Source organism: Nicotiana sylvestris, chromosome 11 (assembly GCF_000393655.2).
Source record: "Nicotiana sylvestris chromosome 11, ASM39365v2, whole genome shotgun sequence".
Classification (NCBI taxonomy): Eukaryota; Viridiplantae; Streptophyta; class Magnoliopsida; order Solanales; family Solanaceae; genus Nicotiana; species Nicotiana sylvestris.
The window spans coordinates 51860207-51932295 of NC_091067.1; the positions used below are offsets into that span (position 1 = coordinate 51860207).

The following is a 72089-nucleotide window of genomic DNA, read 5'->3' on the forward strand; positions in this document are numbered from 1 at the left end:
TTCCTCCTCCAAGTTTCCATGTAAAAATGCAGTTTTTACATCCATCTGAATTAGTTCCAAATCCAACTGTGCTACCAAAGCCAACATAATTCTAATGGAGGAATGTTTTACAACTGGAGAAAATACTTCATTGTAATCAATTCCCTCATTTTGAGCATATCCTTTGGCCACCAATCTTGCTTTGTAGCGAACATCTTCTTGGTTAGGAAATCCTTCTTTCTTTGCAAATACCTATTTGCACCCAATTGCTTTCTTTCCCTTCGGGAGATGGTCCAATCTCCATGTATGATTCTGATGGGACTGTATTTCATCATTCATGGAAATCCTCTACTTATCTTCTTCTGAACTTTGGACTACGTCTAAGTGGTAGGACCATCATCAGCTACAATTGAAGTGGCACAAGCAACCGTCTCTATAAGACGAACAGGTTTTGTTATTGTCCTTTTTGGCCTGCTGGTTGCTATTGATTCAAGTTGCTGGTGAGGTTCCTGAGTTGGAATCTCCCTCTCTACTGGCTCTTCTTCCAGAGGATAATCTTCATTTGTTTCCTCCTCTGCTTCTTGTGTAGGAAAAATAAATTCTCCCTCAAACTCCACTTGCTTAGAAGCACCCTCATTTTGTTTGGTATCTTCTGTTACCTTATTTACCATAGCAGATTCATCAAAGGTAACATCCCTGCTGAATATTATTTTCTTTGTCATAGGACACCATAAACGATATCCTTTGACTCCAGAAGTAATCCCCATAAAAATAGTCTTCTTTGCCCTTGGATCCAATTTTGACTCTGTCACATGATAATATGCAGTTGAGCCAAATACGTACAAAGAGTCATAATCTACAGTAGGCTTTCCTTACTATTTTTCAAATAGTGTCTTGCCATCAATAGTAGCAGATGGTAAGCGATTAATGAGGTGACATGCATATGTAATTGCCTCAGCCCAAAATTCTTTGTCCAAGCCAGCATTGGACAACATACACCGTACCTTCTCCAGCAAGGTCTGGTTCATCGTTCTGCCACTCCATTCTGTTGTGGTGTATGCCTGACAGTGAAGTATCGGATGATGCCATCATTTCCACAGACCTTATTGAAATGATCATTTTTGTATTCACCTCCATTGTTTGTGCGAATACATTTGATCCTCCTGCCTGTTTGATTCTCCACCATCGTCTTCCATTTGAGAAAAATTCCCAACACTTCATCTTTGCTCTTCATTGTATACACCCATACTCTTCGGAAAAAACCATCAACAAAGGTTACAAAATAGTGCTTCCCACCCAATGAAGGTGTTTTGGAAGGACCCCAAACATCAGAGTGTACATAATCCAAAATGCCTATAGTATTATAGATCGTTGTACCAAAATTAACCCTTGTCTGTTTCCCTTTGACACAATGCTCGCAAAACGCCAAGTTGCAAACCTTTACTCCCTTTAACAATTCTTGATCTGATAGAGTTTTCAAGGATTTTCCTCCAGCATGTCCCAAGCGCATGTGTCATAGCCTGGTTGCTTCTGCCTCTTTTTCATCACTGAATGCCACTATCGTTGTCCCAATAACTGTACTACCGCGATAACGGTACATGTTATTATTTTTCCGATTGGCCTTCATTACCACTAGTACACCGGAACATACTCTCATCACTCCATTTTCTGCAATGATTTTGAACCCTTTTGATTCTAGGGCTCCCACAGAGATGAGATTCTTCTTCAAATTCGGTACATATCGAACATCTGTTAATGTTCTGATCATTCCATCATGGTTCCTTAATCATATTGAACCAATTGCATATGAGGTAAGAGTGTTGTTGTCTGCTGTGTGGATGACTCCATATTCTCCTTCTGGAAAATCTATGAACCAGTCCCTGTTGGGACACATATGATAGCTACAAGTCAAGACCATCAACCATATGTCTGATGATATTGATGACTCTGTTGTAACTAATGAGAAGTCTGGATCATCACAATCAGCTACATTTGAATCCATAATAGCCTTTTCATTGCTATGTTTGGCCTTATTCTTCAACTTCGGGCAGTCATTCTTCCAGTGCCCCTTTTCTCGACAAAAAGGCACATTCATCTTTGCTGGGTCTAGATCTTGACTTGGATCTTCCCTTCCTTGTACTCGTTTGATTTTGAGGACGACCCCTCACAACCAGTTTTTCTCCTTCTCCACCATTCTGTTTTTCTCCCTTTCTTTGTTCATAGCTGTACAAAGTCGAACAAACTTCTCTGAGAAAAATTTCGTCATTTCCATGGAGTAGAGTTGTTTCAAGGTGCTCGTACTCATCAGGAAGTGACCCCAACAACATCAAGGCCAAGTCTCCATCATCAAAAGTTGCATCCATATTTTGCAAATCTGTGACCAACTTATTGAAACTGGTGATATGTTCATTCATCGTGGTACCAGGAACATAGGTGAACATAGGTGAAGTGAAACAGTCTCTTCTTCATGTACAATTTATTTTGACTGTTTTTCTTCAAACATTTATCCTCCAGTGCTCTCCATAATTTACTTGCAGAAGTTTCCTTTGTGTATGGATATTTCTGCTCTTTAGCAAGGTAGGATCGAATGGTACCGCAAGCAACACGGTTGATAATTCTCCAATCTTCTTCTCCAATAACATCTGGTCTTTTTTCTTCAATGGCAAGATCTAGCCCTTGTTAAAAAAGGACATCTAGAACCTCGTCTTGCCACATCTCAAAATGTCCTGACCCGTCAAAAATTTCTACCGCAAATTTTGCATTTGACACAATTCTTGTCACAAGCGAAGATGCCAATGATGACGTATTGTTGACACTTGATGTAGATTCTTCTTTTTTATTGTCTCCCATCTTTGACACAAATATTATTTAATAGCTGACGACACAAATCAAGATTATTTCCTTTCTGGTGTGGAAGATCATACTAAGCTGCAACCACAGAGCATACTCAAACAGAACCTTGACTCAGTTACCAAGATAAATCTTTTCTGATGTGGAAGATCAGACTATGCTGCAACCACAGAGCATACTTAGACAGTACCTTGGCTCTGATACCAATTGTTACGGAAGCCAAATGTATATAGTGTGAATGAGTCATAACTACTATACCAAAAATTATGACAGCCACCAAATAATAAATAAGACAATAAAACAACAATAAAAGGAACACCAGTATTTACGAGGTTCAGCCAATTTTGCCTATTTTCTCGGACACAGCCAATATTTTATTTCACTCCAAAAATACAAGTGAAATAATACTAAAGAGAGAAGATACAAATGTCTTAAGAAGATAAGAAGGCAAATGAAAAGTGTGTATAAATCCTAAACATTAAGCCTCTTTTTATAGGGTAAAATTTCCACTCAATTTTCTGTCAACCGATGTGGAATGTTTTGACATATTTAACACGTTCCACACTTCATAGTCCTATTCCATTTATTGGTTGGTCATTCATTGCACTACGTGTGTAATAATTGTGATCATGAAGCAGCACGAGCTATGGCACCGTACTTTTAGACTGCTTCAATGATTCAGTTGTTGCTTTAGATGAAAGGAGGAGATGCCCCACGGAACAAAGCTAATACTATAAAGTACTATATAAACAACATTTTGTCATTATGATGTCCAAAATCCACTTTGACCATCAACAGTGCAATTTTCAGTCCAAAAGTTAGAATCTTTTGTCCAAATAAAAGTGAAAAATCCATAAAACAAGTGTTAGAAATTAGAATCGTTTCAGCCCAAAAATTGTCTTTAAGATTTAAATTAAATTAGTAAAATTAAGAAACTGAAAAAGAGGAAAATAGAAAAATTCAGGGAAGAAAACGAAGTCCATCAAGTTTTACTGAATATGACATATGTGACTGCACAAAGTGTGTAAAAATATTAATGTCCTGCACTTTATTAGCGGTAACAAAGATAGAATCAAAGATTAATAGTTAATTCCAGTTTGAAAGAATCACAATAAAGTGTAAAACTTTAACATGAAATTTAGTTCGATAGAATTACATGTAAGTTACAAGAGTTTTGAATTTTTAAAGTGATGAAAGCTAAATGTATAATAATGTTTACTTGTAAAACGGTACAGTTGAATTTGAATCGGGGTTTATAGATAAGCGAATTAACTTGATCCCAAAATAATAACTAAATTAAATAAAATGCAACACTTAGCATTGAAATCAAGATAAGACAGTAAATAGCCTGGTTCCGGGAGCAAAGCTTCCGAAGGCAGCAATATGAATCTTAATAAGCAAGAAATGAAATGGTATTGAGCTCTTGAATACTATATAGCATAAGTTTGTTAGAGAATCTCCTCCTTTACAATGGCGGTTGAAATCACTATTTATAGTTTTACATAGGGAACAAGGTCCCAGGATCAAGCCCCTCTTAAATAACAATTATGTGGGCCATTGAAGAATGTGTAACGACAGGCTATGAATGCCATAATTCTCTATAACAGACTATATATTTAATATTACAGAATATTCTTCATTGAATTCTATCAGGTGGCAGACATTCGTTTGTCTTCATTAACAATATTCCCTTTAGGGGCTCTCCGGTGCTAACCAAAGCTGCTGCCCCGGCCTTGGTTTTCACCTGTCTCTGGTTCATAGTCCCCCTACATTCCTGTAGCATATCTTCGTGTCATTGGAATGTTGGTGAAGGTACTTTTCTTGGAGGGAAATTTTTTGATCCCCTCTGAGAAGTTTCTGACGCTGGATTAGACGCATGTCTCTCCGTATTTAATGTCCCGAACATGTGCCACTCCATGATTCAGCAATATTTTTGCCGGTTCTAGTGGTAATCATGGCCACGATTTTAGCCGTCTATTCCTTTATTTATATGCCTCATTCTCTTTCTTTTACACTTCATAATTTTTTGAACTCTCTCAACTTTTCTTACTCAACTCTCTCTTGCTTTAATCTTTCATTAACCTTCTTCTTCAGATAAATTTTCACTTCCTTCTGCTAACCATGGCCTCCACTTCCAAGAACTCTAGCTCTTCAAAGATCAAAGAAAGCACGGATGATGATGCTCCTCCTATGGTGAGCAACATTATCCCCAGAAGGCTTAATACAGCCAAGGGCTTTGAAGAGAAGTTCCCTTCTGCTAACTCCCACACATGGGCTGTTGGAGTATACATTTCTTCCATCTGTCCTTCTAGCATTCCTGCTGTGAAGGAAGATTGTGGTTGCCATGATTTGAACATCATCGCTCCCGATTTGGCTGAGCGGGTAACCTTCCCTAAGAAGGGTTTACGTACGTTTACACGTACCCCTTCACTTTGGGTCCGTTCTTATTGAGCTGGGGACTTGACCCCGTAATCCTGGAGTTTTGCTTCCGCTATCAAGTCTGCTTGGCATTGGTGAGCCCTTTCTGCGTGGCGGGCGATAGCCTGTCTTTGGCGGTTATGCTAGTATACAGGAGAAGATCTCTCCCTGGCTCGAATGATGAACCTTTATTCCCCCAAGATTTTCCGTAGGGGAATGATAAACTTTAACAGACGTGGTCGCTATGCTTTGCTCACTAGCATGGATGATGACAACGATAGTAGATGGATGGAGAGGTTCATTGTAGTTTTCACTGGGGATATCATCCCTATCACGCCCCAAACCTAGGGAGTCATGGCTGGCACCCGGTGCCGAACTGGCGCGACCGAACCACTCTATAACTCATTTTTTCCTTCTATAACTATCATGGGCCAACTTGGCACAACTCGTAATGTATAACTATAAGTGGGAAAACGTTGTATTAATGAATCATTTTTCTTAAACATGAATACATATGGGCCGTCAAGGCCTCTGACTTACTGTACAAAATGAACCTCTGTCTACAAAGCCTCTAAGATTATTTGACATTAAATGGGACAGGGCACCGGCCTACCTATAAGTCTATAGCAAAACTCTGATATGATGACTCATAGACTCGGCTGCACTCCGAATGAGGTAGAGTCTTACCGATCCTTTACTGAATGTCAATATCGTCTACTATTAGGGCTCGTCAAACTGATTATCTATACCTGCAGGCATGAATGCAGCTTCCCCAACAAAAGAACGTCAGTACGAATAATGTACCGAGTATGTAAGGCAATATACTGAAAGCTGAAACTAAACTGATAATATAGCAACTGCATGTGGTAGGAAGTCAAAGATAATCCGATGATATGCTTACCTGCTGATACTGACTCAACTCACTTAATATAGTAAGTAAAATAGTTGTCCGGCCCTATAAGGCTCGGTATATATATAACTGCTCTACCGTAATAGGCTCGCTCATAGGCGCTCGGCCATATTAGGCTCTGTATCTCGACCAACTAGGCTCGCTCATAAGCGCTCGTCCACAGTAGGCTCGGTATATATATAACTGCTCTACCGTAGTAGGCTCGCTCATAGGTGCTCAGCCATACTAGCCTCTGTATCTCGACCAACTAGGCTCGCTCATAAGCGCTCGGCCACAATAGGCTCGGTATATATATAACTGCTCTGTCGTAGTAGGCTCGCTCATAGGCGCTCGGCCATACTAGGCTCTGTATATAACTTACCATCTGATCAGAGGTTGTCCAATAGGGGCCTGCCCATCGATTATAGGTCGATGGTAATGAAAATACTGTAATACAATATATATAGACTCTCTGCTCTCTTGAATGAAAAAGGAAATACTCAACTGAATATGAAGTCCCGATAAGGAGAATATTACAACTTACAAAACTAGGAAAATATACGCAATTCGCGAGACTAGCAAAATATACATAAATTCCAGGATATGAATTTTTTTGTATGCCTCATTATCAAACTTGTATAATGACGAGATCATGCCAAAATGAAGGAAGAGCTTAGCCTAAACATATCTGGAAGAACTTAGGCTGAGCAGAAATCAACTCACATGTATCATTCCACCAACTATTGGGAAGCTTTATAAGCTAAGATGTTTAATCTTGTTATAGTTGACAGAACATAGTCACGGGAACTATACCCCTGAACCAAAATAATTTAATCAGTGTCCTCTCTTCCTTGGTTGTTGCTAGACTTGAAGGCGCCCTTCCTCCATACTTTGCTAGATACATGATGATTCAAATAGGACTTAGCAGTTTTCATCACATACACTAAAGCTTATGAATCTAATGCAACAGTAGCAAGAAAAATGACAGGAAAAATAACTCTTCATGTGAACAAACATCCATTTCAAGCATTTCCAAGATATCACTTGCAACTTCCACTTCATAGAGTTCCAGTAGACCTACCAAGAGAACTTGACAAATTCTAGAAAAATTTTCCACATAATTGAAATTGTACGCGCCCTTTAGTAAACCCCAACATGACCTTACAAATTAGGATGTTGATCATGTTTAAAGTATCAATTCCATCTAGTAGTGCACAATGATTCTACCAGTTCTATATGACCAATTTAGTTTGTCAAAAGACAATCCTCCTAAATCACTCAAACATGAGCAAATTCCCATTTCCATGTTCCGCTGCCGAGAATTACAATAATGGCTAGGCATCTTTTCGCATGACCATCTCTTTTCCAACAAATCCAATAATCTTATTTATAGTTGCAGCTTCAACTTACCAGAATGAGAGAGAAATAGAAAGTAGAACAAAAAAGAAATGGAAAGAGAAAATTGCTTTTAGATTGCATAGAAGAAGCCTTGGTTGAACAACGTACACTGATCTGGAAAGAGTTGGAGCATTTTTTTTACCAAGGTGCCTTATCAAAATGGCCACCTATTCTAACAAATAAATGAGTCACAATCTTTCTAAAGAAAAAATCTGCCACATTATGGCTTATCTAAAGCCTTAATTAGTCACCACTGATTCTTAATTATCTTGCTAATATCCAATTAAACCAATAATTAACTAATTACTCACATAATTAAGAATTGTCTTAAATTACTTAAAAATTTACGCACTTTTAATACACTTTATACACCTTACTAACGTGGTCATGTGGTACCATATAAAATAAACACATACACTATTATTTTGTTAAAACATCCGTGTAAAAAAACATATATTTATTCTTCTAATTTTTCTAATCTCATATAAAGAGTACAAATTTTCGTACACTTAATTCTTAAAATTGTAAAAATATAACCTTCTTTTCTTGTGAGAAAATAGTTTCTATCTTTACAATAAACAAAATCTCATAAACTTTTCTCATATTATATGTATAATTTAAAACATATTCGAAAATAGTAATATTAATAACTATATAAAATTATATTTTTTAAACTTTTTACAAAAATGTTCCACTCAATATAAATATCATATCAAAATATATCTAACAAAAGGTTGTTAAACTTACGGGACACTACGGTCAGTCTTTTGTTGCCCAGCTTAGAATACGTACTTAAGTAACTCACTAAGATTGATTTATGTCTTTAGTTTTCATGTGGAGGCTATTCAGATTGATCATGTTTTAATAGGAGTAATATCATTACTACACCTGTTGTATAATTATGAATACTCTCCCGTTCAAGTCAAATTTAACTGGTGTGGAGTTTAAGATTAAAATGTTGAATAGATTATCAAATAAAATAACGGAGAATAATAATAATAACTAATGTTAAACTTAATCGCTAGAGAAGTTAAGTTTTCAGCAAAGTCATCTAGATAACTTTTTAGAAATGTATTTGATTGTCTATGAGCTTCCTAAAGACGAAGAGTCTTTGAGCACTTCCCTTTCGATATTTTTTTTCCTAAAGTTAATGTTCTAAAGATAATACTAAACAAAGGTGCAACTTTACCTTCTCAAGACTAGCAAATAGGAAAGAATGTCTGGTTTTACTTTTTAAAAGGTTAGTACTCTTATAATAACATAGTCACATATCTTCTATAACCTCATAAATGGTCTTAATCCCGTCAAACTCATATGAGTTAATATGACACATCCTAATATTAAAGTATAGGATGTAACAATCCCGGCCACAACTCTATCCTTTCCTTAGTCGTGGACTCATACACGTAACTTCAACGTCTATCTTTTCTCTGATTTAAGATTGTTTCATGTTGTTACTGATATTTCTCTTTTTATTATTTTAGCAACTCGGTGGACACCACCAAGGGTTGAAGGCTTGGACTAGTGGGTCCAGAAGATTTTAGATGTTATTACGCCTGAGACCCGCCGGTTGAAAGAACTAGCCCTCAAATACGGGTGGAAGGCCAAACATTATGGTAAGTTGATTCTCAAACAAATCTTGTTTTACCTTGCATATAAGAAAACTAGGTAACTTCTCTTTTTGTTGAATTCAAGTCTTTCGTAGGGCTCTGTTACCGTCCCTGGGTAGGACGTTTTGGCTGATCCCGTAGATGTGGCAAGGTTGTTGTAGGAGGCCTTCACCCAAACGGGTGTCAGCGGACCTGCTTCTGGTGCAGGTGCTTCTTTTCGGAGTCCCCAGCCAGATAACAAGCAACAAAAAAGGCAACATTCCTCCACGGCCGAAGGTAAAAATAAAAGGGTGTTGAACGTCGCGCTCGAGCCAGCCACCGCCACTGTGGTGATTGATGAGGATGGGTGACGAGCGCAAAATACCACTTATAATTATGCTCGCTAATCAAATATAGTATAGTTTAATATCGTATCTACAGGGATTGGATTTAAACAATATTCTTGTAGTTTGTAGCTAGATTGCTATCCAAGATGATCAACACTTGAGATTTATGTGATTAATACTAAAGTTAACTATGAATCTAGAGTTATTTAACTAATGATAATCAAAGCAAGGAGTAAGCAAAGAAAGATATCAATGAGAGAAAATAGGATTTTGATAGGATAGGTGCAAGATAATTGTTTGGGATCTAACTCCAGATAATTCACATCTAATGTTCAATTGAGTCTCTCGAATTCACTCAATTATTAGTTCAAACATTTAGTAGAAACTCCTCTCTCGATTAAGTCTCAGCCTCATGATATGATCCAATTTAAGCTCTGTGAAGATATACAAGAATGCGTAGTGGATTGGTCTTTAGGAGGACCTCTCTCGGTTATCCTCCTAACTAGGTTTAATCAATGATTCAATTAGCCTCTTTCGATTACTAAGACGAATTAATGAACTCAACCAATTATATAATGCAAAGATATCACAAGTTATGCCTCTCTTTATTACATGAAAAAATGAATATATATGCAACGATTAAATCATCCAAAAATGCTTGAATACATAAAACTAGAGTTATAATACACAAACAAATATCAATACACCAAATCCATCAAGCCCTAATGGAACTACTCCATGGACATGGAGAAATTCATCACAAATATAATAAAAGTATAGGAAAACATAAATTCAACCCAAACTCCGGTCTTGAGTGAGGAAGGAATGATGAAATCCTTATGCTCGTGTTCTTCTGACTCCTCCTAAGACTCCTTAGGTCGAATATGTATCAAAAGCCCTGAAAATAACATTTTTCATGTATTTATACCATGTAGGGTCGGGCCTAGACGAAATCACCTTCTCCTAGCCGAAATAGGATATTGGCTCTGTAAAAATTGCACATGCGTGCCGCATGGGGCGATGCGCCATGCGGGGCATTAGTGGGGAAATTCAAAGAGCTAACTTCTGATAGGCAATAGGATTTTGCATAGCCGCGGCGCCCCACACGTTGCGGTTGTGGACTTTTCTCAGAGTACAACTTAAATCTCTATTTTTTACGTCCAGATGTGGTCCTCGACCCCCAAACGCGATCCCAGCTTCATCTTTTGGGCTTTTACTCAGACTTCAAAGCTTCAAATAGCTCGAATTAGATCCATAACATCTACATCACTCGGAATCACTCATACAAGGCATAAAATACACAATAAGTATAAAACACTAGAAATTAAAGCTCAAGCACAATAAAAGTGCAGTGAAATAGAGTGTAATAAGTAACTAAAATACGAGATTATAGCCTAACATCAACACCCCACACTAAACTATTGCTCGTCCTCAAGCAATCAAACTACACTTTATATAACACGACCTTTTTAAATAACTCTCCTAACTCATTACACCAAGAACAATTAAAATAGATTAAGCACAATAACGTAACATCCTCGCCTCAAGATTTGACTCACAAATACCACGCATTTTTCGTAGCCCTCTCACTTACTCTAACACAGAGGTCAATGACATCATCTTTTCTTCATGAATCGAGTGCCCTCACACAACTATAGAGAGTAGTTCCACACACAATAAAATTTTAAGAACAATTAGAAACTCAAGATAGAAAGAATTCACTCACTCTTGGAAACAACATTCATATGCGACAAAAGACCTACCATAGGATTGCCTGTAGTGTACTACTCTACTAATCGAGCTCATTAAGTCAAAGATCAAGTAAGACTTTAATTGGTTATAATGCAGGCTGCGGGATGGGTTGGATACATCTAGATATAAGAGTGACTACACCTCCTTAAGTACTTTAATACATACAATTTACCTTTCAAAACCCCCACACTTATATCAAACCATAGCTCCACCTTCACATTATTATACATCAACTCCCACTTATTTAAGCACTTTAATACATCAAGAGCAACCATTATTAAGGAATATTTTTCAAAACATTACAACTATATTTCTTTTTTCTTATTCAATTCAAGTGGCTCTTACTTTTTCACAATAGTGCACCTTTCTCCTTAATTCAGTAATTCCACTCAAAAGCCAAACCGACCACCCCCACACTTCAACTTTTAGAAAGTTCATAACAATTTCAAGTGCTCGTGAGATGTGAAAAGGTTCAAATAGATGGTCAATTCAAACAAATGGGTAAGGCTTGTAATGTGGTTGCCAAAGAAAGAGGATTACAGGCTCAAAGGGGTTAACTAAGATACATAACAATTAGATGGATAATAACATATAACTGGCTCAACAAAGAAATGCTTATATCACTTCCAAGACTAAATAAAACTACTATTTTGCTTTTCAAATACACGGGAAAAAATCTAGACATCAAATGCAATGCACAGAATAACACAAAACCTCACACACACATGGCACATAAATCACTCAGGATTGGACTCATCAAGACACTCTAGTCAAAGCCGTTAAGCAAAGTTAAGATCATACAATTTAAGGTACTTATACAAGAGTCAAACATTGAGCCTAAACATCACAACTAAAGAACCTACTATTCTCAAGGTATATTAAAGTCAAGAGAAGTTGCTTCCATTTCAAATCATAACACAAGGTTTCCTACTCCTAATAAAAATAAAAACTAACTACACCTGGTTCAAACAAACCCTTGGAAAAGAAAGGCAATCCAAAGAAAAACCAAGGGGAAAGTGTTACACTACCAAACAAAAGAAAATCCTTTTGTGTTTTATCCTTCGACTTTAATCCCTTAAGAAACATGTCAATGATATCCATCGTCGGGAAAAATAGAAAATTTTAAAACTTTTATGTTTTTTTAAAAAATAATAATTTCTATCTCTAACTACTAAAAAGCAAAACTAAAACTAATATACATACAAACATACAAATATATCCCATCACCCTACACTTTAAGTTGTGGCATGTCCCCATGACACACAATTAAAAAGCATAAGGTAAAGGAAACTTCCCTGAACATCTAGTCGGGGTTTGAGTCGAAGTCAGGCTCCATTCCTCGCGCCCCAACTAGTGAACACATCTATGCCAATAGCTTCTTCTCAGCCTTCTTGGGGTACATCCCACACTTATCTCTCTCGCTCACTACAGCCTTTTTTTTAGCCCTTCACCTTCCAATCAACACTTGCAGCTGGTTTTCATTTTGTGCCCCCTTTTCTACATTCATCTTGAAAGTCACAATCTCCTCACCCACTCTAAGCATGAGTTTTATTTTTTGTATATCTAATATAGCTCTTCCCGTTGCTAAGAATGGTCTTCCTAGGATGAGGGGGACCTCCTTGTTCTCCTCCATCTTCAACACTATAAAATCCACAGGAAATACGAACTTATCCACCCGAACTAAGACATCTTCTACTATCCCTTCGGGTATTAGAGTCGTTTGGTCTCAGCTGCAACGATATTGGTGTAGACCTTATCTCTCCGATCTCCTTCTCCAGTTTCCTGTAAATAGATAGAGGCATTAGATTAATTGAGGCACTAGAATCATATAAAGACTTATCAAAATTAATAGAGCCTAAAGAGCAAGGTATACTAAAACTCCCTAGATCTCCACACTTTTGTGGGAGTTTATTTTGCAATATTGCTCAGATGCTCCATGAGCTTGACCACTGAGGTATCTTTTATCTTCCTATTCTTTGTCAGGATCTCTTTCAAGAATTTGGCATAAGCCGACATTTGTGAGAGCACTTTTGTGAATGGTAAATTTACATGAACATGTTTCAGCACATCTAGAAATCTCTCAAACTGCTTGTCCATCTTTTCTCTATAGAGGTTTTAAGGGAAGGGTAATGCAGGCATATGCTTGCTCACATTATGTTCCTCCCTTCTCGAAGTTTCTCCCTTCTTCTTTTTCTCAGCTTTTGTCTGGCCCTTCTTCTTCTTATAAACTTTATTTTTCAGCTGCTCCCCACTTTCTTTTTCAGGTATCACATCGTTTTGGATTGGAGTGGGATCTTTCAATACTTGTCCACTTCTCAAGGTCACAACTTTTACTGTTTCTTTAGGATTTCTCTCGGTATCAGTAGGGGAGTTCTGGAACACTCTTAGAGAATACCATTGCTAGTTGCCCCACATGTCTCTCCAAGTTTTGAAAATATGTGCTAAGTTCTTTGATAGATGCTCCATGGGTGTCCAACCTCTCATCTGTTTTGACAATGAAAGCCTTTATTAGATCTTCTAGACCAGGCTGATTGGGCTGTTGAGGCTGATGTTGCGGCCTTGGTTGATTCATAAAACCCGGAGCTCCTTGTCCCTTAAATCTGGGGTTGTTTTGTTGCCATGCATTTGCGGTACCCCCCGGGTGAACTCCATGAAAAAACAGGTTGCTTCTGACCCATTGCATTAAAGTTGTAATTTCCCACAGCATTTACTTCCTCAATTAAGGCTTGACACTCATGAGTAGGGTGTCCTCTTCCACATATATCACACGCTACATGAGGCTCGCTTTGTATTATAGCCAAGGTCGGCTTCCTTATTTTTTTAGCCATAGCATCAACTTGTACCTGCACAGATGCATTAGCATCAACTTGGTGAACACCAGTTGACTTTCTTCTTTTAGCACTCTTAGAGGGCCACTGATTTTCATCTTCAGACAACTCATCGAGAATTGTAACTATCTCCTCTAAAGTCTTCTTCATCAATGGGTCTCCAGTTACATTGCTCAATGTTCTACGTGAGGCCAGTGTCAATCCATCCCAAAGTCCTGGAGTTACATCTAGAGTTCAATTCCACTATGTTGACACTTTTGAACAATCTCCTTAAACCTCTCCCAAGCTTCAAAAACAGTTTCAGTCTCTTTCTGGCAGAAATTGTGGATTTCTCTTCTAAACTTTCCCATCTTAGTTGATGAGAAATATTTATCAAGAAATTTTCTAGCCATATCATCCCATGTTCTAATTGATCCCATAGGCAAGCTTCGAATACAATACTTTGCATCAGCTTTGAGTGTGAAGGGGAATGCCCTTAAGTATACTGCATCTTGTGACACCCCATTATATTGAAAGGTGTTCATAATCTCCTCGAATTCTATTAGATGTGTATTTGGATCTTCGTTCATCTTCCCTCTAAAGACACAACAGCTTTGAAGGGTTTGAAGCAACCCTTGCTTCAATTCGAAATTGTTAGCTGCAATTGGAGATAGTCTCACACTTGATAATCCTTGGTTGTACACAGGTCTAGCATAATCGCCAAGTGATCTCCCTGGCCTGAGAGGTATATTTTCGAATTGGTCTGCAGCCAAGAGTTGATTTTGAGCAATTCTCCGATACCTTTCTTCTTAATAGATTATTTGTGCATCTCTAAGGGCCAGACCTCATACCAAACCTCGTGCATCGGGCTATGGAGAAGGTTAGGATCATTTTAGAACTGTTGAAAACTACCCATAGTCATCAGAAGTCCTATCAGATGTACGTCGTAGGGATTTGGAGTTCAAAAAAAATGATTGGGTATTTTTGAAGGTTTCTCCCATGAATGGTATGATGCGGTTTGGTAAGAAAGGGAAGTTGAGTCCGAGGTATGTCGGACCATACAGAATCATTTAGAGGATTGGTTGTGTGGCTTACAAACTTGAACTATCTCCAGAGATGTCTTTAGTGCACCCGATGTTTCACGTATCCATGTTGAAGAAGGTGTTTGTAGATCCATTTCTCATTGTTCCGGATAAGACTATTGAGGTTAATGAACAACTGACTTATGAAGAGACTCCAGTTGTCATTCTTGATAGGCAAGTCTGTAAGCTAAGAAATAAGGAAATTACCTCCGTGAAGTGCTATGGCGAAACCAACAGGCCGAAGAGGCCACCTAAGAGGCCGAGGAAGAAATGAAGAAGAAGTACCCTCATTTGTTTGAATAGCTATGTATTTGTGAAGTTGTGTTCTATGAAAATGCTATTTTGTGTTCTATGAAAATACTAAGAGTTTACCTTCTGTAAATTATGTTTCACTTGTACAATTGATCTTAAGGGTGTTGCCTTTTGGTAATATATTACATATAAGGCCACGATTGGTGTTGATTTCATGTTATGTTGCATCATTGGATTATATATATGTTGTTAGGATTGGTTTCTGGGATTCTCTGACAGGTGGATAGGCCTAGTTATAGGGGAAACTCTGGCAAAAATTTTGAAAATTTAGAGAGTTAGTAAAAAAAATAGAACCGTTGATGTGTGAAGAAATAGCTGAATCACATTAGATGCTAATGTTTAACCTTGACCCTTATTCAAGGATGAATGATCTAAAGCGGGTGAGTATGTAAGGCCCCGTAAAATTTTACCTAAAACTCGGGGTTCGTGGCATCGAGGTAGAGTAATGTTATTGAGGGTGTATGGACTTTTTGGGTTGATCAATGCGTTGGGGAATTGAAGAAAATTTATGGCAGAGTAGGGCATTTCTGCGATCCACTATGCGACCGCAGAATCACTCTGCGGACCGTAAAACTGCTGCAGAGTGAAGCAGAGAAATGCCCAATTTTGGGAGGTTGTTTTGCGGTCCATTATGTGGTGCATAATCATTTTGAAGGCTGCAAATTCTATTATAGATCCAGTATGAGAATCTGCGGAAAGAGGTTCTACGGTCCATTATGCGACTGCAGATCCATCGCAGACCTGTCCAGCCCTGCTCAGTTTTGGGACCCTTTTCTGCGGTCCCCTTTGCAGGCCACATACCTGTTTTGTGGTCCGGTATGCGACCGCAGACCCGGCTTAGTAGAGTTTAAGTTTGGAAAATTTTACCCGACCCCATTTTATTAAAAAAGAACTTGGAGTTTATTTTGGCTGGTCCTAACTGGTATTTTAGAGAAAAGGAAGTGGTCTAGAGTGAGAGGGGGATTCCTAAGCTAATTGTTTACTAATATTTTCTTAAGCCTTGAAGAATTCACAAGAAAGAGTCACAAGATTTTCATCCAAGAGGTAAGGTTTCATACTCTAGTCTTCACTTTTGAGTTTGGGGTAGAAGATGGATAATGAGGAGTGTGATTCTTAGGTATGGGGGTGTTATCTATGCATGCATGTACCAACAAAGTTGTGGGAAGGTTGTTGAGCTAAAAAGGGTAGATATTGGTTTGTGGGATGAAGGAATCCACCATAGGATGACCTTGAAACTTTAATGCACACCTAATGTTTGATCAAATGCTTAAGTGAGATGAACCTATGAATATCTTCCTAATTGTGGTTCAATTTTTATCACATCTCTAAATAGATCAAAGTTGCTAGGATTTCTGAAACTATATAGTGATTTAAGGAAAGCTCAAAGCGAGGTATGTTGGCTAAACCCTCTCTTAGAATTGAACCCCACGATATCCTTGTAAGTCCCGCATTGTTCATTATGAATTGACTACTCCGAATAAGCCTTGTGTCAAAAGATATATATTCAATATATATTCCAAATGTTCTTGTTATGTTATGTTACCATTTGAGAATGTGTTCAAAGTACGGGCTACGTATCCAAATGTTATAACATCATGCCATGTTTCAAATGAAAGCTATTATGCCTAAATGTGTAAGAAATCTCAATGTGCTTAAGATTCTTATTTGCTCACATGTGTACTTAAAGTCTTGAGCGAAAATGCTTTGTTGTTGATGATCCGTGACGATGTTTGGAAGTGAAAGAGGTGAGCATGAAATATGAAATACGGCTAACATGCCAAGAATAATATTACATTCGGGGCCATTGGTGCCAATGAAACTAAGAGACGTGTAAAAGATATTTAAATGAGTTGTAAATTCCTTAAATAATAAACACTTTGGGAGTATCGTTAGTCACCTAGGAAGGGTAGGATGAAATAACCTAACTTCAAAACTACACGTGCTGGTGTAGGAGTGAATTGTGATTATTCCTCTTATTTGGGATGAGATTGATGTGATGAGAATATTCCCCTTTATTGGACTGAGATGATTTCTAGAAAAGGGTGATGTAGATCCATACAGCATTGTGGTGAGACAGTCTAGCCGGTCGGGTCATGATCGGACGCCATGCCGCACACATGGTGGTAATTGTGCTTGAAATTGTGATTGAGATAATGATTGAGGTTTTGATAGTGATTGTGAGTGTGGTTGATGTCTTTGGGTGAGACAGCCTAGCTGATCGGTCCATGATTGGACTCAGTGCTAAAATAACAATGGTATATCGGTGCTAAAGATCTCCCAACCTAAAATATGGAAATTTACTTGAAAACTTGTCTTGTTCCAAACTTGATGTTTTGGTATTGTTTGAGGCTCCCATTGATTTTATGATTGTTCTTCCTTGTGTTATTACTCGTTCTATTGAGAGGGTGTTTAGTCATTCATACTAGTATCATTTCATATGTACTAACGTCCCTTTTGTCGGGGGAGCTGCATATTTAATGGATGTAGGTGGTTCCATAGAAGGCAGCTCTAATCATTGATAGCAGTACACCCTCTTCCCAGCTGACTTGGTGAGCCCCACTTCATTTTGGGGTCGTGTATCTTTTGTTTCTTATGTATTATGTTTTAAGGTATAGCCGAGGCCTTTTGTATCTATTAGAGGCTCCGTGTTGGGAAAGTCAAACTAGTAATGTGGTATTGTACCATATGTTCCACTTCAATCTATGAAAGTGTATTTATTTTGAGACGTTAAAATGAAGTAACTAATGGTAATGAAATTAGTGTTGTTCGTGAATCCTCTTGGTGTTAAATTGATGAAATTTATCTTTTCTTTATATATGGGTGAGTTGGGTAGAAGTCAATCTAGCAGGCTTGCTCGGCCGGGTTATCTTGGTTGAGCGCCGGTCACGCTCCCCGAGGTCAGGGCATGACATCCGGACGGGCACTGAACCATGGCTAGATGATGCACCACGATGAACTAGACGAGCCATCTGAGCGGGCCTATAAGGACGACCCCTGTTGTGGTAGGACTGCCTCCAAAAGGAACACCACTGAAACTACCCGAACCATGAGGCCTCTTGGCCTCCCTCTCCTCACGCTCCTGGCTACGAACCATCTCTAGCCACCGAGCAATATCAACCACCTCATCGAATGTAGCACCTGATACACTCTCCCGAGTCATAACAAAATGGCACTGACAGGAGAGGCCATCAATGAACATACTAATCCTCCTAATCCTCTCCCTCTTAGTGGGAACGACCCAAACTACGTGACGAGCCAAATCTGAAAACCTCACCTCGTACTGGGTCATAGACATGCCATCCTGACATAGCTGCTCAAACTGTCTGTACAGCTCCTCCCAGCGTGTCTGTGGCACAAACTTCTCTAAGAAGAGTACGGAGAACTTATGCCACGTAAGTGGTGCTGCACCGACTGGTCTGCACCTCTCATGGGCCTCCCACCATCTGAAGGCAACCCCTGTAAACTGAAAAATAGTGAAAGAGACACCACTGTCTCCAAAATACTCATCGTGCGAAGAATCCGCTGACACCTATCCAAGAAGTCCTGGGCATTCTCTGACTCAGCCCCACTGAATGATGGAGGCTGGAGCCTCCCAAATATCTCGAGTATCCTCTGCTCGTCATCAGTCATAACGAGACCCACCTAGGCTTGAGCAACTGCAATTGGCTGGGCTGGTAGTACCCCCAGTGTCTGAAGTCCCTGCATCACTTACTTTGGAGTAGGGGTGGCGGGAGTCTGAGTACCTCCCCCGGCCTGAGAAGTGGCTGGCGCGCTCTGAACAGAAACCGCTTGAGTAAGGCTAGTGCACACAGTCAAAATCTGAGCCAAAGCCTAAAAAAGGCCTGTAATCACAATGGGCATCGCTGGTGCTTGAGTTGGTCCCACTGGCTCTACCACATTTGGAACCTGCTCTTGAGCTAGAGCAACCGGTGGATCTGCAGGTGCTGTCCTAGTTGTTGTACGAGCTGCACCTCTACCCTTATCGCGACCCCGGCCTCTCGCGGCCGTAGGCGGTGGTACTGGTGATTGTCCGCCCTATCCGGTAGCACGTGTCCTTACCATCTGTGAGAGAATAGAATAACAAAATTTTAGCTCCCGGAATCAACAAATTCGCATGACAAGAATACAAGAATGTGAAGTTTCCTAAAGGTTCGACAGCCTCTCGAAGATAAGTACAGACGTCTCTGTACCAATCTACAAGACTCTGCTAAACCTGCTCATGACTCGTGAGACCTATGTAAGCTAGGCTCTGATACCAACTTGTAACGATCCAAAACACAACCTGTCATGATGGCTCTATCATGGTACTACGCAAGCCGACATCTCATAATTTACCAACACTTTCAAATTTAAAGTATGCTAAAATAGGTTTTAATAAATAAAACTCTCATAAAGCTGGATAAAAGTCATAACTCAATACAGAAATTCCCAAAACCAGTGTGTCACTGAGTACATGAGCATCTATACAACACAAGTCTAAAATATTGTCTAAGAAAAACTGAAACTGAATAAATAAAGCTGAAGGATAGGGGAGGAGAGTCAAGGTCTGCGGATGCTAGGGCAGCTACCTTGAAATCTCTGAATGACTAAGCTACTCTGATAGTCAACACCCACCGTGTCCGGAAACACCTGGATCTGCACACAAAGTGTATGGTGTGTCGCGTGAGTACAACCAACTCAGTAAGTAACAAGTCTAACTATTAGGCTAAAAGTAGTGACGAGCTTTGCAGATACAGTTTAATTTCAGAATTTCAGTACGCAAATGTAAGCATGCTTTCAAGTTTAACAGTTAAAGCCCAAAATAGGTAAATCACGACAAGTTCAATTGCAACAAGATATGGTGCATCTTGGTATCTACATGATTATAAATGCCAACTGAAGTACAAAATAGTAATGAAATCATATGCATACTCTCAATGTATCAGTCACTCAATCCTCCCATTCATTCCATCCTCACAGCCACTCATTCCTTACAGCCAATCAATCTTCCCAATCACTTGTTACTCTCACTCGCACTCAGTAGGTACCTGCGCTCATTGTGGATGTACAGACTTTGGAGGGGCGATTCCAGCCCAAGCTCTATAATAAGCCAATCATGGCATGAATCAAATAAACATGTTGCGGCATACAGCCCGATCCCATAAGTATCCTCACAATCAGGCCATCGGCCTCACTCGGTCATCAATCTCTCTAGTCTCTTGGACTCACAAAAATCATGATAATTAGCCCAAACAATGATGATATAATATATCAATAAAGGACAATAGAGACGGAGATATAATATGCAATTAATAGCTGTGACTGAGTACACAATGGCAAATTAAGCAAATAATTTAAGTCCCAACAATACCAATATGTAGTCCAAGCAGGATTTCTAACATGACTGGCAGCTAAATTCCTCTAACACATGGTGAAAATACGGATAACGGCAAGATTAATCAACTATACAGTTCCACGGAATCGACCAAATCACAATTCTTATGGTGAACACCCACACGCCCATCAACTAGCGTGTGTGTCACCTCACCACCAATCACATAATACGTAATTCGAGGTTTCATACCCTCAGAACCAAGTTTAGAAGTGTTACTTACCTCAACTGTGCAAATCTCTACTCCAACACGCCCTTGTCTCGTGAATCGGCCTCCAAATGCTTCGAATCTAGCTACAAACAATTCGATACAATCAACACGAGCTAAAAGAATCAATTCAATAAGAAAATACTAAGTTCTTAGTCAAAAGTCAACTAAAAGTCGACCCCCGACCCATGTCTCTAAATCCAATAAAAGTTACAAAATTCGGAAGCACATTCAACCACGAGTTCAATCATACCAAATTTAACAAAATCTGACACCACATCGTCACTCAAATCCTTAAATTAAACTCTCCAAATCCCTAGCCTCAAACTCCCAAAATTACACCTCAAAAATTTTAAAAATAAAATAGGTGAGAAATTCAATGGGGAGAGGAAATTATTGAATAACAATTACCATAAGCGACTTACCTCAAGAAACACCTCGAAAATCCTCTCAAAATTGCCTTAGCCCGAGCTTGAAATGTCCAAAATGATTAAAATCACGAAACCTTTGAGTTTTAAACTCTGCCCATGCATTTCCGCACCTGCGGAGCCTGGGCTCGCACCTGCGCATCTATTTTTTCGGAGAAATTCGCGCTTCTGCGAAACCCACTTAACATGCGACCTCTCGCACCTGCGATCCCAACCTCGCACCTGCGGGACCGCATCTGCAAACCTCCCTTCAATTCTGCGACGCCCCTACTTCCTATCCAAATCCGCTTCTGCGGTCGACCACGCACAGATGCGCATCCGCATCTGCGGAACCTCCTCCATAGACCTTACTCCTCTTCACAGTTGCGCAAGCTTAGCCGTTTCTGTGGCTCCGCGCCCGCAGCCAATCCCACCGCAGGTGCGATGACACTAGACCTGAAGCACCGGCATAACACTTAAGTCAAATTTTAATCCGTTAAACCATCTGAAGCCCCCGAGACCTCAACCAAACATTCCAAAAAGTCCTAAAACATGAGATGAACTTAGCTGAGCCTTCAAACCACATCACACAATGCTAAAACCACGAATCGCGCATCGATTCAAGCCTAATGAACTTCTAACTTCTACATTCGATGTCGAAACCTATCAAATCACATTCAATTGACCTAAAATTTTGAACATAAGTAACAAATGACACAACGGACCTACTGCAACTCCCAGAACCCCAATACGAGCCCAGTAACCACAAAGTCAACTATCGGTCAAACTTCTAAATTTTCAACTTTGTCATTTCAAGCCTAATTCAACTACAGACATCCAAATTACTATCCGGACACACTCCTTAGTACAAAATCATCTAACAGAGCTAACAAACCCGTCAAAACTCCATTCCGGAGCCGTTTACACATTAGTCAATATTCGATCAACCTTTTCAAACTTAATCTTCCAACCTGGAGACTAAGTGGGTGTTTGGACATAAGATATGTAAAATTCCAAAAAAAAAGTGAAACAAATTTTCAAGTGAATATGGTACTTAAAAATTAGAGTTGTGTTTGGACATGAATATAATTTTGGGTTGTTTTTGAAGTTTTGTGAGTGATCTGAGTAAAAATTTTAAAAAATAGCTTTTGGAGTTTTTCAAATTATCAAAAAATTCCAAAATGCATCTTCAAGTGAAATTAGAAATTTTATGACTAAACGCTGATTTCGAAAAAAAATGAAGAATTTTCGAAAAAAGTAAAAATCTCTTATGTCCAAATGAGCCTAAGTGTCTCAACATCATTTCAAAACCTCCCTAAAACCGAACTAACTACCCCGTCAAGTCATATAGCAACTATTAAGCATAAAATGAGCAGTAAATGGGAGAACGGGGCTACAACTTTCAAAACGACCAACCGGATCGTTACAACATTTTTGTTTGCATTGGTAATAAATGAATTGACACGACATATTTAAGGCGAGGTACTATGATATATGTTATTTGCAGAAGACATAGTGTTGATTGACGAGACACGTGATGGAGTTAACGATAAACTGGAGGTTTGAAGACAGACACTAGAATCTAAAGGTTTTCAGTTGAGCATGAGTAAAATAAAATACATATACTGCAAGTTTAGTAATGTATCACATGAGGCGGATATGAAAGTGAGGATTAGTACACAAGTGGTTCGGAAGAGAGGATGCTTCAAGTATTTTGGATCAATAATCCAAGAAAATGGGGAGGCCGACACTGATGTCGCATATCGTATTGGAGCAAGGTGGATGAAATAAAGGCATGTATCTGATGTATTACATGATAAAAATGTATCACTAAGACTTAAAGGTTTAGTTTTATAGAGTAGTTGTTAGACCAACTTTATTGTATGGGGCAAAATATTGGCCAGTCAAGAACTCACACCTTCAGAAGATGTCAGTAGCGGGTGGAGATGCTTATATGAATGTGTGGGCATACTGGGAGAGATAAGATTAGGAACGAATATATACGGGGCAAGATTGTTGTGGCCTTCATGATGGACAAGATATGGAAAGCGAGGCTGAGATAGTTCAGGCATGTGAAGAGGAAGATCACATATGCCCCAGTGAGGAGGTGCGAGAAGTTAGCAGTGATAGGTCTAAGGAGAGACTGAGGTAAACCAAAGAAGAATTTGGGAGAAGTGATTAGGCATAACATGACACATCTTCGGCTCATCGAAGACATGACTCTAGATAGGAGAGCATGGATGCCGAGGATTAGGCTAGAAGATTAGTAGGTAATCAGCGATTCCTTGCATTTTGTGGGAGAGCATGTATCTAGTTTAGATCACCTTATATACTCCATGTTCTCCTTGTATCTTATTATTACTACTGCTACTACTACTATTGTTATTATATAATTTCGTTACTCTTGTTATTTCTTTTATTTTGGTTATCTTTACTATTTTGCTATCAATACTTTTTTTTCTTCGGTATTTTCATTATTGTTGTATTTCTCAAACCTATTCTGAAAATACTTTTCTTGAGCCAAGGATCTATCGGAAACAACCTTTCTACCACACAAAAAGGTTGGGGGTAAGATTTGCATACACCTCAAACCTTACCCTCTCAAGACCCTGCTTGTGGAATTACACTGGGTATGTTATAGTTTACTTCATCCAAACCAACTGTATTAAAGGAAGCACAAGTGATGTGTTAAAGCACAACCCCAGCGAGGAAAAATTAAGTCAAGTTTTAAGCTTGAAAGTAATGAATAAATTGCGCTGAATTCGAATATTTTCTAATATTATGAAGACCTTGGTTCCTCTCTTCAGAAAATTGCTTCTACATTTTGAAGTTGCAATGCACCACATACTGAAGGTTTTGATACGTTTCTCTTCCAAACATTCCAGTTCATAAAAATTCATCTTCTGTTCTTGACATCCAAACTAAAGGCACTACTTCTAATGAACATCAAAATCTTCATGCTTAAAATATCAAGTAATATTTCTAGCTCAAAAGAATCAAATATCCAATAGATATTTATTTCAAATAATCTTACAGCAGATCCCTTTCATTCCAACTCCAACTTCATACCAGAGAGAAATGTGGATCAATTGGGCAGAAGCAATCTGTGAGAAAAATAAAAGATGGTCTAAATGTTTACAACATAGAATTATAATGATGAGATAGGACAATTTGGGAATAAAAGAATTATGTTAAGCTAAACAAACCCCATGGATTTGCAATTATAAATCATGTAGCAGGGAGAAGAGGATCCATTCCGAATCCGTTAATGCCAAAGCTTCAGGCAAAAGCCTCCAGGAACTACAGAGGATCTCTTGCTTGAAATAACATCAGAGAAAGTATCCACCAGCTGCCCAGCAAGTGATGCTGGATCTTCGATAAGGTTATCAACGAATGCCTTTACAATCCTAACATCTTGTGGTGTAGCTCTTAAGCTATACCAGGTTAAGAACTTCTGCCTGAATGTCTTATCAATATGTTCACCACATTCTAACCATCTAACTACTTTGACGTAATACTCGAAATCTTTATCTCCAGTTCCAGTACAATCTTCTTGCCATTCTCCAACTCTCTTCTTCGAAGAGCTGCCAACTTGTGGTCCATCCTCCTTCCCTGATCCATTATCAAGATTTTTGCTGCAATGTTCCGATTTCCCTTTCCGGCCAAGGCTGCCCTTCACATTCTCCAATTTGCAGGGTGTAATAGGCAAGTCAGCTTCCACACTACTGACAATTGGTGTAAATTCCAAGGCAGTCTGCGGAGGTGCATTTGACCCATTATCGGTGCTTGTCTCATCTGTTGTTTGAACATCTGAACACTGCTTGTTCTCAAGATTTACAGCATCAGTATTTGGCAAGGAGCTTACTTTCACCATGCTATCTTCCTCATCGCCGAAGGATACCATTTCTCCTGCATTTCCTGTTTGACTTTTACCAGTAAAGGCGACTGTGGTGCAACACATGTCCGCAGAAATTGTTTTATCAGTGTTGTCACGACAAGAAAGACAATTATCCCTTCTGTTCTCATCGTCACTGCTGCAGAGAATAATGTTATTAGTTTCATCCTCCACTGAAGAAGGATTAGAAAGGTTGCTGCAATTCGTTGGTGGACTTTGACTTCTCTCAACTTCCAAGCTTTTCAAGTTCAGATTAGACAATTCATTTCCAGCTTTACTAGTGCAGAATTTAACTTCAAACATTCCCAGCTCTCTTTTGCTATCAAGGGACACAATCTTGAGAACGTAAGCTGTAGCTGGAGTCAGATCTGAGAGCACAAACCTAGTACTAGGGGAAAACAATGTCCGAGTTGGTTCTACTGGATATTCCGTTTCATCAGCTTTCCGATGCCACAAAGTGTAACCAACAACATTCTCCATAGAAGCCCCTTCAGAACTCAAAACAACAGTCACAGATGAGGCAAAGACATCTTCAAATCTGACAAGTTTTGATGCCGTCACTTTGCAATCTACAAAATATAGCCCCATGTAAATGTATTACTTCACTTGACTTAAATGAGCACCAAACTTAGACAAAGAAAATAATGAAGGCATCACAGTAACACATGAAAAGAAAGGAATTCTACAGAATCAATAAATAGATAAGGACAGTGTCTATGTCTCCAATAACAAACCTCAAATTAGAATGAGTATTACCTTGGATCTTAGCATTAGACGGCATTTGGGACACTCTCTCAGAGAGCAGGGCATCTATGTACTCAATAGCCAAGCCACAAAGTTGCTGAACAGCTGGGCCAAATGAGAGCCTGTTCACAATACCTCTAGCCATCTTCACAGGCAAACCAGTCAGAGGGCCTACATCCGCTTCAAGCTTCTTTACAGCTTCATCAAGAACTTCACACAGCTTTTGGCAATTTTTGGTGCCAACTGAAATTTTTTGGCTCAACGAAAGCCTATAGCATAATATGTCTACGCGCCTGGTATCTCTTGCCGTAATAAGTTGTTTTTTCAAAGAACTGCAAGAAGTGAAGAAAACATCTTTATTTCTACATACTAACCATAGCTTGAATTCTAATCATACAAGTTTGCATTTTGCAATACTTTAAAGCTTATATACATGTCAGTAGTCCTTTATGGATTCTACATGGAAATAGTTCACTGTATCCATCATGCAATAGAAGATCAATTTCACAACAGCAAAATTTTAACATCTTATTGTAGACTTGAAGGGAAATAGATATGATAATTAGGTCAATTGCCAATTAAGATAATGCACAAAATTGAACTTCTTCGGGGAACAGGAAGACACTGATATACAAAAAACAATAAGAATATACAGAATGGACAAAAGAGGATACAATAAAACCAGTTAGGAATTTAGTGTTCATGAACTGTACAAGGTCTTCAATCCCATCTGCAAAGATTTTTTTGCATCAAAATACGAGTTGTTTCAGAAATCGGCTCAACCAGATATAATATCTACAAAATGTCAAAATCTATCCTTCCAAAGAGTCCACAAAAGGAAGTGAGGGACGAAGACCCACAGCTTATATCTATGCTTCCCAATTTTTGAACCAGCATAAGACTCAATGAATGGTTACACTGAATAAGAAATATGCATGTAACATAAAAAGAAACTGGAAAATAAGCAAAGTATAGTAACTGTAATGTTTGGACAACATAATGTTAACATTAGATTCTGTTGGATACGCAGATTCTCGTTCAAATGCACAGAGAAATAATACACCCTCCATCCCAAGATAATGCAGGGTTGCAAGTAAGAAGGTCCGCGGATCAATCTTTTGTATGATTTTGTTAATTTCTTTTTAAATATACATAAACTAAAACTACATAAACATACATAAATTAAAATATTCTATAATAAAGCATCTAAAAAGATGTTTGGACAATGAAAAAAAGGCAGTCAGAAAAATCTGTTAAACTTCCTAAATAGGAAGTGTCATTCCTTTTGAGATGAAGGTGCAAAAAAATCTCTGAAACACTATTTCCCAATCTCATACAGAGACGTAGATCTATAAACCTGTTCCATATTTCACAGATTTGATCCTATGTTTCATTGTTTTTTATTTGTTTACTTATTTATTCCATCAGATGCCCTAGTCAATTATTTAATATCCAGGTCATGGAAATTTCAGTTAGTGCATATCACCGCAGCAACAACAACAACAACAAAAAAAAAAAAAAAATCTAATGAATTCTCACAAGTGAGGTCTGAGGAGGGTAGTGTTTACACAGACCTTACCCCTACCATGAGAGTGCAGAGAGGATGTCTCCGATGGACACTTGGTTAAAAAAAAGATGAAAAGAAGCATGGCAACAAGCAATAACAACAACGAGATATTAAGAAACCTAAAGTGAAAGATAGCAATCAAACAGCAAGACTAATAGCAATCTAAGAATAACAAAGATACAATAATAACACTAATATTACTGGTATGGGAAAGAAAAAGGAAAACGCTCGACTACCTACTCTTCTTCTATCCTAATCATCAACCTCCACAGCAAGCACTAATAGCAATCTAAGAATAACAAAGATACAAGAATAACACTAATATTACTGGTATGGGAAAGAAAAAGGAAAACGCTCGACTACCTACTCTTCTTCTACCCTAATCATCAAGCTCCACACCATCCTATCATGGGTCATGTCCTCGATAAGCTAAAATGCGTCATGTTCTGCCTAATCACGTCTTCCCAATACTTTTTAGGCCTACCTCTACCTATCCTCATACCAGTATTGTGAAGAGCGTGAAGCGAGGAAAAGCGACAAGCCCCTTTTCACTTAAAGCGAGAAGCGAAGCACTCGCTTTTTTGAAGTGAAGCGGAATTTTAAAAAAATATCAAAATAAATATTGCATAGACAACATATGTAACTGTAAGCAAAAAAATGGCAGCAACTGAAACAGAAAAAAATTGGGTAGCATTTCGAGACTGAAACAATGAAAGAAGAAGAAGAAGAAGAAGAAGAAGAGGAGAATGAGAAAAAAAAAGAACCGGAGGGAAAAAATTTAGCAGCATTTCGATGCTATTTTGAGACTGAAACAGTGAAAGAAAAAGAAAAAAGAAGAAGAAGAAGGAAGAAGAAGAAGAAATCACATACCTGCGCTTGAACTTGATGAACTTGAACTTGAAAAGTGCAGAAAATGGGAACCCTAGTCGCCTGTTTTTTTCTCTTGCTCGATATGTTTTGAAAAGAGAGCTTTTTTAATTTTTAATCTTTGGCAGCCTTAATATATCGAAGCTCTCGCTTCAGTCGCTACTGTCGCTTCTCACACTTCTCGCTTTTTTGGCAGAAGCGAACGCTTTATAACACCTGCTACGCTTCACAACATAGAAGCGACCAAGTTCCCGCTTCGCTTCACGCTTTAAGCGCTGAAGCGAGCGCTTTTCACAACACTGCCTCATGCCCACCAAGGACAACCTCTCACACCTCCTTAATGGGGCATTTGTTCTTCTCTTCATAGGCTTCAACTATCTTAGCCTCGCCTCCGCATCTGACCCTCACGGGGGTCACTCCCACCTTTTCCCGGATATCTTCATTCCTAATCTTATCTAACCTAGAATGAACGCACATCCATCTCAACATCTTCAGTTCAACTATTTTCATCTTCTAGGCATGAGAGTTCTTGACTGACCAACACTCTACCCCATACAACATAATCAGTCTAACCACCACTTTATAGAACTTACCTTTTAAGTTTTAGTGGCATATTCTTGTCACACAAGACATCGGATGCGAGCTTCCATTTCATCCACTCTGCTCTAATACAATGTGTAACATCCTCGTCAATCTCCCCATTTCCTTGGATTACTGACCCAAGGTACTTGAAACTTCTTCTCTTGGGGATGACTTGTGGCATGCATGTCCGCTTCCTAGGTCCTGTCGCTGAACTTGCACTTCAAGTATTCTGTCTTGGTCCTGCTCAACTTGAAACCTTTAGATTCTAGGGTCTGTCTCGAAACCTCCAGTCTCCAGTTAACACCATGTTGCGTCTCGTCAGTCAGAACTGTCATCTGCAAATAACATACACCATGGCACCTCTCCTTGAATGTTGCGCGCCAGTGCATCTATCGCCAAGGAAAATAATAACGGGCTAAGAGTTGATCCCTGATGCAACCCAATCACAAGCGGGAAGTACATATCACACAGCGGCAAAAAGAAATCCAGGTAATCAAACCCAACTTATATTCTCCTTAGGAGGTAAAACTTGATATTCTTCTGAAGTACAGTCACCTTGCAGAGGCTACACCAGTAGATTCATAAACTATACATACTTTCATGAATGGTAAACAGCCTTGGCAGCACAACCAACATGCTGGCACTGATATCTGCTCTAGTATAGTCTTTCTCAGTAGTCTTAAGGGTCCCCTTTGACACAGTAAAGGTTAAAATGCAAGGCATCATAGTTAGTTGCAAATCTAACCCTTAGTCCATCACCCACAGCTAGTCTATCCAGTAGTCGAATCATTTTGGCGACAACACAACAATTGCCTCACACACTCAAATCTTGTGATGTAGGTGGATTAGATAAGCAATTACAGATGAAACCAATATAACCAGTTGGGACAAAATGCGCTTTCGAGGGGTAAGAAAAGATGGTGAATCCAAAGACATGGGTAACAAATAGCTTTTAAACTCTAGGACTAGGATCGAAGCTTTAGAAAATGAAAAACAAATCTGGCAAAATAATAGAAGGAAAAAGTCAGAAAATATATAACACGAAAATTGCAGTCATGGGACCTAAAGGCTAGGAGCAAAGTAGGAATCAAAAGCTTTGGTTGTTGCACAATGTCTTTGTTGATCTCAAACGCATTGCATATAAAGGGCTTTTAAGTTCCTTTATCAAAAAGAAAAAGAAAAAAAGTGTGATTTGAAATTCTTTATATAATTAATCTTTTAGAACATGTGAGACATCAAATTACAAAATTATTAATATATAACAAATATGATGAGCTCGGAGCTCCAAAACAAGCTGGTTAAGACCAGGGAAGGTCATAACCCACGGCTCCCACGAGCTCAACAATCTATACAAGCTTAGGGTAGTAAAATTATGCAATGTTCCAAGTACCGAAAGATGTAATGATCAAATAGCGGAGGACACGGTACAACTATTAATAAACAGTTAAGCTTGATGCCATGCACAAGGACAAAACTCTCCTCCAGATTCTCGTACTAGAGTTGGCTCCTCGCAATTCTCCCTTTAACAACAATGGTTAGATAGGAACCGAACTGCCTCACGATGTTCTAAACCCAACTCACGTACCACTTGGATCGGCGAACAACCGAGCCCTTTAAAACAAAATTGAAGTTGCAATCAAGGTTTGAGGCCTTAATTTACAAATTACTCTCCTTAACCTCCTTGACATTTTTTCCAAAAAATGCAACCTCTGAACTAGACACCAGGTTAACCCCGGAGGTTAATTTGATCCTGATTATCTTTCATTAACTGGTTTCAGGTAATAGGAGGCCCTGGTCCACCACTTCATGTGTCTCAAATCACTCAAGCTCATCATCTGTCAATCAACCTCACTCCATCGGCACCCTTCCTTCTAATCTTTTTAACTCATAATAAAGAACAAGAAAACTAACAAATAAAAAAAACAATATATAAAACAATCTGCTCACAATAAACAAGCCTTAATTTGTGCACCGGATCTATCTTTCATTCCCTCAAAGCATCTAGAAAATTACTGGAAAGAATAAGTTTAGCTTCTTTTTCAGTTGACAATTGCTCTCAAGAATGTTTGCTTAAGAATGCCCTTGTTCCCAAACCACTTATTTTGGATAAAAGATATTGAACATCCAATAGTACCATTATATTACGATTAATCAAGAAAAGTTCTGACAAGAACAAATTTCTATATATTATCCATGAATGTGAATTTCGCTTTTGAACTTGGAGATAATGCCTACGGACTCGGAGAGCAACTTTTAATACTTATTTATCTTATCTTAATTTTGCCAAAGTTCAAGCAGCTCAGTAACTTTACTTTTGTTCAAAATTGCACATTAATCTCCTTTCTAACATAACTTCAACAAGGAAGAAAGCTTCTGACACATCCAACAACGTTGTTCGCTGCAGCTAGAAAAGTATTTTGTTTCTTTCGCTATTTCTCTTTTTAGTGAAACAGCTATAGCTCCACATTTGATCTTAATCAAAAGGATTTGAGATGCAGAATACAAAGGTAGCAAAAAAGTTAGCTCCAAAACAATGTCTATGCTAGAATCAGGGAGCTAACAAAATCCAAAAAATTATCAATATTGTTTATAGGGGAATGAAAATGCCAACTAAACAATCTAATAAAGCATTTGGCTTAAGAGTGTAAGTTGGAGTTAAGACCCCAACAACAATAGTTTCTAACCTGTTACCAAACCCTTTATAAGAAGCTTTTCTAACTGCATTAGTCTAGCTCTAGCAAAAGAAGCACTTAACAGCCCTCAACTTTCGTTCTGTTCGAATTTGATATATACAATCTTTCAAATATTTTTTCACGGTAGAGTACTCCGCTTTGGCCAGTCAAGAATTCTCATATCCAAAAGATGAAAGTAACAGAAATGAGGATGTTGAGGTAGATGAGCGGGCATACTAGGTTGGATAAGATTAGTGTTAGTTTGATAGTTAAATAGTAGTAAATAACCCCAATCCCATATGTATTAGGAGTAGGACATGTATTATATATAAATAGGGCTCATTGTATCATTGTCATAATTAATCAATAATATATTTTCTCCCGTGCATTCTCACATGGTATCAGAGCATTAGTGAGAAACCTATCGTTGTGCATCATTTCAGCGACTCCCGGGAAGAAAAACCTCGTCGCCGTGCAATTTCCCGGCGACTTAGAAGGCTGCCCGCAATCAAGTCACTTTCTGTCGGTGTTGTGCAAAAACCAATACGACCACGAGGTAGATCACTCCTCGGCGACCAACCCATTAAAATTTCTCCGGCAGAAAAGCTGCCACGCGCCGGCAACAGAAATTTTCCGATGAGCGCGTAAACCCACGCGCCAGCGAGTACGACCACTTCCGGCCATTTTTTTACGACGGTTCTTAGAACAGTTGGGTCGGCTACTAATTCCGACCCTACCCATCCTGTTTTCGTTTGATTCCGACCACTTTGAGTTTTTCCGGCGACTACACTGATTTTTCCGGCAGCTACAGTGATTTTTCAGGCGTGAACAGTGATCCCCAGAAAATTTCTGCTTTTTCCGGCACGATATTATAATGGCATTCGTATCGGAAGCCTTTAACTCACAATTCGTTGGATCCAATGCATTGAATCCCATCCAGATGGTTTCTTTACCGGATTATATTGAGTTCCTTCAGTACAAAGCACGTAAACAGACATCTTCAGGATTAGCCTCCGGTGTTCCAACAAATAGTGGCATGACTTGTGTCTCCCAATCTTCACCTTCTGAGTCTTGGGTTATTGATTCAGGTGCATCTGATCATATTTCTCGTAACAAATCTCTTTTCACTAGTATTTCATATTCTCAATCTCTTCCAACAGTCACAATGGTCAATGGGTCTCAAGCCATGGCAACAGCAATAGGTCAAGCAAGTCCACTTCCTTCCTTACCTTTAGACTCCGTTCTTTATGTTCCTGGTAGTCCTTTTAATCTCATAGCCGTTAGTCACTTAGCCAAATCCCTTAAATCTGCTATTTTATTTCTTGATGACCTTGTTTTTATACAGGAACGCAGTACAGGGCAGATCATAGGTACCGGACGTGAATCAAATGGACTTTATTACCTTATCCTTGCAAAATCACATGGACTCGCATCTTGTCTTCCTCCAATAACTTCTTCCGTTACTGATTCACCAGATTTATTACATAAACGGTTAGGACATCCCAGTTTGTCAAAACTTCAGAAAATGATACCTGGCTTATCTCACTTGTCCACTCTAGAGTGTGAGTCATGTCAGCTCGGTAAGTATACCCGCTCCCATTTCTCGCGGCGTCTCTATAATCGAGCAGAGTCACCTTTTACTTTAGTCCATTCAGATGTTTGGGGTCCTAGTCGGGTCAGTTCTACCTTGGGATTCCGCTACTTTGTCAGTTTCATTGATGATTATTCCAGGTGCACTTGGATATTTTTGATGAAAAATCGATCCGAGTTATTTTCTATTTTTCAGACCTTCCATGCTGAAATTCAGAAACAATTTGGGGTTTCTATCCGCACATTTCGTAGTGATAATGCCTAGAGTATTTGTCTTCCTCATTTTAGCAATTTATGAACTCCAATGGGATTATTCATCAAACATCTTGTTCGTACACATCCCAACAAAATGGGGTAGCTGAAAGAAAGAATAGACATCTTATTGAAACTGCTCGTACTTTACTCATACAATTTCATGTTCCGCTGCGTTTTTAAGGGGATGCAGTTCTTACATCTTGTTATCTTATTAATCGTATGCCATCTTCAGCTATCCAAAATCAAGTTCCATTCTCTGTCCTGTTTCCCCACAGACCTTTGTTCTCTCTTCCACACTGTGTCTTTGGGAGTACGTGTTTTGTTCATGACATTACTCCAGGAAAAGATAAGTTAGCTCCTCGTGCTCTTTAAGTGCATATTTCTGGGTTACTCAAGAACGCAAAAAGGATATCGATGTTATTCTCCTGACCTTCAGCAATTTCTTATGTCTGCTGATGTTACCTTCTTTGAAACTCAATCATACTTCACAGGTCCAGATAATCACTTAGATATTTTTGAGGTGCTACCCGTTCCTTCTTTTGGAGATTCAGTCCCCATCTCCCATTCATCTTCCTCCATAGCTCCACCGCCTACAGTTCCAGTTGCAGCTCCACCACCTATAGCTCCAGTGTCACCATCGAGTCTAGTGCCACCACCTAGTCCAGTTCCACCAACTATAGCTCCAGTGCCACCACCTAGTCCAGTTCCACCAACTATAGCTTCAGTGCCACCACCTAGTCCAGTTCAACCTTCTACAGCTCCACCCTGACTTATCATCGTCGTCCGCCCCTAACATTAGGCCCAGCTGATTCACGTCCTGCACCTGACCCTGCTAATACTGCGGACTTGTCTCCTCTTAATCAACCGATTGCACTACGAAAAGGTATACGGTCCACACTTAATCCTAATCCCATAATGTCGGTTTAAGTTACTATCGTCTCTCATCATCCCATTATGCATTTGTGTCATCTTTGTCCTCTGTTTCCATCCATAAGTCTACAGGTGAAGCACTGTCTCATCCCGGATGGCGACAAGTTATGATTGACGAGATGTCTGCTTTACATACGAGTGGTACTTGGGAGCTTGTTCCTCTTCCTTCAGGTAAATCGACTGTTGGTTGTCGTTAGGTGTATGCAGTCAAAGTTGGTCCAGATGGTCAGGTTGATCGACTTAAGGCTCGTCTTGTTGCCAAAGGATATACTCAGATATTTGGACTCGATTACAGTGATACTTTCTCTCCCGTGGCTAAAATTGCATCAGTCCGCCTTTTTCTATCCATGGCTGCTATTAGTCATTGGCCTCTCTATCAGTTGGACATTAAGAATATTTTTCTTCACGGTGACCTTGAGGATGAGGTTTATATGGAGCAACCACCTGGGTTTGTTGCTCAGGGGGAGTCTAGTGGCCTTGTATGTCGGTTGCGCCAGTCCCTCTATGGTTTAAAGCAGTCTCCTCGAACCTGGTTTGGTAAGTTCAGCACAGTTATTCAGGAGTTTGACATGACTCGTAGTGAAGCTGATCACTCTGTATTTTATCGACATTCTGCTTCAAATCTCAGTATTTATCTGGTCGTTTATGTTGACGATATTGTTATTACCAGCAATGATCAGGATGGTATTAGTAAGTTGAAGCAACATCTTTTTCAGCACTTTCAGACTAAGGATCTGGGCAGATTAAAGTATTTTCTGGGTATTGAGGTCGCTCAGTCTAACTCGGGTATTGTGATCTCACAACGGAAGCATGCCTTAGATATTCTTGAGGAGACAAGAATGATAGGTTGTAGACCTATTGACACTCTGATGGATTCGAATTCTAAACTTCTGCCAGGACGGGGGGAGCCTCTTAGCGATTCTGCAAGATATAGGCGGTTGGTTGGTAAATTAAATTACCTCACAGTGACTAGACCTGACATTTCTTTTCCTGTGAGTGTTGTGAGTCAGTTTATGGATTCTCCCTGTGATAGTTATTGGGATGCAGTTGTCCTAATTCTTCGGTATATAAAATCAGCTCCAGGCAAAGGCTTATTGTTTGAGGATCGAGGTCATGAGCAGATCGTTGGATACTCAGATGTTGATTGGGCAGGATCACCTTCTGATAGACGGTCTACGTCTGGATATTGTGTCTTAGTAGGAGGAAATTTGGTGTCTTGGACGAGCAAGAAACAGAATGTGGTTGCTCGGTCTAGTGCAGAAGCAGAATATCGAGCAATGCTATGGCGACATGTGAGCTAATTTGGATCAAACAGTTGCTCAAGGAGTTGAAATTTGGTGAGATTAGTCAGATGGGACTTGTGCGTGATAATCAAGTTGCTCTTCATATTGCGTCAAATCCAGTGTTCCATGAGAGAACTAAACACATCGAGATTGAATGTCACTTTGTTAGAGAAAAGATATTCTCGGGAGATATTGCTACAAAATTTGTGAAGTCGAATGATCAGCTTGCTGATATTTTCACCAAGTCCCTCACTGGTCCTCGTATTAGTTATATATGTAACAAGCTCGGTACATATGATTTATATGCATCAGCTTGAGGGGGAGTGTTAGTTTGATAGTTAAATAGTAGTAAATAACCCTAATCCCATATGTATTAGGAGTAGGACATGTATTATATATAAATAGGGCTCATTGTATCATTGTCATAATTAATCAATAATATATTTTCTCCCGTGCATTCTCACAATTAGGAATGACGACATTCGGGCAAAGGTGGGGTTGCGCTCATTGAAGACAAAATGCAGGAAATGAGGTTTAGATAGTTCGAGCACGTGTAGAGAAGCCTTGATGCCCCGGTTAGGAGGGGCGAGCGGTTGACCTTGACCAGTATGAGAAGAGGTAGAGGACGGCCTAAGAAATATTGGGAAGAGGTAATCAGTCAAGACATGGCGCGACTCCAGTCCACCGAGGACATCACCCTTAATAGGAAGGTTTGGAGGGCAAGTATTAGGGTCGTAGGTTAATAGGTAGTTGAGCGTTTTTCTACTCTGTTGTGGGTATTAAGCTAGTTTGTTAGTGTCTTGCTTTAGTTTAATAGTGGTACTTGTTGTGTTCGTACTATTTTTCTGCTCCGGTTTCCTAGTACCTTTACATGGTTCTGATTATTGATATTACCTTTTCTATTTATTTTTCTGATTTTTCGGTCACTAGTACTATCTTCCCGACGCATGCTGTTGTTACTGTTCCTTTGCCTCTTTTTCATCTCTTTGTGCCGAGGGTCTTTCGGAAACAGCTTTACCCCATAGGGTAGGGGTAAGGTCTGCGTACATACTACCCTCCCCAAACCTCATATGTGGGATTATACTGGGTTGTTGTTGTTGTACTCCGTTTTGGGGTCGTGCTAGTCTAACATATATGGATGAACTAACAGATTAGTCCATAGTCCATGTAAAGTTTGGAATAACTCGAGGGACCCTAAAACAGAATGATCAATACGCCGGATCAATAGAAAGTTTTGATCATATTTCAATACCAGGTATTGCTATTAAACTATGAAAGAGTTCTTGGAATAAAACAAAAGGAAGTTGGGTTGAAGAAATAAGTCTAGGATCAATTTTATTTCATAATTTAAGCAAGAACATGCCCAACTACTTAAATTAGAGATGACACTTGGTATGATTCTTCATATACCAGAAATCGTTACCTTCTCCTTCCCAATTTGCACCCTCAAGGCAACCCCCCCCTCCCCGGGTATTGGCTAATCATAGGAACTACAACTCTGATTAACACAATAAATCAAAGGACACTCCATTCAGGCTACCAAAAATGCGCACACGAGGAGTACAGTCTAACAGCCATTGGAAAAGTGAAGCAACCACATGCAAAGGCAGAGAATTGAGAAAAAATAATGAAAAAAGTGGAGCAAACTTCATGTTATCTCTCTACAATTAGGCCTTTTCTGAAGCTCTTGTTGGTTATTTGTTGCGATAAATAGTCCACAGTTCAAACATAAATCTTATATCTATGGAAATACTCATTGCAAAAAAAAAAAAAAACAAGATACCAATCCCAAGACGAAAGTTCAAGACGTTAATAAAAGTACTTTTATCAGAAGAGCTACAATACACATAATTACTGAAAAAGAGAAAGGTAAGAAAACTTGGAATGTGGACAAATACAGATGCCACTTGAAAGAAAAATTTTCTGTCTTATTGTGGATTCATAAAAGCACAACATCAGATCACGCTGACAGGAGGTAATATAAAGAGTTACCTGAGTAGATCATTAGCTTTTCCACAGGATACACAATAAAAGGTTCCATTATTGCCCCCATCTAATTTATCAGTTGCAATACCAGATTTTCCATGCTTAATGGCACACTCAAGGTGGCATGACATCCCACATGAATCCCCTTGAAAAGGAGGCTCTGAGCTGCAAATCAACCATAGACTAGGGTCCTTGTTGTCATCATAGTTACGGCAAATACAACATGAACACCTTTTGCAAAATGCATCTTCACAACTTAATTTAGCTCTGCAAGCCAAATTTTTGCAGTACACAACATTGTCTAAACTAACATTAACATTTGTTGTTGAAGAATTATTAGCCTCAATAGGAAAACGACTTGGATGCTCAGCTTTCCTCTGCCTCTTGGAACTCCTCTGTCCATTCTCTGATGAAGGCTGCATTTCAAGATTAGATGTACTTCCATGCTCCAATGAATTCTTCTCAGATACAATTTTCAGAAGGTTTTCTATTATTTTTAATTTTGTCAGTCCAGTATACTTCCTTTCTTTTCCCATCTCTGCACATAATATCTGCAAAATCTCCTGACGGCTCCAAGATTGCAGCATTTCAGGGGCACCATGTGACCGCTTTGATAATTCATAAACTAATTCCCTCTTTTCCTCCATACTCAATTTACTGCACTTAGATGGATCAAATGCAAAACCTAGAACAAGAAAGCAGGAAAAGTAACTTCAAACAAACAAGTTTGTAAATTCCTATCCAATAAAAACCAATAAGGTTAGCAAAGTACATTTGACAAACTGAGATGTTGCTGTTCTTCTCTTTCTTTTAATTCTTAAAATTTTAAATTATTTGTGTAGCTTCAGTTCATTTTTGAAGGGTTTTCAAGCTAATCTTGTTCAATTTTTTATATTAAAAGGTTATTAAGTTCAATTTTCTTACTGCTTGTGGCTTCCCTCAGTAATGGAATATATTTCAACTGCAACCAGATTACCAAAAAACACGAAGAAAAGCCATCATTTGCAATCAAATGGCAAATGCAAGTAATAGGACAAACAGAGAGGGAGATCACTCAATCGATCAACTATGCCACTAATCCAAAACTAGTAAAGTCGGCTATAATCCTCATATTCAATCTGCTCTATTTGGGTACAAATTCCACAACTAAATATTTTATCTTATAAAGAAAATTTGGTGATCTTTAAGATTAGAGATTCTCTAAATCTTCACTTATCGTGAAACTGATACATAAAAGTCTCCAACTTATAGTCATAATGTAAATATAACTACAATAAACACTAATCCAAACTAGTTGGTATCACCTATATGAGTCATTTGCTTCTATGTGTATTCTGTTCCTAGTTAAATCCCTGTTTGATTCTAAAAAATTGTAGGTTTTCTGTTCTTTTCTAAGCTGAGCCCTTATTAATTTCAAGGGATTGTAGGTCTCTTGAAACAACATACCCTCATGTGATACTTTATATTAAAGAGTGTACTTTATACTCTTTTAAGTGTTAACACTTTCAGTTATCATAGTACTGCATCAATGGAGTTAATGCATTTGGCGATCTATAGGACATGATCAAACCATGTCAGATAACCTCTCATTTTATCCTCTATGAGTGATACTTGTACCTTTGTCACTGTGATATTTCTAATTTTGTTGGATCGGTGCATTTTGAGTTCTAAGCAGACATGATACAAACCACCTCAAACAACCTCCTATTTTATCATCTATCTGTGCTACTTGCACCCTCTATTACACGTGATCACTTCTAATATCATCTAATATGATATCTATATGACCAAACATCAATCTTATATCTTACATTTCTATGATGCTCTTTTTGTGGATATGTTGGGGCCTTAAAGGCACAACTTTGATTCCTATATAACAGTCTATAGAACTTGTCGTTCAATTTGTTAGATATCTTCCTATTCACATAGCACTCTCGTACCATTTCTCCAATTCAACCACCCTGCTTTAGTTTAATATGTGACATATTCATTTATCATTCCATTCTCTTGCAGACTATCCTTGGTAGGAAGGTCTGGAGGTCAAGCATTAGGGTTGTAGGTTAGGGGGTAGTACAGCTTTCCTTACTTCATACCGGGGGTGAGGCGGGGTTGGATTAGGGTTGATCTTAGATGGCTTGCAGTTTATGTTGAATCCACACTATCCTTGTTATTTATCTTAGCCCCGGGCCATAGATTCTGGTTACTGTTATTGCATGTCATTCATCTTTTGGTTGTTATGCTTCTGTTACTATTACGGTTTCTACTGGAGTTACTAATGAATTGTCTTTTCTTGTTTTTTATTTCCGTCTTTCTGAGCCGAGGGTCTATCGGTAACAACTTCTCTGCCCTATCGAGGTAGGGGTAAGGTCTGGGTACACATTACCCTCCCAGACCCCACTTTGTGGGATTTTACTGGGTAGTTGTTGTTTCTCTTGCAGACTAAACCTAGATATTTGAGTTGTCTGCATTTAAAGGTCAAAGTCTAGTCTAATCCCATCTCAACATCACTATTAAACTTACTAGTGCATATATTTTGTTTTACTTCTGCTTATCTAAAACTCTTCCTTTTTGAGTAATTATCGAAAATTCCAACTTTTGACTGAATCACTTGCCAATTTACTTGATAAACACAACATTACTGGCAAATGTATGCACATAGAACAACATCTTGTATACACAAGGTTAACTAATCTATAAATAAGCTAAAATACTATAGACTCAGAGGGTGTTTGGATTGGCATATAAAAAGTAGCTTTTAAGCTAAAAGCCAAAAGCTATAAGTTGGTAATACCCAACTTTTGGCTTTTGGCTTATTTTTGTACTTTTTATGCCTAAAAGTATGTGCTTTTAAGCAATTTTTATCATTGCCAAGCACCACACAAATTAAAAAAGTGCTTAAAAGCCAATAAGCACTTAAAATAAGTCAATCCAAACACCCTCTCAAAGCAGATCTCTAGTGTAAGGTTGTCGTTTCTTTTTTTGGAAAGAGTAAAAGAGCATAGATATGTAGACATTACAACGATGACAAAGAACGATTTTATTTTATGCTTGGTAGATATAATGTTGAGGGTATTTCTTTTCTTTTGCTACAAATTTTCATTGTCTTTTGACGTTTGCGGCTTTGCGCAGAAAATCACTAATTTCATACACAGAGACAGGAACAATAAGTTTTTTGTTTCGGTAAAAAAATTCATTGGATGCTGATATGCTCAACAGTTAACATCTCAAAAATCTTAGCTGAATCAGAATCTCCCATTCAAACATAAAAATTAAATTAAAATAGCACATCCCATTATGAATTTTGTTAATGACACTTTCACATCTCCTTGGCCTCCTCTCCTTCAATCTCCTCTCTCTATATGCAAACCTCTCGTCCCCATATCCGGAGTTTTATCCAAGCAATAAATCCCTTCGGCGCACTCAATAACCTTGGAACGTAAACATACTCACAAACGAACCCCCTTCCTTTTAGCATTCTGCTTGTTAATAGATTTTACACGTGCCAGCTAAGCTCACAATCTATCAATCACCTATTCCTACAATATCCAGTGGTTGCTGATATCTGGCATATGTTCTTCTCAGTTTTTAGCATCAGTTGGACATTACCTCAGAGCATCAAGGAAACAGTTGAAGGTTAGAACATTTGGAAAGTCAATAAGGCCATCAAGAAAATTTGGCAGATGATCCCAACATGCAATTATTTGGTGTATTTGGTCAAAAAGGAAACAAAGATATTTTGATGGCATTTCAACTCCAAACGACACCTTGAAAGCTAGATGTCTACTGAATCTTTTTTAGTTGGAGTAATTTTACTCCTGTAAATAATGTTGTCCTTTTTCTTGACTTTATTACCTCTCTTACCCTGACTTGACAACCTACTTTTTCGGTGCTCTATATTTTTGGTTAGCTCCCTGATCTTAGTTTAGAACATGTTGTAATGGAGTTATATACTTTTGTACTTATTGCATCTTCTTGATGCCAGCAATATAGCATCTTACTTCATCAAAAATAAAAGGACACCCTTCCTTTTTCTTTTCATTGAAATTTTTATGTTCTCTCAGATTTTTACCTCACCTACCATGGCTACTTTTATATTCACCAGAATTCTTGGAGTGGGAGTAGCCATGGCTATTATATGCCCTAGGCATGTAGTCATGCGCGCTTTTCGGGCTTGGAACTGCCCGCACGCATGAAATCCCAGCATTCTGATTTTGGGCGCATGCTTTGCTCTGCCCCTGCACATGGTTTCTCTAACAGGATAGCCTTTAGTAAAATGCTCCTAATTTTTTGTCAGAATGTCCAAATGATGAAAGGTTTGAAGCGTTGGAAATTAGACTTTAAGGGGCTTTAATTGGCCATCTAATTCATTACTAAATTCATTATAAATTGGGAATTGTGATCATTTGACGTCAGGGCATATGTGACTATGGTAGTCTTCTTCCTTTATACAATTGCAACTTGTTCGAACTACCTTTTCCTTCTTCTAAACATCCACACTACCTCTTGTACATAATATTTAGGTAAAGTTTCAGAAAGATAAAGGTAGAGAATGTAGCTATTTCTCCTTCGACTTGACATTGTCATAGCTCTCCATTTCCTTGAATATTTCCAAACTGACCATATAATATGGTCGTGTCATTGTAAAATAGGAATCATGTCCATATTCCTCGGTTCGCATTGGTAAACCCTTTTCAAATTGTAAAATGTGACCACAACACTGTAGGCAAAGAAAATGGCATAGTTATCACATTGCTGATATGTTCCAAATATAATAATTATACTCACCCCAGAAGAGTAGGTATGTAGGTAACTAACCACCAATTCTACCACCCATTTCAGTAAACCAAAAAATTAAAAAAAATTATAGAAGTAATTATTTTATACATATAAAACAGTAATTAAATTTCATACTATAGTATGCAAGAGATAAAATAAAATTAACAGTATGTATAAAGAAAAGAAAGAATGGATAAAATTAACACCATTCAATATATCAGTAAAACATTAGCAGGATTATAAACTAACAGATCAGAAATTTCACAGCTACTTCCTCTGTCCCAATTCGTTTGAGTGATATTCTTGTGAAATTCTTACTTTACTAGCCATTGTTTTTGGCAGAATAAAACTAAAAAGAAAAGAAAATTACCCTCAAAGGAAGAATTGTCCATGGCAGCTGGTAAAAAAACAACCACCCTTTGTAGCCTTAGCACCTGAGACCCACAAAAGGGATGGGATTTTCAATCAGATTATAACTTTGACCCAAAAAGAGAGATATGTATCGCTCGCTCACCAGTTTCATGTGGTGTGAAAGATCACACAATCACCCACGTTAAAGAAAGAGATTGGGAGAATAGAATAGAAATAGTAGAAAAAAAGGGGTCACAAGCGAGGAATCCATGAAGAGAAAGGGATCTTTCAACGTGGGCTTTTCGGTACCCGAAGCAGTAGTTGATAAAGAGAGGGTGGTGGGGTACTTATGTGGGTCCAACGGGTCCAGATTCGGAGGACGAAATTAAATATATTTACGATAATGGGCTAGTAATTAGTATACGTAAGGAAGGTTAAAATTGCACGGTCGTCCTATTTGGTCGTCCCTATAATTATTTAATTTATATATACTTTTTATTTTTTTAACTTGTACCCAGTATTTAAATAACTTTAGGCATTTTTCTCCTCTTTATTCTTCTTCTTCTTTTTCAGGTAACAGTAATTTTATATGGTATTTGTGAATATATTTTAAGGCCAGTATTTGGCCCTTTATTTTTTACTATTTCTTATGATTTCTTCATTTTCTTAATTGCAAAAGGGGTTCGTTAGATTTATTGTTGTTGTGACAAATTGATGATTGGGGTTTGTTCTTGATGATATTTGAAAGTTATGTTTCAAATTTGAGCTCATTTGAAGTAGATTTAGGTATTAAATTGTATATTGGATTGTTAAAATTCGAAGAATAAATTTCTATTTCTGGGCAATTTGCACTTCAAACTTATTTAGCCTTAAGTGCATGAAAACATTGGTTGTATTTCAGACTTTTTGGCCTTTTAGTTCGTAGAGACTACCATTGGGATCATGACTTTCCTATCATTATTCTCAATTCTAATCAAAGAATTACCTCCTACTTAACCGGATTTTCATTTGTCTATAAGTACCCTTTCACTTTGGGATTCAAACCTGCTATTGATCCTATTATTCTCGAGTTCTGCCATTTATTGCAATTTTTCGCTTAGACTTATTGGTCTTAAGTGTAGGAAAACGTTTGTTGCACTTCAGACCTTTTGGCCTTAAGTGTAATTTTTTACTTTAAACTTATTGGTCTTAAGTGCATGAAATCGTTGGTTGTACTTCAGACCTAATTGACCTTAAGTGTATCTGAAGTACATTTTTTTTACTTCAGACTAACTTTTTTTTTAACTTTAGATCCGAGAAGTCTGAAGTTGATCGTAAAATGAATAGATTTGCAAAATTTTTGTAAAATGGGTATATGTTCAATTGTGATCCCAAAACTGGGTGTAAATACAAAAGCCCCGTAAAAAGGGGAAAACCAAAAGATATAATCTGGGATATAATGGTTACTAATTTGAACATGCGAATATGAATTATCAAAGTTTAATTAGACACATGTAACTTATTTTACTTGTTTTTTAATCATATAAGATACAAACATGTTATGAAACATATCTTACTTAATATTTCCTTATAGCTAGACATGTTCTTAGTGTGATCACACGTAATTAGAATGCACATAAATTTGGATTTTGCAAGTTTACAAAGAGAAGGAAACTAAAGAATAAATAGCGCGCACATACACGCACACACAAAAAGACCACTTTTGTAATAGTTTTCTTCTGAATTAATCTCCAAACATTAAAGAGAAATTTTCATAAAGTATTATCTTTTAAAAGTAATTAACCATCTATATATACCATTTGCTATATTACGGATTATAGATACCTTTTATGTGGTTATAAGATGTATTTGATGTATTTAAGCTATTGTATTTATGAATACAATAGCAAAAATAGACGTGAATCAGGGAAGTCCAGCTAATCAGTTGTTGTATTCGAGTGTATTCGACTGTATTCATGGAGTAAAACATGGGATTACAGCTGGATAGATTATTGTATTCGACTATATTCGACTGTATTCACGGCGTGAAATAGGAGATTACACTATTTTTAAAACGGAAAGTGAATCAATTAACATAATAAACTCCTAATATAATGAACAAACTCAATTGTAATACACAAATTTTGTATTTTCAGTTATAGAAACGGTTCTCAACCGAAAAATACCCCAAAAATATAGTAATCTTCAGAGAAATTATATAATATATCTGAATACATAAATTATAGTATTAATTAAAAAAAACTTATGAATACATTCATGACATCTAGCGAGACAGTGAATACAATGAAATACATAGAATACAATGGGATACATTAAAATACAATAAGAAAAAAAGACAGTGAATACAATGAAATACATGGAATACATCGAGATACATTGAATTACAATGGAAAAAAAAAGACAATGAATACAATGAAATACATTAAAATATATTAACAGAAAATCAAGTTGCTCAGCCCCAAACTCTATCGTCTTGGTTCAAGAACAAACCCTAATTCCCAGCGAATCCGCCATTCACCGAAAGCCGGTAGTGAGAAACCAACCGGATTAAAAGAGCTAATGATTTTGAAAGAATCAAAATAGGACCATCGGGATTTTGAAAGAATCAATATGTCCGCAGGTGCATTCTTAAACAACTCCTTAGGCATCAAAACCTTATTGATAGTAAAAATAGCCAGCGGTTGTTCATCAATTAGAGTTCCGGCTGAAATTCCATCAATTGAGATACATATGTCGGCGGCTGGCTGCTATTGGTTACACATCTGCATAAATCTAATATACTGATTGACTGATTGTTTGCTGTGGTGACCAGGAAAGCATCAGCCATAGATTATACAGTACATAGGACATGGACCGCATTGAAAACAGGAAGTAGGTTTCTCCTTTGACGTTATTTTTATTTCTTGCCATTGGGGTAAAACCTCGGCGGCTGCTGCTATTGGTTACAAACCAATCGGATTAAATATTCCATAGATTTTAAACCGGCTGAAGCAGAGAGTGAACCTGCTCTGAAGTGGGATTTGCACAAATTCGATGGAAGGAGGATGAGATCAGAAATTTTAATGGGATGGGAAAGAGAATGAGATTTATCAAAGTAGAGAGAGAAAAAAAAAGTGTAACTGATTAGCGTATTTAGTGGCTTAGGCTAGGAGGTAACCAAAATTAAATATTTTGTTATAAACCTTAAAAGGTATCTATAGAATATAAATTTTTTAAAATAAATAAGGTGTTTACCTTTGCTATAGGAGGTAAAAATTCTAAAATTAAACAAGCTCTAGCAACATGAAAGGCCAAAGTTAGGGAGGAATTATCACTTTATGCTCATTAACCTCAAAGTTTTTACCCTTTTATACTCAACCCCAAAGAATTTACTTTACCTGCCTATGCGGTACAGACTATTTATCCGGCCTACCCAATTTTCTTTTCCTTTTTAATTTTTCTAAACAAGCATAGTCCCACACTCAAATGTTCCCTTCCTCTTTGAAAAACACTCATAGTTTAGTCTTTTTAGTGGATGATGAAAATCCAGTACAAACCCATGTATTTTTCCAATTTTTTTTTAGAATTTTCTATATAAATTTTAAAAGACAAGTTTTCATATTATTTTACATGAGTTTCACTCAAAAACCATTTTTCTATATTAGTATATCTTAAATTTCTCTTTTCATATCAGTACTATATTTTTCGAACGCTTTCTTTTTTGTGAATTTATTTATATTTCTGAACCCATGTATTGTTATGGTTATATATTAAGCTCCAGAATCAAATTTTTTGTGTGTATTTGAAGACCCACCATTGTTGAGTTTGAAGCTCCTAAATTTAAAATTTTATTTTGAAGATTTGATGTTTAATTCGAAGTGAGTGCTGTAAAATATTACTTATAATACCTTCAGGAAGTTCATAATAAAATTTGGTCGCATTTGGAGCTAGATTGAGATACTTCAGAACGAATTTTTCAGCTTAAATTTGAAGAAGAATATAGTTACCCAATAGTATACTATTACAGTATACAATATACTATAAGAGTATACAGTTATACTGCAACAGTATATCGTACTAATATATAATATACTGTACTGGTATACCATAATAATATGCAATATACTGTAAAAATATACTGGAATATTATACAATATACTACAATAGTATACTTCGGCTGCTATTTATTAAATCACCTGGATACTATTGTGGAAACTAAAATCACAGTGATAGTACGTATTTTATTGCTGATAATTAAAAAAAATTAAAATTGTCCACCAATGAAGAAGCTTTGATTTGAGAATTAAAAGCTTAATATAATTATTTGGATTTTGAATTTGGATGAGTATTATTTAAGCTTGTTAAAAATGCTTGTAAGGATTAATATTGAAGTTTAAGTTCATTTGGAATTGTTTTGAAGTGGCTTGGTGGTTCCACAAAATTTAAAAAATTAATAACCTTGATCAAATAGATAATTGTCGAGCCTCTCAACAATTAGGTTGCGATTTCGAAGAGTCATTGGCCATGTAAAGCTTGATTCGTCTTTTTGATAGTAATGCTGAACATTCTTTTTGCAAAGAAGTGTTTAAGTTAAGTGGAATTGGGGATGAGTAAGGTTCGTTAAATGGTTTGAAATAGGTAGAAGCGGGTAAATATTTTAGGTTGTGAGGGTAAATTTATCCCTTTATGTATGTTCTTTTTCGAGTTTCAATTTGAAATTCCAACCAAAACCTACTCGAATATTCACCAAATTCTCTCAAAATTGAGTTATAAACTCCAAAGGATATTTTCAAGCATTGGCAACAACACTCAATCCAAACAAATAATAATTTCGCAAAATTTGATTTTCAAATTCAAAGCTTCGAATTTTTTAGTGGCTGTCAGTGAAATTTTTAATGAGTTAACAGGGTTTCTAATTCAATTTGATCGCTTTTGCTTTGGAAGTTAAAGGAAAGTTTTTGGCAGTAGAACTAGCGTCCTGCAGAAAATCCGAGACCAGATTTTTCCTATGAGAAGCACAACCTCTTCGTTTCCTGTACAGCTAGTCTCTTCGCAATCTAATGTTCCTTCTATACATGGCTCCCAGAACCCCTCTATCCTTTACAACATTGTTTTGAGGTCCATAAGGAGGCTGAATAAGGAGACTGGTACTGGTTTGCGAGTTTGATACAATATATATTAAGATTATAGTGGGGAAGAAAGCAGATTCTCACTAATTTGTATATAATTTATTATTTTTATATGAGAATATAATTAAGTAGTAACATCTAGGGGTAAATAAATTAATAATTTAGTATAGCTAGGTGTGTGGTAGGCATAAGTTGTGAGTTTGAATCTTTACCTGTGAACCCTAGAGGAACATGCTTATCATCCATTGAGTTTTATAACTAGGGCAAGAAACGGGTTTCTTCGTTGTCTAAAAAAAGCATAGCGATGGAGAAAAACTCAATATTTACTGTTAAAGCAATATCTATGGTTTTCAGGATGGCAGGTGGAATTCCTCGCAGTTATCAGCGTGTTCAAGTAAGTGGAATGTAGAAAGAATAAGTACCGGGCGTTGTAAATCCATCGAGCACCAACTTCTTTTCACAAGCAAGTAGCTTTATTTTTGTTCAAAAGAGAAGCTTGCTCACGACAACGACAACGACAACGACGATGAGTGAGCAACTAGATCCAAACCCAGTTCAAATTTGCAAGCACACGAAAACTCTAAATAAAAATCATGATCCGAACAAAAATCATTGGAGAAGCAAAAAATGAAATTAGAAACAAAAGAGATAGAAATATCGAGAAATTATGCTGCACGCTTGTATTCGTTGAAGTGTTGCAACTATAAATACTGGTTTATGATTCTATATAGACTTTGATACCCTTCTATTATTCAATGAAAAAAGTAGAAAATGCTTCCCTTTACCTCTTTAATCATGACTGCCTGGAGATAATCAACTAGGGAAAAAAGAAGTTGACACATTGCACTAACGACACTAGTACATAACCATAGTGCTCAAAGGCATTAACATCCATGAAATACAGAGACCATTAATACATCTCTTTGTCAAGGCATACCGATAACATCTCTCTTTTACAGTGAAGACTGTATTTCATGCTTACAAGATAACACCAGACATAGCAAGATGTATATGACATTTCTCGGACAGCAGTACAAAGTGTGAAATATCAGAGGCAGTCCCAAAAATATCAACAAAATTTCTTGAGGTAATCAAAATATCCAACACATTATATCCCCACTTCAATGTACTTCTATTAAGCTGGATACAACTTTAATATAATAGGTATGACTGACATCAATCAATGGCAATAATGAGAAATCCAACAGATACATACATGAGAACTACAGGATACAGGGCAAGAGCTTTCCTCCTAGGGTTCACAGCTGTACTCATGAAGGGGTATGCAGCCCAAGAGCTCCAAGCTAGTGCAACACATACCACAACCACCTTCAAGATTACATTGTCCTTTAGCATGCAAATAAGGGCACCAACATCAAGTGGGAATAGACAGTAACCCAGCAGACTGAGACTTTGGAAAAAGATTATATGACCGCCCTGCAGATCAAAATCGTTAATCCATCTGAAGTAAAGAAACATCATTTACATTATTTCCATAACTCCATATCCTTTAGAATTGTTTTAAAAAAAAAAAACTGCTACTTGTTGTATAAGACTACGAACTGGGTTCCTTTTCTCACAAGTGCCTATAGAATGGTTTTCCTTTTCTGACAGGTGCCTACGGACTTGTGTTCCTTGGGACTAATTAGCTATCCTTTCCCCTATCCATTAAATATGTCATATCTCTTTGCATCGTTATCATGTCTACTAACTGCCTAAAAATCATTAAACATACCCAACTTTAGGGTGTTTCATTTTCTTTTGTTATTCTCTTTTTGCCCTTATTCTTATAGATGGATGGGTTGAGAAAGAGTCATTACCAGCAACAGGACATTCAATGTCAGAACGACAGCACCAGCGGCCAGCAGAGCGAATGCAACAGCAAAAACTTCAGACTGGAAGAAAATTTAAGGAAAAATGAATCTGTTAGTCAGGACTCCACCTGTTAATCATAGCGAGTCTGTAAATCACTCAAAACAATGGGCAACTAAATATCAATTCATCAATCATACAAGCCTCTGTCCAAGCTAACTTGGTTCAGTTATATAATAATGCAAGCTATTTCCAGTCAGCTACATAACTACATGCACCTACATGAAGTATAAAAGAACTAGAAAAATAGAAGGCGCGCCCAGAACAAGACAGCTGTGTCATGTTTGGGCAAGATTCAGACTGACCCAATTATTAACAGTTACACAAAATGATCTCAGATTATACATTCAATTAAATGTGTATAAGATAACTAAAGTATATAGACAAAAAGTCTTTCCTCTTGACACTTGACAACCTCTTAATGGTTTATCCTTGGGCCCACAGAAGCATTGTTGTCAAGCTAGATAGGTAACTTCTCACCATGTCATATAACAGACGACTAGTAACAGCAGAAAAAATGAAAGGCAAAAACAACTGAAGGTTCACTTAGACATGACTAAGAACTATCAACATTGACATGCGGAATAACTAAGGCAGTGTACATGAGACCCAATGTGGACAGGCCCTTTCCCTAACCCCCCACATAACGGGAGTTTAGCGCATCGCAGTGTTATTAAAAGCACACACTTCTCGCTTAAAGCGCAGAAGCGAGGCAAGTCGAGGGACCTGCGCTTTTCTGCCCTAAAGCGCGATGCTACTAAATAAGCGTATGCTTCACCCTAAAAAGCGAGAAGCGAGGCGATAAAAAAACCCGCAGAAAAGCTCGCTTAAGCGAGGTCCAGCGGCAGCCTAGGGTTTTTAAAAAAGAAAATTGCAAATACACTTACGCACACTACTTCCACACATCTGCTTCTCTGATGCAAGCGACGGCTACACCTTCGACGACTTCTCTTCTGCTCTTCGAGTAAGTTTCTCTTCTTCTCTTCTTTTCCTTCAGTTCTTTCTTCTCTTCTCTTCCTCTTCTGATTTTCTCTGCTTGTTCACTGTTCGACTCCTTTTTCTCTTCTTCTTTTCTAATTTTTTCGTTTTTATTTCTCTGTTCTGCCCTATTTTATGCTCGTGTTCTATTTTTTTATTTCTGCTGCTCACTGTTCACTATTCGACTCCTCTCCTCTGTTCTCTTCTTCTTTTCTATTTTTTTTAGAACACATTTCTCTGTTTAGCCCTGTTTTCTAATTTATGCTTGTGCTCTATTTTTTTAAAATTTCTGCTATTTTCCTCTGTTCTCTGATCAGCCCACTGTTCACTGTTTAACAGTTTGTTTTTTTTTTCGTTGTTGATTGTAGTAAATTCAATCTTATTATTCAATGGCATGCAGCCAAAAAAAAGATCCAGCTTGGGCGTATGGAGTTGCAATTGGCAGTAGCACAAGAGTGCAATGTATCTTTTGTCAAAATATATATAACGGTGGAATACATCATCACAAGAGACATCTAATTGATGGTTTTAGAGATGTCAAAGAATGTTCAAGTGTTCCGGATTCTGTTAAGGAAGAAATTAGAGAGTATGCTGCGAAAAAAAATGAGTTAAAAAATCCAATGAACCATGGAGCATCGATTAATCTTCTTGATGAAGATAGTCAAATGGATGAGGATGACCTTGAAGTCAATGATATATCAATGAGGCCACCTCCCTCAAAATCTCAAAGAAAGAAATCAACAAGTGGAAGTGGATCATCCATCGGTAGCAATGTGAAAGGTCCTCTTAATCTTAATTTCTCGCAAAAACCAAATGAAAAGAGAAAAGGTGAAGTTGTTGACTTAAATTCTTGTAGGAAGAGTTTAAAGGAGCACGTTGTAGATGCTTTTGCTAGGTAGATGTATGATGCGGGGCTCCCTTTTAATTGTGTAAATTACTCCTATATTTTTGGTGAATTCATTGAGGCCGTAGGCCAATATGGCCTAGGAATGAAGCCCTCTACCTATCACGAAGTAAGAGTTCCTTATCTAAAAAAGGAGGCGGAGAAGAAAAACAAGATTGCCGAGGAGCATAAGGTGCAATGAAAAACTTATGGATGTTCCATTATAATGGATAAATGGACAGCAAAAAATGAAAGAATGATCATTAATGTTTTGGTGAATTCTCCGAAAGGTAGTGTGTTTCTTGAATCTTATGATGCTAGTGACTCTTCAACCGATTCCAATAAAATGTACAACTTGTTTGAGAAGACAATATTGAAAGTTGGAAAGGAAAATGTTGTTCAAGTTGTTGCTGATAACGCAAGTGAGAATAAAAAAGCGGGTGATATGTTGAAAGGAGTTTTCCCCAATATTTTTTGGACTCCTTGTGCTGCACATTGTATCAACTTAATGTTTGGTGACATTTCAAGTTAGCCCCACATTCTGCAAGTGAACAAGTGGTTTTAATTTTCTATTTTAACCTTCATGTTAATTGTTTATACTTACTATGAAATTTGATTTCCTACAGTTTTTGCTAAGGCAGTCAAGATACATTCTTACATAGTCGGAGGCCGTTGTTGTTGAACATGATGAGGAGATACACAAACCAAAGAAATTTGGTGAAACTGGCTAAGACAAGATTTGCAACAGCTATTATGACTTTTCATAGTTTTTACTTGCAAACGAAAAATTTGCGAACCTTGTTCATGTCAACCTAATGGAGTGAGAGTATCTATGCAAAGGAAGCTCTTGGGAAAGAAGTTGCGAGATATATCGTTGGTCCATATTTTTGGAGTGACACTGTTCAAGCACTTAAAGTTGGTAATCCTTTGGTTACTGTACTTCGTTTGGTGGATGGGGAGAGAAAACCACCAATGGGATACATTTATGAAGCCATGGAAGGGCTAAAGAAGCTATTGAGAAGGCATTTGATCATGACCAGAGGAAATACGGAAAAGTTTTTGAAATTGTTGATGAAAGGTGGACGGATCAGCTTCATCCCAGCATATCTTATTTAGCTATGTTTAACTTTTGTGTTACATCCAAAAAACTCTTTATTGAAAAATAGAAAGCGAAAAAACCTCTAGACCTTAGATGAAAGAAAGCTACAGCAAACTCTACATGATTGGTTACTATCCGAAGTCCGAACTATAGATCCAAGCACACCAACACTATAAATTTATATGTTCCCATTTTTATTTTGGATCGTGGAATCAAAAATTTCACAAATTCAAAAAGGAATCAAGGAGATTTACAGCTATAGGAACTATGTCTTTACTAATAAATTTTTTATCAAGTTGGTGATGGACGCATCTGGCAGGAGAAATGATACAAGGATGTTATGTTGCATCATTATAATTTGTGGTTAACAATTTCGAACGTTGATAGACAAACATTTCAAATATTCGTTTGAGGTTGGTAGTGGGGACTGTGCTCATGTGGGCAGTTCGTGATTGAAAAAACGAATCCGCCAGAGCATTTCGTCAACTTATTAAAAAGGAATTAGGCTTCGAATAATAATACACTAGTCTGTAATACCTCAAACAACAACTATTTTTGGCTAAGATCATCTTATGAGACTTCTATGTGAGAGAGGGCAACACATAGGCCTCACTTTTCTCAGGCTAGGTCTTCCACAAGAAAATGAAGAGATAGTTGATACTCATTTATTCAATGTGAGTGGGGTTCTTGTCAAGGTGATGCACAGAGCGCTAAAGAACTTCCATTGATGTGAATTTTTAGTTGTGGCGGCAGACTTCAGATATTCAGCATGACATATGGATGGCGCTAGAGAAATTTAGTTACTTCAGACATGCACAACCCTTTTGTTTGGTGGTATGGAAGTTTTTGATGGACCATTTTGCCTAACAAGTCTTTCGAGCTGTTTGCAAATGGATGACACTTTTCCTTTTGTTCCTCCAGCACTTGTAATCTTCAAAGCATTATTTTGTACTTCAGACATGATTGGTTGAGTCTAAAGGTACTTCGTTGGTGCCAGAGTAAATGAGAATTGCACATATTATACATCAGAAATATAAGAATGCACGTGCATGGTCACAAAAAGAAATCCATCTAAAACACGTCCAACAAACATGCCAAATCCAGATATCATGCTTTTACTTGCATAAAAGTTCGTAAGGAAATCCATAGCACTTACGTTTGCTTCTAGACTATACAACACATACTTAACAGACACCAAAGTAAAAACAACAATAGGAAGACGAAAGAAAGAAGAACCAAAAGGAAGTACAAAACATTGATTATTGAGAATGGAAAATAGCAATATTGCAAAATAGCACAAACATCTTCCAGTGATCCCCCTCTACTTTACTTTCACAAAGGAAAAATAAAAGTTCAGGCGTCTAGATAGATCATCCATAATGCGGAAACAAATATATTTTACCTACATGTCTGTTGGTAGGTTTCCATTTAACTTTTAACATCTCTATGGAAGGTTTCCCCAGAAATGCTCACCAAGACAACTGTAACGCAAGTAAATAAAGACGAAAAACCTATACATCAATCTAATAAATTTTAATACTCCTTTAGTTCTAATTTATGTCACTGTTTCTACTTTTGGACTTTTCTAAATCTAGTAACCATTCCAATGGTAACATTATTTTTACAGCTTTAAAAGAGTTTAAAATTCATTTGACTATGCAAAATGTAGAACTTTGATGTAAGTTTCACCAAAAAAATAAGTTTTCAACCATAATATTAATATTTTTTATCGCTAATGTTATACATAGAGTTAATAACATCATACACTCTGAGTCTACTCAATCACGGTCATATAAATTAGGGAGAAGGGTCAAATTTGCCCTCGAACTATGCGAAATAGAACAAATCTTCCCTCCATTAATAGTTAGAGTCAAATGTGCCTACGCTGTTTCAAAATGGGCTAGATTTGCCTTGATTTCAAACAGCGGAAGCTTAGGACATCGTGATGCCACATGTCTCACATTAAGTCAGAATTGTTTTAAACGAAGGACAAATTTGAATCTTTCGCATAGATTAGGGCCAAAGTTGACCCTCCTCCCTTTTGAATTTTGTGGAATAGTGTGTCCAATAATAGTTTGAAATGTGAAGAAATAAAAATTTAAATCTTAGTGCAGACAAATAGCCTATTTGGCCAAACTCTTTTCTTTGGCCAAAAGTGTTTTTTTTTAGCTAAAAGAATTTTTTTTCAAAGTTTGACCAAGCTTTTAGAAGAAAAAAAAAATGCTTTGAGTAGAAGTAGAAACAGTTTTTGAGAAACAAAAAAAAAATAGTTTCTCCCCGAAAGTACTTTTTGAAAAGCACTTCTCAAAAAAAAATATATACTTAGAAGCATTTTCTAAAAGCTTGGCCAAACACTAATTGTTGCTCAAAAGTGTTTTTCAGATTGATTAGCGAAACGAAAACTGCTTCTCACCAAAAGTACTTTTTTTGAAAAGCACTTTTTAAATTTAGCTGATTTTAGAAGCATGGCTAAACATGCTATAACATAAAGTAATACTCTCTTTACTACAATGGGCAAAGGGTCAAAATTTCCAACTATGCGAAATAGAACAGATTTGCCCCCGTTAATAGTTGGGGTCAAATGTACCCTTCCCGCTAACAAAATGGGCTATGTTTGCCCTTACTTTCAAATGGAGGAAGCGTAGCACCTCATGATGCCTCGTGTCCCACAATTAAGTCATAATTTTTTTTTTAAATAAAGGGAAAATTTGCACCTTTCGCATAGTTCAGGGGAGCTTTTGGTCCTCCCAATTAAAAATAATATCTAATCAAACATCATATTCTTAATAATCAAGCACTCGAAAGGAGGTAGTGTTGTTAGCCTAACTTTTCCATCTCTTATAGAAATTTAATGATATCTTGTAATCCATGCAGACTTTTAATGACAAGTAGACATTGTGGAAGAAAAAGATCCGTATAGGCGATACCAACTAATTGGGATTGGCATAGTCATATTTGGGGCATATGCAGTCATATTTGGGGCATAGTCATGTTGGCAAGCTTACATTAGTTGCAATGTTATACTAATAGACATTTTGCATCTGCTTCCAGAGTTAGAGAAGCAAAATGATAGAAACGAGTCAAAATGGAACCAAAGAATTACATAACCGACCCAACTAGCTTGCGATTGAGAATGTAGTTGTTGATCAAAATTTATTGATTCTATTTACGACATTTACACAATTCAATACTCTCTAGCACAACACACATGTAAGTTGGAGTTAACACGGAATTTAACCCTAAACCGTATTTATATATAAGAGAATTGAGAATGCAGTTCAGTTACCTTTTTAACAGAAGCAGACCAGGACAAAGTGAGACCAAGGAAGACAATGAAGAAGAAAGGACCCCAGAGATCCCAATCCCGAAGCGCTTTCCCCGGATCTTCTCTATAGGGGTTAGGGAAAACCACCAACTTCAAATTGCTAACAATTCTGGAGAGATCTCTTTTGACGGTGTCCCAAACGGGCTCGGTAAGCGTATTGGGCGGAGATCCGAATCCCGTAGCGGCTATATTGGACTGTCCTGCTGATGAAGGAAGCGGAGGCGGAGCGGGAACGGAAGGGACATGTGTCGGCTTCTGATTGGCGGTAGGGGGAGGTGGAGGGCGGAGATTGGAAGGCATGAAAGGAGAAGAAGAAACAGGGATGGCAGCACGAGGAGGAGAAGGAGGGCGAGCTGGAAGGACAGTAGAAGGATGGGAATAGATGAGGTTTTCGATTTCATCAATGTCCGATTGGGACGTCGAGTTAAGAGGTATTGTGTCTCCTTGTGACATTTTTTGTCAGATTTGCAGATTCTGAGAGGAGAAATGCAACAGATTCAGGCAATGGAGTGGGGAATGGGGAAAAGTGTGATCGGAGACGGGGGAAGACGGAGTTGGGTGTTGGAGTCTGGCTGAGTTGTAAATGCAGGGAAATGTGAATGTTAGTATAAGTGCCTTTTTAATTTTTTATACTATTTACAAAAAGAAGGAAATAAGGTATGAAAAACGATGACATTGGACCTATGACAAAATAGAAACTAGATACAAATTAAACTACGGAAAAAGGGTCATATTTATCGCTATACTCTTTAAAAATGGTTATATTTGTCCTTCGTTATACTTTTTTGATATATTTATCCTTATCATTATACTTTATGATCATATTTATCCCTGTACTCTTCAAAGAGGGTTACATTTGTCCTTCGTCATACTTTTTGACATATTTATCCTTACACTTATACTTTAGGATCATATTTGTCGCTCATCCATTAAATCCCCATGTCCCACCTTTGTTTTCCTACATGGTGCCTATGTGGATTTCTTTTTCCTCCAATTTAAATATGGTCAACTATTTAAGATAATTTAATCCGCCCACCCAATTTAAATATGGTCACCTATTTAAGATAATGTTCTTTTTCAGCTCCATATTTTTCGAATAGCAGCGGCAACATATTGGCAAACAAGAACTTTGAACTCAAAATCACTAATCTGATACAACTTACAATTATTGCAGTAACCAAATTAAATTACGAGAAGTTGCACAACAATGGAATTAATGACAAATGTCCGTGCTTAAAATAGAGCATTGCCAGAAGCCTAATATTGTCTAGTTTCCTCAAACATATTTTTTCTCGAAAAGAAAATATTGCTCCCTCCTCTCATTTTATATGAAAGAATTCGATTACAAGGGTCAAAACATCTAGTTTTTTTTTTTGTGATTTGGGTATATAATTTTCATGTTTTTCAAAAATAAAATAAAATTACATATTTAAAAAAGTATATCTAAATAATTCAACTTTTTGGATGGCAGAGTCATGATTTAAAGTTTATGGGTTCTGATCTTGCTCATAGCTCATTTTAGTTATTAAGTTCGTAATTAAATATTTATACATATTTAATGTATTTCCTAATAGAACACAAATCTAAACAAAAGCTATAGAGTTCATTCAAACCATACCTAATACTCTAGCTTCACCCCTTATCTTCGACCGGGTTTAACATAAACCTACAATGACGAATAATATTAGAGTAATGTGAATTATCAGAATGAAACCACTATATTTTATATATTGGCTGCCCAAAGACACAAATAAGTGCAGACAACCAAATTATGGTTTATGGTTTATGGTTTATGGTTAAATTAAATTATCTTAAATAGTTGAGCATATTTAAATTGGAGGAAAAAGAAATCCACATATGCACCATGTAGGAAAAGAAAGGTGGGACATGGAGATTTAATGGATGGGGGCAAATATGATCCTAAAGTATAAGTGTAAGGATAAATATGTCAAAAAAGTATGACGAAGGACAAATGTAACCCTCTTTGAAGAGTACAGGGACAAATATGATCCTAAAGTATAACGGTAAGGATAAATATATCAAAAAAGTATAACGAAGGACAAATATAACCATTTTTAAAGAGTACAGGGATAAATATGACCCTTTTCCGATTAAACTAAGTAATGTAGGTAAAAATAGACCTAGATAAAGCAAAAAAAAAAAAAAATTATACATATAGAGCCACTTATTGTTGATCCAATAATTTTGATTGGGTCGAGAGAAAATGACTTTGGTATTGTTAATTTACTCGAGCAAAATGGAGTTGTCAACAACCAAATTCCTTCGTCATCTAAGGCCTTGTTTGCTTTATTAATAAAACGTGTGAATCTGAATATATACACCTGAATATAGAAATATTATATATAAAACAAAATACTAAATATTTAAAAATTAGTTATTTCTTCAACATTTAAATATAGTTAACTTTGTTATGAAATATAACTCAAAGTAGCAATATGGAACAAGGAAATAAAATCAATTTAGTAAAACATGAACAAGAAATGGAGATAGAGAGAAGAAAGAGATTTTTTTCTTTAATTGTGTGTATTTTCTATATATTACAAGGCCTTTATATAGACATGAAAAGTGAAGAAAATATGTCATGGAATATGTCATTGAACATAGAAAATATGTCATGGAATATGTCATTGAACATAGAAAATATGTCATTGAATATGTCATTAAGCATTTGACATGAAGATCATGGAGGAAGAGTAGACATCCACCATAATATGATATTTATCATAACACTCCCCCTTGGATGTCCATAAATAATGTGCCTCATTAAAACCTTATTAGGAAAAAACCCTATGGGAAAAAAATCCTAATGAAGGAAAAAGAGTACACATATTTAGAAATACGCCTTTTAGTTGCCTCGTTAAAAACCTTGCAAGGAAAACTCGGTGGGACAAAACCTTGTAAGGAAAAAGAGTACACCGCGTATTAACTCCCCCTGATGAGAGCATCAGTTCACATCCTTCAGCCTTCGCATCCCAATCTTGTACACCGGTTTCTTGAAGGTTGACGTCAGTAGAAATTTGGTGAACGAATCAACCATATTATCACTTGAACGAATCTGTTGCACATTGATATCACCATTATTTTGAAGATCATGTGTGAAAAATAACTTTGGTATAATATGCTTTGTCTTATCTCCTTTTATGAATCATCCCTTCAATTGGGCTATGCATGCTGCATTGTCTTCATACAAAATTATGGGTAGTTTGTCACACTTCAAACCACATTTGTCTTGGATAAGATATATTATAGACCTCAACCAAATACATTCTCGATTTGCTTCATGAATAGAAATTATCTCAGCATGATTAGAAGAAGTAGCCACGATTGGTTGCTTAGTCGATCGCCAAGATATGACAATGCCTCCACATGTAAACACATAGCATGTTTGAGATCAAGCCTTGTGTGTCAGATAAATACTCTACATAGGCATAACCAACAAGATCGGGATTGCAATCATTGCCATAAAATAAGCCCACATTGGTAGTCCCTTTTAGATAACACAATATGTGTTTGATTTCACTCCAATGTCTCCTTGTAGGAGCAGAGCTATATCTTGTTAAGACATTAACTGAAAATGTTATGTCACGCCTTTTAGTGTTAGCAAGATACATTAGTGCATCAATTGCACTAAGATATGGTACTTCAGGACCAACAAGTTCTTCATTATTTTCATGAGGTCGGAATGGATCTTTATTTATATCCAGTGATCTCAACCATCAGGGTACTAAATGGATGTGCTTTATCCATATAAAATCGCTTTAAAATCTTTTCAGTGTATGCTGATTGATTGATAAAAATTTCATCTTTCATATACTAAATTTGTAGACCAAGACAAATTTTGTCTTTCCAAGATCTTTCATTTCAAATTCTTTCTTTAAACAGTTTACTGCTTTAGGAAGCTGCCTGGGAGTTGTAATGATATTTGAATCAACATACACAAAGATTATAACAAATTCAAATCCAGATCTTTTTATAAAGATACAAGGACAAATTGAATCATTGTTGTACTCTTCTTTCAATAGGTACTCACACAGGCGATAATACCACATGCGTCTTGATTGTTTCAATCCGTATAAGGATTTTTGAAGTTTTATTTAATAGATTTCTTGGAAACATTAATATGCTTCAGAACAATTTTAATCCTTCAATGATTTCCATTATATGCATATCAAGTTTTCATGTATTGCCAGATTAAAACTTGAAATAATTATATCCACCATAAGAGAACATGTCTCCATATAATCAATGTGAGGATATTTACTAATTTTCTTGTGTCACAAGTCGTCTTTATGTCTATCGACATGAACTTTTTGCACAAGAACACATTTATACCTCCATTGGCTTTATATTTTCAGGTGTTGGGACTATCCGGCCAACTTCACATTTTTTCAAGTGAAGTCAATTTTCATTGCGTATTTTTCATTTGGCCAATCATTTATTTGTCCAAATTTTATGACAGATTTGAGCTCAAGATCCTCGTCAATATTAATAATATTGAGCGCTACACTATGTTAACAATATCGTCGACGATCATTTTATATCGGTTCAATTATTACACAATAAAGACATAATTTATTGATATCTCTTTATCTCATTATTTTCAGGTACCTGAGCCTCTCACATGAGGTCTTACGAAGTGTTATGTCGTGGTTCTCTTCTAGAGCACTTGCCTCCTTATTATGACCATTTTGCCTCTCTCCTTCTTCAAGGAGTTTTATATTTGGAACCGATTGGTCTGTTACGCTTCATGCGTGCCATATACTCTGTCCCTCATGGATTTTATTCTATTTGGAGCATTAACAACTGGAATATGACATTTAGCTTTGGGTCAGCAAATGCGTCTGGCAATAATTTATAAATTAATTATCACTTGAACTTCAAGTTCATATTTTCTTGTACGGGGATCTATATGTATTCATAATAATTCATTTCACGTATCACTTTCTCAGTTATCCATTTTCTCCCCCTAATGTTGAGATCACCAACACATTTCCCAACCTTCTTTGGGAACCCATCTTTGGCATTGTGGTGGCATAATTAAATCATATAGCACATTCATATTTCTATATAGAAATTATTTAGTTCCTGACCCTGAACCGATTGTGATAGGGAGAAATTTTCATAACTTGGCTAGATGCGTACAAGTGCTGGTGTATATTAAATAATACATCTCATACCAAATTTCATTTTTGGGAGTTTTGTTCTCATAACCAATGATTTAGCTATAATTGGAGGCATACAATTTCCGCTAAACCAACTTGGATTTAAACCACTATTATCAAGATAAATCATCATAATTTATATTCTGGAATTGTGCTCTAATAATTTGAGCAAGCAATCTTGCAAAAACCAAACTGCAAGTTGATAACAAATGCACATGTGACCATAAAATAGATGCATCTATTAAAATCATATAATAGTAAACGGTCCACATGGCAGGTGACTGGGCCCATATATATATAACCTTTTATTCCTTCCAGAAATCAAGGGACTCAATCCCAACCTTTAACTAGTATATCATGAGAATAAGCAGCATAAGAGAATTCTTGAAGAATCTTCTATTCTTCAATATATGTCAATGTAATTCTTAATTAATTTTTCGCATCATAATTGAACCGATATGGTCAACCGGTCATGCCAATTAATATTTATTTTAGTAAATCTCTAGTTTACTTGTGGCATATGATTCCAGCATCATGCTTATATTTGTGTAGTACAAATAGAAAGAAGATCGGGTAACCTTTCATATTTACCCGGTATGATTATAGAAATATGAAGATATTCAATCTTCCTTTCATTTATAGTCTCAATATGCCAATCACTTTGACTTATATATTTGAAACTCAAAAAGTTTCTTTTGAGACTTTACAATATCAATGTCATGAATAAGTTTATTCATCCGGGTAGTAACAAATTAGTTTTTCCGGAGTTCTTAACAACTTTTGTACTACAAGATCTTTTATCATACCATTCATATGGTAAATGTCTCCTTCACGGATAAAATTATATCATAATAAATTGTCATGGTCAAAATCATCATAAGCAAAATCATTTCTTGCTTTAATTTTGCCTTTAATAACTTTTATAAGGCATGACAAAATAATATTTGGCGTATCACATGTACGCGACCAATGACATATTCATGTAACCACACAATAATATTTATTCTCTTTATTTTACTCAAACCTCCCTTAGAGGTGAGTTGTGTGGTATTCATATAATCATGAATTGCATGTCTTTATTCATTGCTTTTATCACATATTGCCACATTCAACTTTAGGAATGGGTTTGCATTCTCAATGCTTATCACAAGTCACATTCTCTTCAAGGAATGGATCATAATCAGCGACGTGCTTTATTATTTTCATACCAATTTGATGGTAAGCATTGCCTTCACATTTTGAAGGACTATTTTGAGAACCCTTATTGTTCTCCTTTTATAATCATAGTGATGATTATTATTATTTTGATATTTGGATCGCCCATGTTCATTGTTCAACCACTTGTCTTCACTGAAACTTATTATGCACTGCTATCACATTCACTTCAAGAATGGAGCAAATCAAGTGGGACAATTTTTATGCCTTTTCATAAAAAATATATTATTTTTCTTTAGTCATCATTATATCATCAATATGGTACATTGGGATTCAAACCCAATGTCTTATTAATATAAAGGCATGTTAGGCCATAATAAATTGGGACTCAAACCCAACTCTTATCATTATGTAGCATCAGGACTTGATCCCGATGTCTTACCCTCAATCAATGGCATAATAGGCTAAACAATATTGAGATTCATTCTCAAGCCTTAATTTCAATCACATGCCAAGAAAGTTATACACAACTAATTTGCAACTTAGCAAATCAAATTTGCTTTCTTAAATAAGTATACAAATCTCAAATCAGCGTAAAGCTTTATTAATTATTTGTAACATCTATATGAAATACAACCGTTTGTAGTCAGAATATTTCTTTTAAATTCTATTAGAGTTTAAAAGGATCATAAAATCATTGTCATAATATTTATTGAGTCTCTCTCAAAAATATTGTTGTTTTCGGGGTATACCTTACCTATTGGATTTGATTTAACGCCATGACTTTCCTTCACTCAATTCAACCAAGCAATTAGTGAATAAATTTATCAAAAGTACACCATATAGGTAACAACACATATATAGTACTAATACATAAATTCAGCATTTATATTACCTGAAAAGTGACATTATAGGTAACAACTTACCAGTTGTAGCTTGTGCATCATTCATATAAAATACTTAAAAATGGTAAGTCAGTAGCAAGCATCAAGTAGGTCATGGATACTCAAAAATACCTCTTCTAGTAGTCATACTAATCATTGTTGGCTTTCAAATGATACGACCATAAATTATGAAGTATACTTTTTCAATAGTTTGTTTGTTTTCCAAATTTCAAAGAAGTAATTAATTAACCTAGATAAAGACGTAAAGTATTTCTTATTTTCTTCAAGATGATTTATGCTTTTAATCAGTACGATCAATTTTATTTTATTTTATTTTTTATTCCTTTTTTTTTGGTACTATATGCAAGTGTAAAAATCCAAAAGGAAAAAAAAATATTCATCCAAGTAAAAGAAAATGTTTAAAGCGGCAGGACAGATTGAAGATAGTTAACACATAAATATGCATAAGACAATTTATATAAAATATCCTTGGTTACCATGACATGCATCATATCAACAATTAACTGCTACTATGATTTTCACATATAGAACTTCGAAAATTTTATTCCATTCATGTGATATAAAAGATGTAATATTAATATGTGCTTATGCAATACAGGTGTAGTACGAAGTTGTGTGCATATGAGATTTTAAAGGAATGACAAGTATAAGATAATCATACCTTCTTACATTTCATTACTTACCATATGTAGTTTCTCTTTACATTTAACCATGTGATGATATGTATGGCTTCTAATTGTAATCTTTCCGAATGTAGGAAATTTTTTGTAGATATATATATACAATTGGTTAGAGACTCGTGCTGATAACGCGTTATGAAATATAACTCAAAGTAGCAATATGGAATAAGGAAATAAAATCAATTTAGTAAAATATGAACAAGAAATGGAGATAGAGAGAAGGAAGAGATTTTTTTCTTTAATTGTGTGTATTTTCCTATCTATTACAAGGCCTTTATATAGACATGAAAAGTGAAGAAAATATGTCATGGAATATGTCATTGAACATAGAAAATATGTCATTGAATATGTCATTAAGCATTTGACATGAAGATCATGAAGGAAGAGTAGACATCCACCATAATATGATATTTATCATAACAAACTTATTTATATCTACACTATATTAAAAGTATGAAGCCCTTAACGAAATGTTGTTGTCTTTTTTGACCTTTAGAAATAGGTTTCACACTAGACAAACTAGTAATTCAATTATTTTCACAATATTTAGAACTTCAACATTAATTAAAAATTTTGCTTATTAGTTTCTCTTCCTTATTTTCACTATGCATAAGGCCCAATATTTAGGACCCTAAATTTAACTAAAATTTTATTTTATATTATTTTTTAAACCTTATTTGACCAACTTTTATATGAACTTTCAAAGTGCTTTTGGAGTTTAATACGTGGCAGTTAATATTTTTTTATTCTTAGCCTTTGAGGTGTATGATAGTATCTTTCTCTCCAAATATTAATTCTTAGCCTTTGAGGGTAGTATCTTTCTCTCCAAATATTACCAATAATCACGACACATCAGTAATGCACATTTGATTTTTCTTTTAGTCTTTTAAAAGTCATTGATCTAATTTGAAGTATAAATTTCTAGAAGTTTCAACTAACATGGCAATATTAATTCGAAAAATAAATTAAGCTACAACAATACTATATAAAATTGTAATACAATTAATATTTTAAACTTTAGATAAACTAATATATGTAAAACTTTGAAATAAAGAAATTTTAAAATCGTCATTAGAACTCTTGAACGTGTCAAAAAGGAAATTTAGACTTAAACTAATATGAATAGGGAGAAAAATTACACAAGAAAAGGTCTCGTTAACATATAAACTATTATTTTGATGAACTTTTAATGAACTTATAAGAACACCTAAGTTGCATGGAACAAATTACACATGTTAAACCACACATAATATGAGTCAATAAAGAGATATTAAGTGAGGTATAACCTTTGCAGACGACTTAAATATGCGACGGGGTATTGTAAGTGACAGAGTGACCTTGCTGCCACAATCCACTGAAATTCAGCCCTTTGTCGCTCCGATTCGTAAAGAAAAAAAAAGTGAGGTATAACAACATAACATATTTGTATCTTATATAATAAGATATCACTAACACCTATAACAACATAACATATTTGTATCTTATATTGTAATGACATGACCAGTCATTTTATTTTCTAGATCCCTGTTTTCCTAATTAAGAATCTTCATATGTGCTTTTACTACTTTATGACTTGCGGGGGTGGTTGATTTAGCTTTGGAAGGTTTCAGGTTGAAATCAGAACACTTAGTTCCTAAATAGTGGCCTAATGTGACCAAGTTTAACTTGAGTCAACATTTTAGGTAAACGATCTCGAAACCGGGATTTGAGGGTCTCAATAGGTTTGTATGATGAATTCGGACCTAAGCGTGTGTTCAGATCGGGTTTCGGGTAATCCGGGAGTGTTTCGTTGCCCAATGTGGGAAGTTGGTTCATTGAAGGTCTTTCTAGTTCCTTAAATTCGGCTTGGAGTAGGCTATGGTGTTAACGAGGTACGTTTGGGATTCCAAGCCTGAGAATAATTTCATGTGGTGATTTATTACTTGCACGCATAATTTGGCGTGATTCCGAGTTGATTTGATAGGAATTGGACGCGTGATAACTGAATTGTATCATGGTCAGGACAGGGCCTCGAACTACCCATCAAACCTGCATATATAAAATGGACTCCAAGGTCTAGACCTGGTAACTCCGAGGAAGTGGATCTTACCAACCAAGCTGATGTTTGACTCTATATACTGGGAAGGTCTATCCAGCTGTCTAGGAGGACCTGCAGGTATGAAATGCAGCACCCCCAGCAAAAGGGATGTCAGTACGAAATAATGTACCGAGTATGTAAAACAACTGAATAACTAAAAGTAACTGGAAGTCAAAAATAATCTGGAGATATGCTTACTTGCTGATACTGACTCAACTCTCTCAATAAAGTAAGTAAAATAGTTGTCCGACCTTATAAGGCTCGGTATGTGTAACTCCTCTGCCATAGTAGACTCGCTCATAGGCGCTCGACCATACTAGGCTCTGTATCTCAGCCATTCTGGGCTCGCTCATAGGCGCTCGGTCATAGTAAGCTTGGTATATAACTTACCATTTTATTAAAGGTTGCCCAATATAGGCCTGCCCACCGATTATAGCTCGGTAATGGTAAAAATAATGTAATACTGTATATATAGACCCTCTACTCTCTTAACTGAAAGAAGACAATACTTAACTGAATAGAAAGTCCCAATAAGGGAGAATACTGTAACTTATGAGACTAGGATAATGTGCATAAGTTCAGGAATACGAACTTCTCTTTATGCCTTGTTATCAAACTCATGTAGTTACGGGAACATGCCAAAATCAAGAAAGGTTTAGACTTAACATACCTTATCACAATCTTTCCAATCACCAATTTGAACTTCTCTTTTCACCTTAATCTACAACAACGATAATAATACTATCATTAAGTTACGAAAGATACAACTATCGCACAACGAACAACAAGCTTATTTTGTATTAAAACGGGCAGCATCTCCCCTATAATCCTTACTTCCTCCAAATTGAAGATAACACCAACAAAATAATAATACAACAATAACAATATATATATACATTATTTTCCAACTTTATACACACCATAAAATACTACAAAACAACCCAACACAACCCAATCTCTTCATACACAAACGACCCGAAAATATTATGACGAACGATCAGCCCATCACCCTGCATTTATGTGGTGTTTCTCCATGCTCTTCCTCCTCCAAAACTCCATAAAATAGTAGTAAAACACACAATCCAACAACAACACAAAACAGTCCGCTACAAGTGAATATCTCGAACTCACGGCTTCCGATCACCGTCCCATGAGTTCTTACAATTATAGAATGACTTTCCACACATATCCAACTGAAAAAATAGATGAAAGAGAGCAGTAAACTTGCCTTATTTATTGAATAACTCAGCTCCTATCTTGGTTCTTCAAACTCAAGGTTTTTCCTCCAACTCGAACTTGGAAAGGAGAGAAATTCAGTTAGGGTTTGTGTTTAATGTTTGGGAGGATGCTTACAGGGGTTTAGGTCTGGTTATTATGCCCTCTTATCAGTTTATTATATGAACGAAATAGGACTTTAAAAGGTCTCTTTGGATGACCCTAACTGGCTTTTTGGACTCTCATTTAGGCAAGTAGGTGACACACGTACTTGTCACCTAGCAGTCTGCGCAGTCTCGCAAAAATACATATATCTATCTACTCTGGTGTCTTATTGAAAAACGGTTTAATGCGTTAGAAATAGACTCATATATCTTCAATTTGATGGGAGGAACCCCGTAAATCTAAGTGTATTGGGAGAAAATTGCAGTTACATTTGACCCAAATTTCAGTAAAACCTATGAACGTAACTTGTGATGACTTTCATCGACTTTTGTTCCACAACTCGCTTGACTTCAAAACATAACACACGACTATCATATGACTAACATAACTCTTAACATAACCTCCTTATCATGTTAAGCACACTAGTCTCACCCCAAAAGTACATGTTATAACATTCCCAACTTGCCGACTTTCGATGAAACATTATTTTCTTCAATTCCTTAGCTTCTAAACCTTCCAACCTTCTTTGTACTTGTTGTTCATGATCTTCAATATATGTAACATCTGAGGTAACATGATAAATTACTTTATACACTTCCAAAGATAATCTCATTTTTTATCTTATAGTAGTTTACTTACGATGCACTTTTACATACAAAAATATGGGGTTTAACATCATTTCCCCTTTGGAACATTCGTCCCCGAATGTTGGCTGATGCACTTATCAGTCTCATAAACCATAGCTGTTATGAGTATTTTAATACTGTCCTTGCCTTATAGAAAACTATTCTGTGAATAAATCCGAAGACTAGGGCATCCCCCCTTTATGCCTCTTTCTCACACCACGACTTGTTATCGGAATTCTTCCAATCTCGTAACTGTTGCGACCTTCTGTCATGTAGCCTGTACGACTCTATCCATGTATGTGCGCCTATGAGACTCTTCTCTCATTATTCCTCCAGCTATTATCTAATCTCTAGGCCTCACTTTGTGAACATATACAGAACTATGGCCAGCTGTCTCTCTAGGCATCTATATGTGTACTGAAGTTCTTTGCTTGGTACTTTGTCGAACTTACGACTATTGCTATATCTTGTTTAACAGCCTCGGTTATTAAATTTACTACATCTAGGTAGGTTATTCTATACCATAACACTTACTTCGGTTTATTATTACCGAGGTTTGCTACCCAAATCCAGGTTACTCTCTCGCTGCTTATCCTATGTGCATAAATCTAAGTCCTTAATCCTTTCTCATTACTGTTCATCTTAAGAATGACATCCTAATCTCATCTCATACTTTGAAACTTTTATCCACCTATTGTTGATTCATCTTAATATTGATCAATAATCTACCACTGATAACTTGAAACCTCTTACGTAATACATTATCACTAGGGATCACGTCTCATAGGGGAACATCTGAAGTGATTTGCCTGATCCACCTAGGGACGATACTACACTTCAATAACCATATTTTATCGCATCCCAATGTGATTCATCTTATGGGGGTATTCTAATCACATGCAATTCATGAAATCCCTTCTCTTTGAATAACTAATCAATCGAAAGCCTAAATGTCATCCTCTTAACATTTATCACAATTACACCCTAATTCTACTACCAGGGCAGCATTCTCGCTTTTCTAAATGCTCCTAGTATTAAACTCCTCTGAGTTCATTCAAGGTGTACTGAGTTTTTTATAACTTATGGAAGCGATCAGCTCTGTTGCTTTGATATGTTTAATCCCGAGGGCTTACCTATTCTCATCACCTTCTCACTTACCTTTTCTTATCCTTACTCCCGTCTACCTAAAACCTTGTCTCTCTACGATACCTTAGCTTGCGACCTACACATATCTATTTATACTACTCGTAACCTTCCTTTAACTAGATAGCACCACATATTTCCTTATGTTATTCTGGAACCTCAAGTGAGATATCACATCGTCTTTAACTCTTCTTTACTCTCTTAACTAGACCTCTCGGTACGTAGAAACCATTGGGTGGAAGATATGCTACTGACAACACTAGTATCAATTTATGGATACTGAATCAAGGCGCTTCTAGCCCTCTATCTGAAGTCTTGACTATTCACAACCTTCTACACTTGAGTATCTCGTACCTCCTTTACATTTACCTTTCTTACCTTTAAATCTTGCTTGGTATCTTCTATGGCTTTCATAACCTCCCTTCCATATTTGTGAAATTTACATCCACACCTTAAAGCTCTACTATAATACTTGCACCTCTGGTGCATATACAATTCGGTAGGAGCTTCATACTTACTCCTTATGAGGCTGGCACTTTTCTAACTAGCTTTATCGTAGAGTCGTTATAGAATATGGCCATTGTACTATCTCTCTTGTACCTCTGATATTAAGAGTGATTTTGTAGTGTTTTGAATCACGATTTCTATATTTATCTAGGTCTAATAATAAGACTCCTGATTCACTTAGCTAATGTAACTCTTTAGTTTCCTCTTCTCTCTCAGACTTTAAGTAAGCTTAAGCTATCTTCCAATCTGTGGCTCAGGGTATTAGTTATTACTTTTGCCTTTGGTGGACACTATAGACATCCATAATATAATCTTCTAACAATTCAACTCTTTGTCTGTAAGGTGGACTCAATTATTTCTTTTAACTTATACCGAAGTCTCTTATAGATGTAGGAATGTCAACATATATACTACATGGATAATACTTTGAAATCTTAAGTGGGTTCATAATGTAACTAAATTTGGGTCATTTATTGAATAATTCCATTCCCAGTCATTCTGCCACTTGTTGCATGAGTACTTGGCTTATCTTAGTGCCCACACCTATTGGAATTTCGTGCAACTCATATGATCTCGAATATTACTTTTTTCCCATTCATTAGCCACAATAGATGCCACTTTCTTATGGAGGGTATACAATGTTGTAATGAGACTGTTGTTACAAGACCATTTCTTCTTCAGGTCACTATGCTTAGCTTGAAGCCTTGTTCCTTATTTTCTCAGCTAGTCTCTCGTTGCAGTGCTTAGGGAAGACCCTCTGACTCTTGTAAAGCTGCGAGTTTATTACATTGTATACCCCACAAAATTTCTGATGTTCTTACTCGCCTATAATTATCCTCAGTTACTTGCCTCCGCGCCCTTATGCTCGTAGGGTTGCTTATGAACTGCAATTTTAATTGTCTGCCCGGTGGCATTCTCTTTTATTCTGTAACACCTATACGGTACCTTTAACTACCCCAACTCCTATCTAAATATTTCTTCAAGGATTACAATGTCATATTTGCGAGAGTGAATTCCCTATGTTGGGGTTCACTATATTTATCTTGCATGATCTGCTGATTTATCTATATCCTCTTGTCTAGCCATAATTAGTCTCTTTCTAAATCAATTACTAACAATTCATTGGTCCATTCTCATATTTATATTTTGCGTGACCTCTCTTGGGTTATGTCTTTTTCCTTAACTTACCTTTCGCATTGGCTCCTAATGTATCAAATGCCCATTCACAATTATTTATCAATAACATCCTGGTCGGGAACCCTTACTGCTTCTTCCCGTCATCGTGCTTGCATAATATTCTTGTGACAACCCGGCCAGTCGTCTCATGAGTTACCGCTCCATTTTCCCCATTTCAGCTTCTTTACGCTTTGTTATCCGTGTTTTATGTGATCGAGTTTATTAGTTCGAGTTCGGAGAGGATTTGGTAAGAAATGAGACACTTAGTCTCTTTTAAGAAGGCTTAAGTTGGAAAAAGTAAACCGGATGTTGACTTATGTGTTAAAAGGCTCGGAAGTGAGTTCCGATGGTTCGGTTAGCTTCGGGAGGTGATTTGTGACTTAGAAGTGCGATCGGAATGGGTTTTGGAGTTGTAGAGAAGATTTAGGCTTGAATTGGCAAAATTGATATTTTGGCAATTCCGGTTGATAGGCGAGATTTTGATATAGGGGTCGGAATGGAATTCCGAGAGTTGCAGTAGCTTCATTGTGTCATTTGGGATGTGTGTGCAAAATTTCAGGTCATTCGGACGAGATTTGATAGACCTTTTGATCGAAAGTATAATTTAAGAGTTCTTGGAGTTCTTAGGCCTGAATCCTATGTTAAATTGGTGATTTGATGTTGTGGTGAGCGTTACGAAGTTTTGAGCAAGTTTGAACGATGTCATGAGATGTGTTGGTACAATTGGTTTGAAGTTCTGGGAGTTCCGGGTAGGTTTCGGGATGTTTTAGTGCAAAAATCATAGTTGTAGCAGGTCTACAGGGGTTGCAGGCCCCAGAACTCACCCATGCGATCTGCACAAAAATAGGTGCGCCCGCGTTGAGTGCTGTGCAGACCGCACAAAATGGTGTGCGGCCGCGGTGGGGAACGATCTGCTGGTCCTATTTCGGAAGCTCATATCTTTTGATCTACAAGGAATTTTGAGGTGATTCAAAAACGAATGTTGTAGCCCTTCGTGTCTAGTATCCAAAAAGGTGAAGATATCACAATTTGGACATCTGTCCTGAGGGTTTGAAACCCCGGATTGCACATCGTAGTGCTATATT

General features: G+C 37.0%; 2 protein-coding genes and 1 non-coding gene across 6 annotated transcripts; 1 reads left to right on the forward strand and 2 right to left on the reverse strand.

Moving 5' to 3' along the window:
- The first annotated feature begins 14287 nt into the window (after positions 1–14287).
- Positions 14288–14394, forward strand: LOC138882429 (small nucleolar RNA R71). Its single transcript, XR_011404033.1, has one exon. It is a non-coding gene; the product is annotated as a small nucleolar RNA R71 (small nucleolar RNA).
- Positions 14395–24388: 9994 nt separating this feature from the next.
- Positions 24389–43207, reverse strand: LOC104245304 (VIN3-like protein 2). 4 transcript variants are annotated; one of them, XM_009800892.2, is made up of 5 exons: positions 43071–43207; positions 42927–42990; positions 37787–38465; positions 26061–26380; positions 24389–25873 (listed from the first exon to the last, which is right to left on the reverse strand). In XM_009800892.2, the coding sequence occupies exons 1-5, from the start codon at positions 43077–43079 to the stop codon at positions 24675–24677; spliced, it is 2271 nt and encodes a 756-aa protein (XP_009799194.1). In that variant the 5' UTR covers positions 43080–43207; the 3' UTR covers positions 24389–24674. The 4 variants fall into 4 exon arrangements, with proteins under 4 accessions (XP_009799194.1, XP_070019188.1, XP_009799195.1 ...); XM_070163087.1 differs by adding an exon at positions 42399–42497 and having other exon boundaries at positions 42927–43207; XM_009800893.2 differs by adding an exon at positions 42337–42497 and having other exon boundaries at positions 42927–43207.
- Positions 43208–49013: 5806 nt separating this feature from the next.
- Positions 49014–56864, reverse strand: LOC104245305 (protein YIP4b-like). The gene is made up of 3 exons (XM_009800896.2): positions 56134–56864; positions 49836–49910; positions 49014–49452 (listed from the first exon to the last, which is right to left on the reverse strand). The coding sequence occupies exons 1-3, from the start codon at positions 56623–56625 to the stop codon at positions 49192–49194; spliced, it is 828 nt and encodes a 275-aa protein (XP_009799198.1). The 5' UTR covers positions 56626–56864; the 3' UTR covers positions 49014–49191.
- Positions 56865–72089: the final 15225 nt, after the last annotated feature.

Coding starts and splice junctions, on each gene's coding strand:
- LOC104245304 (XM_009800892.2), bottom strand. Junction 26,381..37,786: donor AAAGCTAATGATCTACTCAG/GTAACTCTTTAT, acceptor CACTTCTTGCAG/TTCTTTGAAAAAACAACTTA. Junction 25,874..26,060: donor GTCTAATGCTAAGATCCAAG/GTAATACTCATT, acceptor TATATTTTGTAG/ATTGCAAAGTGACGGCATCA.
- LOC104245305 (XM_009800896.2), bottom strand. CDS start 56,625: ATGTCACAAGGAGACACAATACCTCTTAACTCGACGTCCCAATCGGAC. Junction 49,911..56,133: donor GGTCTGCTTCTGTTAAAAAG/GTAACTGAACTG, acceptor ATTTTCTTCCAG/TCTGAAGTTTTTGCTGTTGC. Junction 49,453..49,835: donor CATTGAATGTCCTGTTGCTG/GTAATGACTCTT, acceptor TTTGATCTGCAG/GGCGGTCATATAATCTTTTT.